At 38.8% G+C, this 72,089-nt stretch overlaps 1 protein-coding gene across 1 annotated transcript; it reads left to right on the top strand.

The window, feature by feature from the left end:
- The first annotated feature begins 16,011 nt into the window (after nucleotides 1–16,011).
- LOC131044255 (uncharacterized) lies at nucleotides 16,012–64,578 on the top strand. Its single transcript, XM_057977551.2, has 6 exons — nucleotides 16,012–17,047; nucleotides 25,605–25,799; nucleotides 60,532–60,561; nucleotides 60,650–61,759; nucleotides 62,891–63,885; nucleotides 64,203–64,578. Exons 1-5 carry the CDS (start codon nucleotides 16,577–16,579, stop codon nucleotides 63,434–63,436), a joined length of 2,352 nt encoding a protein of 783 aa, XP_057833534.2. The 5' UTR covers nucleotides 16,012–16,576; the 3' UTR covers nucleotides 63,437–63,885; nucleotides 64,203–64,578.
- Nucleotides 64,579–72,089: the final 7,511 nt, after the last annotated feature.

Here is a 72,089-nt window from a genome sequence, read left to right as displayed (position 1 = left end):
TGAAAATTGTGCCTCCGACATCCTACGATGATGCATACAACCGGGCCATGGACTTGGAAAGTAAATAAGACGGCCAAAAAGAAGAAGAATAGATCTTCGTCATCCTCTGAAGATGATACGTCAGAAGAAGAGAGTAGCAGTGATGAGAAGCCGAAGAAGAAAGTCACGGGCCTTCAGAAGGATATGGAACGGATGTTAAAAGAGTTTAAGACAATGAAGGGGACCACAGGCAAGGATGATGAACTGTGGTGCACGGATTGTAAGGAGAGTGGCCACGCAAAGGGTGCCTATCCCAAGAAGGCATTCTGTGACATCTGCCAGATCATGGGATATTCTATGAAGGAATGCCCATACAATCTGAAGGCATGTAACCAACAAGTGCTCTTTGCACATGAGCAGCCCTCCACATCGGATTCAAACAATAATGCATCTTCCGGAGGCTACCGAGGAAACCGACGAGGTGGACGGGGGAATAATAATAATTCCACCAGAAACAGGGTCCAATACGATGTGAAGGGACGCCCGATGATTCAATGTAGGGCTTGCAATCAATGGGGTCATTACGCACGAGAGTGTAATAACAATGACACCGCTCAAAAGCTATGTTGGTGGTGTGGCCCTGGTGACCATGAAGATGCCGATTGTCCGAAGTCTGGCGTAGGGGCCAACCTGATTGATATCGAAGGCAACACACGAGGTAAAGAAGCCATCCTTGCTCTTACCCGAGGGCAGGCAAAGGAAGCCCGATACCCCCATCCCCGCACGGAGAAGCAAAGAATGACGGAGGCAAGGGAGGAAATAGAAAGGGCCATGAAAGCCCAACGGGGAGAGACACACGACTCATCTGGACCCTACTGCACAGACGCGGAGAGGAACATTGTATGGCAGATGCTCCAAATGGAGGTACCTGTGAAACTGGAAGACCTCCTACACACCATACCGCAATTGGGGACAGTGCTGTTGGGCACAAAGGTTGATAAACCCAAACCGAGAGACATGGATGCTCCCATACTAGGAAGCTCGGCAACAAATCCAGTTGTACTTACCATCAACAATGGCCGACACCCAGTCGTGGTGGAGATGGGCATCCTGGGCACCATCCTGACGGATACTATAGTAGACGGTGGTTCCAGAGTAAATGTCCTTCCGGAGAACACATGGAAAAAGCTAGGAAAGCCCACTTTGTGGCCACCTACGTTTAATCTACTAGGTGCAGACCAGCACAGGATTAAACCCCTCAGCATGTTGATGGCACAACAAGTCACCGTGAGTGCACAACCTTTTGTACTCGACTTCGTGGTCATTCCATTGAAATAGAAAGGGTATGACGCCATACTTGGAAGAGGATGGTTGGTGGCAGCGAAAGCAAACCACAACTGGAAACGGAATACACTCTCGATGGAGAGCGGAGGCAAGAAATTCACTATTGATCTCCAGACACAGTTGGTGAGCGAGGAACTTGCCTCTTCCTCGGGATCTGAATCCGAGAGGGAAAATGACCCACGAGATGAAGGGAGAGAGGGGATGGACCCAGATGCCAAAGGCATATTAAAAATCGGAGGTTGTTGTTCGGAAGATGACACAGATTCACTAAATGGATTGTTCCATTGGTAGCAAGAGGACTATGAGATGTTCTCACCCTCCTGTAACGTATTAAGCATCGAAAGAGAGGAGCCAGATCAATATCCTCCAGAATACGGGGAGTATAAGGAAGGAGAAGCTACAATGGACACCGTACCCACACATCAATTTAGAAACAAGGAGGCCATGAAGTATGAAGAACCGACGCTGAAACCTTTGAATCTAGGTACGGAGACGGATAAGAAAATCATTCTGGTAGGAGATGATTGGAACCCAGTGCTGAAAACGACCGCATTCAAGATTTTCACCGAGTACAAAGATGTATTCGCATGGACTTATAAGGATTTGAAGGGAGTCCCACCGGAGTTATGTGTTCATCGTATCCTGTTGGTACCAGGCGCAGTACCAGTACGGCAGTGACCGTACAGGATGAATAAGAACTATGCTGCAAAAGTACAAAAAGAGATTGAACGAATACTGGAGGCCAAGATTATCTTTAGGGTGCAGAATAGTGAATGGGTATCCCCCATCGTAATATCTCTCAAAAAGGATGGTAATGAGATCCGGATTTGTGTCGACTTCCGGCGACTCAATGCAGTTACCATCAAAGATCCATTTCCCATACCGTTCACGGACTCTATTCTTGAAGAGGTGGTCGGCCATGAAATCTATTCATTTATGGATGGATTTTCCGGCTATAATCAGATATCAATAGCGGAGGAAGATACGTTGAAGATGACATTTGTGGTGGAGGACGGAGTATATGCTTACAACCGGATGCCCTTCGGTCTCTACAATGCTCCGGCAACGTTCCAACGAATAATTCTCCACATTTTTGATAAGATGTCCGTGGGTAACTTCAAGGCGTTCCTAGATGATTGGTCCATCTACAGCGGGGAGGAGACGCATCTGAAGGCACTCGGAGAATGTATGGACAAGTGCTAGAGGGCACGACTCGCACTGAACCCTAAGAAATGCAGATTCATGGTACCTCAGGGTAGACTACTCGGACACATAATGTGTAAAGCGGGACTTAAAACAGACCCGGATAAAGTTCGGGTGATTGTGGAGATGGAACCCCCACAAGATGTCTCAGGGGTGAAATCTTTTTTGGGACACATCGGATATTACCGAAGGTTTATAAAAAAAATTTCCTAGATATCTTACCCCCTGGATAACCTCACAAGAAAAGGGGAACCATACGTATGGGGAACAGCGCAGTCGGAATCCTTCGAGGAATTGAAATCACGACTGTTGGCGGCACCAATATTGGCCTACCCAAACTGGGACAGAGAATTTCATGTGCACGTCGATGCCTCCAACTATGCAATAGGTGCAACATTAGCACAAGTTGGGAATCATGGGTTGGATCACCTGGTCTACTTCGCCAGTAGACTACTCTCGAAAGCTGAGAGGAATTACAGTACAATTGAATGGGAAGCACTTGGCATGGTTTACGCAGTACAGAAGTTCCGGCATTATTTGTTGGCGACACCCTTCACCTTCTATGTAGACCACCAAGCTTTGATGTACTTGGTGAATAAACCTATTATTCAAGGACGGGTGAGTCGGTGGCTGTTACTACTACAAGAATTCACATTCAACATTATAGTACGGCCAGGGAAGAGCCATGTGATCGCTAACCAACTGTCACGAATCAAGTTGGGAGAACGAGTGGAGGGGGTGAATGATGATTTCCCGGATGCGCACTTATTCCAGATTGCGGTTTTACCTTCCTGGTACACTTGTATTGGTGAGTACCTATCGACGTCCTAGTTCCCTTCCAACATGCCACCAGGGGAACGATGCAAATTGGTCCTAAGGAGCCGAACGTTCCAACTGATCAATGGACTCCTTTACAAAATGGGGATAGATCAAGTACTCCACCGATGCGTGATGGAGGAAGAGATACCAGGGATTTTGAAGGAAGCACATGAAGGACCCACAGGAGGTCATATGGGGCCAGACACGACGGCCAGGAAAGTACTGTTAGCCGGACTATGGTGGCCGATGCTACACAGCGACACCAGAGAATGGGTCGGAAGCTGTGATACATGCTAGAGGGTCGGAAAACCACTAAAATGAGACTTCATGCCATTAAACCCTTCAGCGGCACAAGAGTTATTCGAACGTTGGGGGCTTGAATTTGTGGGGCCTTTAAAAGTCAGCAGACCGCGGCAATGTACATACATCGTGGTAGCTACGTAATACTTGAAAAAATGGGTCGAAGCACGGGCCCTACCTGATAACACCGCTGTGAGTACAACCAGATTTATTTATGAACAAATTATCACAAGATATGGAATTCCACTTCAGATAACCAGTGACAGAGGAGGCCATTTTGTGAACCATGTGGTGAGACTCCTTACGACGGAGTTCAAAATTTTTCACTCCTTGTCCAGTCCGTATTATCCGAGGGCCAATGGTCAAGCGGAGGCGACCAACAAGATTCTGGTTTCGGTCATCTATAAGTCATGCGGGGTAGAAAAGGAAGATTGGGAGGAGCGACTACCTTCAGTGTTATGGGCATACCGCACCACCTACAAAGTAACGACGGGCTAGACACCATTTCAATTAATGTATGGACAGGAAGTGGTAGTACCGATGGAGTTCATGGTGCCAAGTCTCCGAATTGCTATTGAGAATAAACTTGGCGATATGGAGAGCCTGAGGGAGCGCCTGTATGCCCTAAACAAACTCGATGAACAAAGGCTGATGGCACAATGGGTGACAGACGTGGCCCAGCAACGAAGGAAACATTGGCACGACCAACACATTCGGCGGGCGAGGTTCACCCTGGGGCAGTTAGTCTTGAAATATAATGGACGAAATGAAATTAAACCAGGGAAATTCAAAGTCTGATGGTTAGGGCCCTTCCAGATACGTGAGGTCAACACGAACAGGGCGATAAAGTTATGGACGCTGGACGGGAAGGAGATACCAGACGCAGTCAACGGGTCGAAACTGAAGGTCTATCACGAACGGAGGGAATCGGGAACCCCCAGTCAGACAGCCACGGCTAAAAATTAGAAAATTCAAAAAATATATATATAAAAGAAAATCCAAAAAAATATATATAAAAGAAAATTTTTAAAAAAAAAAAAAAAAAGAAGAAAAAAGAAAGAGAAAGTGGCCACTGTACGGTGGGCCCACCAAAGGCGGCATCGCCGCACGATGGAACCACCGTGCGGTGGAACCACCGACGGTGGAGCCATCGTGCGGTGGAACCACCAACGGTGGCACCATCGTGCGGTGGGACCACCGACGGTGGAGCCACCGTGCGGTGGAAGCCACCGAAGGCCCGTGGAAATAAAAACGTCGCGCAAGCTATAAACACCGCCGAGGGAATGAAGGAAACACCACGCGATGCCAAGGAAAGGAACATCGCCGAAGGCACACCATGCCACGCCGCGCAAAGGGAAAAAGGAGCGCCGAGGATAGAAGAAGCCCACGCCGCACACCACTGAAGGCCACGGAAAAGCACAAAACACCGTACGAAGAAGACCACGCCGCACGAAGATAAAACCCTACGCAATCTCTGAAATGGTCCTTCATTCAGGGATTTGAAAAAAGGGGGGCACTGGAAATAACGAGAAATTTTTACTACAGTGGCATCATGTGGACGAGTTGACATTGTTTTTGGTTTTATCGTAATTTGGTCTGAAAGCCTTCACAGATTTTGGCACTGGGAGACTAAGCCACACAATCCCACGTAGCCAAGCCAAACGTAAACTACAGAGCCATAGGTAGACCAGCCGCACGGCGGCAGCCAAAAAGAGAGGGTGGTTACGAAGGGTAGATTTTTTCTAAAACAAATCAGTTACAGGGAGATAATGGAGTCTGCAGGAAAAAGAAATTGGAAAAAATGGTTGCAGGAGGGTAGCCACATGAATAAGGATAAGCAAGTTCTCCCTTCGGGTGTACGCATAGCAAGTAGCACAATGGATGCCATGCAGAAGAAAAAGACACCACAGCAGCATGCCGCAAGAGGGAAGAACACATGGACTCCACATAATATCACCTTTGAGGGATTGAATGGGTCCGAATGCAGGAAGTGGTGGTAGGATACACCAGATGACGATTTGGTGAAGAAGAGCCTTCGAAAAGCAGGAGTGGAGTGGGCCATCTGAATGCCTGTGTTTGCTATCCGTGAGTACGAGGGAGCATTACGGTTCATGGTTGATACCTTTGAGAGCCATTCACAAACGAGTACTTTTGAGTACCTTAGGAAGGATATCACGATATCCTTCAAACCGACAGATTTCAGGAGAGTGTTTGGCATTCGAGGAGTGCATGGCAAGAAAGTGGAATTGAAAGCTAAGAAGATGATGCGGGAGGAAAAAGAATATTGGATTAAAAGAGTATCCCGAGACTTGACCACAGCGGAATTGGAGAGCATTGTTGATGCCACGAAGAGCCGTGGGATGCGTAGGTCTTTTGTTGCAGAGGGCCATTGGCGGTGCATAATGGACATCCTCAAGAGCAGGTTGATGGGGTCTGGTAGGGCATCGGGTATCGCTCTACCGCAGATCATATTGATGAATGAACTTCTGAATGGCGTTGTGTATGATTGGGCTACATTGTTATCAGAGCGGACGGGCGAGTTCTTGAGGATGGAGCATCGCACGTTTTACATGCCCCACTATGCCATCGGATTGTTTCTGGAGGCCACGCGAGAAATAGTACCGGAGGTAGAATTGGAGATACAACCGTAGAGACCATTGGCTGTAGGTGAGCCTCCTATCATGCATTGGAGACACCTTGACATTGGCCATTCTTCCGCGAAACGGAAAAGGATAGTAGAGACCCCCTCGGCAGACCCTGATAGTGGAAGAGAGACTTCTAGCAGCGAAGAGGCTTCGGAGGAAGATGATTCGGCGGAGGATAGTAGGAGTAGGGCGACAGAAGAAGGGAGGATGGAGCCCGCGGGGGAGCGAGTCTTGTTTGTGCCACCCTCACTACCACTTGGCACACTTGTGAGGTCATCCGCGGGAGTGGGAGGCACGTCGATTCCATCTTTTGGGGAGGGCCGCACACCCGTTGCACTTGGGCCAATGCAGCAATTGGCATCACCTTCCATCGTACCACCTCCGCAGGCTAGTGCGCCACCCGTGGGACCGCCTCCGGCCATAGAGGCACGTACAGAAGGCATGGCAGAGTCGTGTGGATCACCGCAACAAGTAGTGGCAGAGGAGGAGCACAGGGAGGTGGTCGACGCAGAGCCTCAGGTGTGGTTGGACGTTGTGGGATCCGAGGCAGTAGTGACTGTGTCTGCCTCTTTGTTGGAGGAGCCCCTGGAGAGACACACTTTAGAGGTGGAGAGAGGCCCGAAGGTGTTCAATATGGATCCATCGGTGGAGGCTATGGGGAGTTGGCTAACCCGGTGATTTCAGATGACAGTGATGCCACCAGTAGGAGCTGTTGTATTCTCACCCCGGCGAGAGCCTTTGACGGAGGTGGTAGACTTGGAGGATTCATCGAGTGAGACACCGGTACCAGCAGTAGGGCATGAGATAGGAGAAGTCATCCCTGCTATCCAAGAGCAGGCAGGGGTAGAGGAGACACCTTTGTGCCAGCAGGATGCAGTAGTTTTGGTCCCACTCGAGCCCCCTGCACCTATACCGGGGTCCCAACCTTCGGGGCAGGATGGGGAGGACATTGAGGCTTACTTAGCAGAGATGGTGACGAGGGGTCGGCGAGTGGTGGCAACGGCTCAGACGCGAGCTTTGCAGCAGGTTGTGGAGGAATTAGAGCAGGTCCTCCAGTTTATGCGGGTAGGCTGTTCGACAGCTTTTGCTACATGCTTTGAGTCACAGGGGTGGCCAGCTATTCAGATAGATGCAATGCTTGAGGCTTGGAGTGTGCCTCAGCCCATCATGGAGAGTAGGGTGACTACTCTCATCCGACAAATTGAGCAGGTTTATAGGGATACCTACTATGCACTGCAACAGACGTAGCATGAGTCCGCAGTCCGCGAGGCTGCTCGTGTAGAGATAGAGAGAGATCTCGCCAAACAGCAGGCTTCGTGGGCAGTCGAGAGGACGCAATTGTTAGCACAGCTTGAGACAGCCCGTGCAGAGAAGGTTGTGGTTGACATCCGCCTATCGGAGGAGCAGAGTGCGCGGAGCCTTGTGCAGCAGGAGTTGGATGCTGTTACTGCAGAGCGGGGTTTGTTGCAGACTTAGTTGGTCGGTATGACAGAGTCCACAGATACCAAGGAGAAGGAGTTGTTGGAAGCTGTGCATATGGTGAAGACGGCTTTAGAGAAGGTGTTGGTGGCGGAGCGGGATGTGGCAGCACGCACTCAGCAGGTTTATGACCTTCGCGCCCGCCTGGCGGCCCAAACACTAGCATCCCAGCCTTCGACTTCAGGGACGCTTCCTCAGCCCCCTCCTTGACTTTGTTTTGGGTGTATATATGCATTGTCTCCATTTTGTTGTTAGTCGTCGGAGATGACTTCTTTTTTGGGGGGGATGATGTTTTCGAAAAAAATGTAAAGTTTAGTAATGTTAATTATTGATAGTCAGTTAGCTGACGGGTAGGTAGTTGGAGTCGCGATGGATGTGTCGCACCCCTTCGGCTGTCATATATTGTACCACCTCTGGGTGTTGGAGGACATGTAATGTTGACGACAGATTATAATATGAACATCTTTTGACATTAATGGCAAGCTTATTCTGGTACTTCTTTTGTATTTGCATTGTGCATTGCTGTTCGATTTCTGTATTCTTCCTATTTACCCAATGAGGTAAACAGTAACCATCATAAGCTATGCGATGACACTCTCTCCTTAGGATCACTTGAGTATTGTGATGTTGAGTTCACCTGGATTATTGTGGAGTCGTCTTGTATTGTCGTCCTTGTCTTGCTTATGCTTGCTTGAGGGTCCTCTGCTATCTCCTAACATGGTGGGGTGATTCTGTTTTGGGATCACATGGTCGGGTGGTAGTGCCACTTCCCATTAGATGTTCTTGTTCATACCTTCATGTGAGGATTGGCTTCATAGGTGTTCCTGTGGTTTGTTACTCATGCATTATCTCACGTTGGAGATTATTATACTTTGGAGACCAATGTGGTCATTTGTATTAATGGATTTATGTAACCTTGTAATTGGTAATGATGTAAGTTGTTCATGTATTATTGGAAGCCATGTATTTTATGATCGATGTAATCTTAAGTTTTGGATGTTATTTATCAGTTATCCTTATGATTTGTGCAAATGATTTATTGAAGAGAAAATTATGTTGTTATCCTTTTAATCTTTAAATGGTGTAATATGTTTATGTATATGGTTTATTATGCTCAATTAGTAAATGATGGATAATTGGATTAATCATAATTATGGAATTTAACCTTTTGTTTAATTCTTCATTGGTAACCCTTTAGGAACTCTCATGTTAGTCTTCTGCTTTTGTTATTATTGTGCAATGTAGTAATTAGTGCACTTAATGTGATTTATACTTTTAAAAAAAAATTATTTCACCCTTAGTTGTTGGTTTTCCTTTGGGGTTCCTAGCGGGGCATTACAACTCCTGTTTCCAGAATGAAATCTATTAGGATGATTTTCACTTTTGCAGCATATAAAGATTTCAAAGTTTATCAAATGGATGTGAAGTCAACATTTTTGAATGGGGAACTAAACGAAGAAGTCTACAATGAAGAACCAGAAGGATTTAAGTTGTCAAATACATTTTTGAATGGGGAACTAAAAGAAGAAGTCTACAATGAACAACTAGAAGGATTTAAGTTGTCAGATGATCCAGATATTGTTTACAGATTGAAGAAGGCATTGTATAGGTTGAAGCATGAACCTAGAGCATGATCCTATTACCAGAATGGAAGCTATTAGGATGCTTTTGGCTTTTGCAACATATAAAGATTTTAAAGTTTATCAAATGGATGTGAAGTCGACATTTTTGAATGGGGAACTAAAAGAAGAAGTCTATAATGAACAACTGAAAGGATTTACGTTGTCAGATGATCCAGATATTGTTTATAGATTGAAGGAGGCGTTGTATGGGTTGAAGCATGCACCTAGAGCTTGGTATGGAAGGCTAGACAAGTACTTATTGAATCAAGGATTCCAAAAAGGGTCCGCTGACAACAATCTTTACTCTAAAGTTAAATCAAACAAGATCCTAATTGTTGTTGTATATGTGGATGACATTATATTCAAAGGAAATGATGACACGAGAAAGAAGTTTGTTGCTTAAATGCAAAAGGAATTTGAAATGTCTATGATTGGTGAGTTGAATTTCTTTCTTGAATTGCAAGTGAATCAAAATAGTAAAGGTATTTTTATTTCTTAGTCAAAATATGTTAGAGAGTTGTTGAAAAAGTTTGGATTGGAGAATTCTAAACCAGCATGTACTCCTATGACAATTAGATGCAAGTTGATTAATGATGATAAATCTCCTAAGACTGATGCAAGAAAGTACAAATTGATGATTGGAGGACCGTTATACCTGATTGCTACCCAACTGGATATCATGTATTTTGTTTGCCTTGCAACTACATTTCAACAAGATCCGAAAGAGACATGTTCTTGCAGTAAAGATAATTTTTAGATATCTAAAGGTACAAAAGAATTTGGAGTGTGGTATCCTAAAGGATTAGATTTTACTCTAAAAGCTTATACTGATGTAGATTGGGTAGGAAGTGTTGATGACAAAATGAGTACCAGTGGCGGAGCATTTTTCTTTGGCTCACAGTTAGTTGCATGGTTAAGTAAAAATAATGAATTTGTGTCTTTATCAATTGCATAAGTTGAATACATTAAAGCCACTTCATGTTGCACTCAGATACTTTAAATGAAACCAACATTGAAGGATATTGGTGTGATGTTTGATGAACCGGTCTTAATCATGTGTGATAATACAAGTACGATAAATATCTCTAAAAACATAGTATTGCATTCCAGAACAAAGCATATCTTTATTCGGTATCACTTCTTAAGGGAGAAGGTATTGGACAATGAAGTAAAACTTGAGTATGTTCCTACAAAAGAGCAAGCTGCATATATCTTTACGAAGGCTTTTTGTAAAGATACTTAGGAATATGTTCGATATAAGTTGGGGGTATTACCCCTTCCTAGTTTGAACTAGTGCGTTTAGCAGTGCATTAGTCTAGGGAACTTCACGTATAATTTGGTTTGGACTAATGATTGGAGCTTCTTCTTAGGGGGAGTTCTGTGGAATCTAAAGATGGTTATAAGTGTTGAGTTGTTGCTCACCTTTGTCTTTGATGTCAAAGGGGTACAAATTGGAGATGTTTGTAGGAGAGATGAGTTATGAATTTGAATATGTATTTGTCATTGATGAATGTTGCCATCAATGACAAAGGGGGAGATTTTTGCAAAAGTGAAGTTGATGATGTATCAGTATGGTTGTCATTGTTGTCAATATACTAATTTTGTGTTTCAGTGATTTGTTTGTGCTCCACGTTTTTTATATGTTGTAGTTGTAGTCATGAGGTTCTGGTATGTTGTTGAAAATTGCTTTGGGATGTCATGCTTATGAATTGGTGCCCTAAAAGTTGTGCTTTGGAAGTGTGCTCAATGATGATGACATTTGACAGTATTTGCAGTGCTTTGCATTTTTGGTTTTGATGATGATAATTTGGATTTAAGTTGTTCATGTCTTTATCTTTGTTATTCTGATTTAGGACGTGATGATGTGCTACGAAGTCGTGGTTGTTGACGTGATCCTTTCAGGTTCAATTGACTTTGAATATTTTATTTTTTCTTCGGTGATTGTGGCATATGGATAATGTGTTGTTTTGATTTATGTAGTACATTGTGGTGTTGTCCACTTCTCATTCCTTTCCACCACGAGAATGTTTATTATAGACCTATTTCAAATTGTGTTCTGACAATTTTCTTGGCCGAGTTGGGAAACTTCTTATTCAAGAGATTAGTATAATAAAGGATCATTATAATGAAAAAAAATATATAGAAGCAAGTGGATTGAAAAATAAAATCTGTTGGTGCAAGTTTGTGCGAGGTTATGTGAAGCTGTGGTTGAGCAATTATGTGTCATTGTTGTTTGGTATCTGAGGTAGTGAGCCAAAGCTTTCTTCCAGCATTGCAACATTGTAGTAGTTGTGCTTCAATGGTGGATTCTTTCTTTTTCTTTCTTCTTCTTCTATGTAGTGAGCCCTTTTTTGGTGGTTTTAGTCAAGTAGTGAGCCCACCTATAGTGAGTATTCTGACATTTAGCCACCCTTTGTAAAGATCACCTTAACCAGTGTCACCCTAATAGGTGTTTCATAATTGAGAATTAGCATTCTCCATGGTTTTCCCTTCTTGGGTTTTCCATGTAAAATCCGGTGTTTCATGTGTGCTCTCTCTCATGCTTATATCTGTTTATGGTTAAGTAATCAAGAATTAGTTTACTGGATCTGTCTATGTGGAATAAGTAAAATATTTTAATTGACAACTGATTCACCCCCCTCCCCGCCTCCTTAGTTGTTCGGGATATTCAACAAAGCTGACAAAGGAGAATCAATTGTTGAGATAACAATTGATTACTTAGACATCCTTTCTCCTTCCCCCTTAATGGATTGCCACACCAAAGGAAATAATGTAGTTGAGGCACGCATGAGTTGAAAATGACAAAAATAAAAGCTAGAAATTTGGAGAATAATTTGAAGGAAAGCATGGAGAGAGAGGAAGAAACAAAAGCTAGAAAAAAAAATCAGAGTTGATCTGGTTGATTCTTTACTTGGGAACAGATTAAGTCCACTCCTTGGACATGCATAGAAGGCATGGAAATGTTATAATATCATTAGAGGAATATATAGAGCTCACGTGGGAGATAGAATTCATTTGTAGTGTGGAAATTTTTTTTTGAGGCCAAGGATTGAATCTTCTGATGTCTTGTTGCAAAATGTGGATATATAGAATGCACATATCAAGTCATGTTTGATATGCACCATAGATTTAAGCAACTTGTAGAATTGATTAATGTTCATGCCACCTACAAGCAAATGATTATAAGGGAATTATCTAGATTTGATGAATTGATAATCTATTATATGCTTGTCTTATACAAAGAAGATGAAGGCTTAAAATCTAACAAAGAATGAAAGGCATATTTTTTGAATATTAGCTCTCGAGTGTTTATTGATATTAATGCTAATGAGGAAATAAATTTTGAAAAATTTGGCTCCTATATAGATAAACTCTCACATCTCAAGTATGAAATGATCTCTATCCCTATTGCTATAGGTAAGCTATTGGGAGATGAATACCACAAGCATTTGGCACTAGTCAACCACATCATAATTGATATATTTTTGGGCTTTAGAACAAAGAAAATGCAAATTCAGTTTGCATGCTAACTCAATCATCACAAGGGGGCCCACCATGTTATATCATCAAGCCCTGAGTATGTTTTGAAATTGAAATGAAATGAAGCAAATGTAAATTTGATTTGCATTTGAATAGATCATCCTCAAGTACTATTTTTTCCAAATCATCAACTTTGCAGTCACATGCTTCCGCATGTAATAACAATTCTTATATACGTTTTTATTTAACTTAGGTAAATGAATGTCTTCCTTGATTTAAGAGCTCTTCATCAACAAATTTGACATCTTCAACTTTTCTTTTGGCAATCATTTAAATATTTTATCATGCTGTAATGTAAAGATTCCTTTTGGTATATTCTTTTGATTATGAATCTTTGTCAAATGAAAATGTGACACATGCACATGGGTTGAAGCTTGTTGCTCCCTTGTTTCTACAAAAGAAGCTTGTTGCTCCCTTGTTTCTACAAAAGGAAAATTACAGCCATTTTCAAAGGATTTGAAGTTTGAGTCTTAGGAGTTTTGGTCTAATTTTGTAAAGTGTCATTTTTAGGAAATATAGATGAAGTTTTAGTTTATCATATCATACTTGTACATCAAATTCTGATCAAAATGAGCAATGATATATAAATTTTGATTCAACTATCTCTTTACTATTTTATTCACACTCTTTTGAAATTAATATATGAGTGTAATGGATTTCATCTCCATGTTCTTTACATAGTGTATATCTTGTTTTCTACATCTTCTTATGGAGAGGATTAAATAACTTTAAATAGGATATAAAAGTTTGAATGAAATGTTATGGATTTTTTTGTGCAATTGAATCTGGATATTAACTGGGGGTAGTAATGTAATTCTTTAATGTCCCATGATCTAAAATTCAATTGATGTATTGGTGTTTATTTGATTTCTGAGCCTAACTATGTAGCTTGGGATAGCATTGATTGGGAAGCTTTAACTCAAAATAGAATCATCCATTAAGTTAGAATGAATATATATTTTTAAAAAAATTTCCTTTAGTTTGAAGTGGGCATATCTTAGGACCAACAATGCACAACATCAGGAAATTATGCCATATTTGTTTTGAGGTATGTGATTTTTTATTTCATTATGAGAGCATTTATGTTAAACAATGCCTCAATTGTTATATGATTTACTTAGGTACTATATAGGGAGACCCCCCTTGGTCTTGCAAAACTAGAAGTGTAGGTGAACTCAATCTTAAATTGATTCTTGTTTGTTGGCCATTGACTTAAAATCCTTAATTATAAGAAACATGGGAAAACCTTTAGAGGGTTTTGAATAATCTATTGGAATACTCAACATCTCCAAAGTATTGTACTCAAAAACTTTGAAATATAATGAGAAAGCTTCATTTGTTTCATCTTTATGATATTTTCATGGTGTATTTAATTCATTTTTTGCATCTTTTCTAGTAAAAAAATTAATTGCTTTGAATAGAGTATAGGGGTCTAGATAAAATATATATGATCTAGAAGTAGAATTATGGTGTAACTTAGTCTTAATGTAATGCATTAATGCTAAGAACTCGATTTGTTGTATATGTGTTTTGTGCTTTCTACAATGGACTCCCCAACTCTAGATAGGCATCGATTATGATTTCTTGTCTTTGCCAGTTATAATCACATTAGAATCAAGATAGAATTTAAATTTATTTTCAGTATTGTTCTTTTCTTTAGTGTCAAATATATGTTCTTAGGACTAGTAATGTGTGTTTCCCAATAATTGAGTCAAACTCATTGCATATATTATGATCTCTTGCTCTAATTGGGCAAGAACATGTCCGTTTTACAATACCCTTTATCATTTTTATATATTTTTGTGAGTGCTCATTTACTTTGAGATACATAATCAATTTAAGAATCACAAGCTCCCCAAAGTGGGGACAAAATGTAATGGTGAAATTTGCTCATCCTTACCAATTTCCATTTAGTTTTAGGCCCATTCTAAGAGAATTTTTTAATGCAATTACATATTGACAAATGGAACAATCTTGTGTGAAGTTGTGTTCATTCCTTGATCCTTGATCCATCCCTATTTACATACATTCCCACATATTTGGTCATACCTTATCCATTCTTGCATATTCTCCTATACACTTCACATTTATTTCACCTTCCATGTTTGGACATTCATTCCCTACCCAAATATTACCATTCCCTTATTTCAGGTCAATCTTGTAAGTACACGACCAATCTTGCATTTGTGGATCGAACCCTTGACATTCAAGCATTCAAATAAAAAAACTTCATTAAGTCACACTCATTCTTCTTTTCAATGAACCAACTTGGTACACAATTCATGTGATTATTGCTACATAGTGGTATTTAAAGACATTCATTTGGATACTAATTCAAATCAAGGAGATCATGCATTCATTGATCAACTATTTATTTACAAGAATCATTCATTATATGAACAAGGAATGTACTTTAGAATGATCATCTAAGACATTTACACATTTTGCTTGTTGTCTACCAATTCTTAGCATGATCATTGACCTAGGAGAAGTTCTCCCCTAGTGATTTGACAAACTCCTAAAGGCATTTCTAAATATTGAGAGTTTTATGATCATAATGAAGAGGAGAATCTAGCAAACTATAAAACATAATTGCACAATGAGTAGGATCAAATATACAACCTACATAATAGATTTTTTTGCTGTAGAAGTAATGCAAAACTATAGATTCAACTTGAAAATAATAAGATCTTAGCATAAAAAACTAAATATTAAATATGATCAAATTGCTTACTTTCTTACAAGACACCAAAAGTCTTCAATCACATTTACTCATCCACTTGAATCATAAAACTAAATACCCCGATCCTTTACATTTAACTTCCTAACTTACTATTTATTTCTAAATAATGCCCTGCTGGATAAATTTGTCGAAGTTAATTTTTGCTTTTCGATTGATTATCCTTTTTTTAACCCTAAGAAAAGGTATTTCCCTCTACATTTATTTATCACCCGCCTTAATTAATAAACGCATTTTCAGAAAATGAATTTGACACTGAAAAAGAAGTTGGGTGAAAATACAACTATGAAATTGCGGGAGGGCTCAGTGAATTCCGATAATTAAAAGAAGTAAAATTGTTTTAAGATGCAACTCCAATTTGAAATTTATCCAAATAAAAACATCGAAATTTCAGTAACATGATGCACAGTAATACAAACTGTTGATGGCCGGCTTGCTAGTAGAAAGAAACTATTCCTCTTCGGCGCTGGTACTATAAAATCTTAATTAATACAGTGGGAGCATGTTGGAAATAAAAAAATAATGAATCGAAAAAGGGCCCAAATAGAAGCAAAATGGAGATAAAAAACTGCCACATAACCGGGGTTTCGCAACAATGCGTAAACTCTCAGAAAGCAACCAGGAAACTGTAGATACGACTAAAATTTCAAGTTGGGGTGCCCCAAATCACCAAATTCAGCTACCCAAATGCCCAGGATATTCGAAATTGAATGTTGCTATTTATCAAATTTAGGTACTCAGTACCCAGATTATCCACAAGCATATGTGCGGGTTTACCAAAGTACTAATTTTAGGTACCCAGCTGAAAGTCCATTAATTATCCCACTCGCTATTGAGTAACATCTGACAGTCCTGAAGATCTTCTGTCAATTAATTGGAAAAAATTGTGCTAAAATCGGTGTGGAATGCACTCTGGCAGTAATAACAGTATTAGTCAAAAGAATAGTAGTACTGAAAAACGGAGGAAGATCAAACAAGAATCAGCAATGGCATCCACTGTCACCATGACCGGCACTGACAAGGCACCGAGCTCTGATGACAACTGTTTGATTTTTTCTGTGAAAGACATTAGTCGGTACCCTCTACCTGGCTGTTTTGAACCTTCTTCTATCGCCTTCAGCCCCGATGACAAGCTCATATCTTATCTCTACAGTCCTGACAACACCTTGAATAGAAATATCTTTGTCTTTGATCCTGCCAGTGGGAAGCAGCAGACGCTTTTGAGCCTCCCTGGCGGAGGACTTGATGAGAGCGTCTTATCTAATGAAGAGAAGCTGTGGAGGGAGAGGCTGAGGGAGCGTGGACTAGGTATTACCTGCTATGAATGGGTCAAGCATAGTCAGTCTCCTCGCATTATGGTTCCTCTGCCAAATGGGGTAATGTAATTTTCAGATTTTATAATTATATTCTCCCATCTTGATTCTTAATTTTTTTTCAAAATTTGAATTGCGTAGGATTATTATACTTTGAAGCGCTTATTAAACATTTGCAATCAAGAAAATTAGCTTTTGTTAAGAATGGGTCTAGAAGGAAACTGAAATCGTTGGTTTCCAGTCTCTATCAAAATAGTTTTGACAAAGCTTTTTTCCCCCTAAACTTTAAGGACCGTAAAGTTAAAAATTGGGTAAAGTCTAATAGGCTTGATAAATGAGCCTTATGTTCTCCTTAAACGTAATTGGATTACACCATCTGTCATCCTCGAAGTAAAGTCATTCCAGGAGGTGGCTTTGAACCAGCTGACACTAATGTTAAAACTATCCATTATGACATATTCAATGGCTCTGACATCCTGTTAGAATATAAATAGAACAATTTAGAATTAGTTCATCCAACAAGTTCAATGCTATATATTTTTGGAGACCATCGAGTCATTGGAATCAAGTTCATATGGTAGTCCATTTTTGACTTCAAATTACCCCAGGCTTGGTAAGAATTCTTTTGATTGTCTGCCTATGCCGGGATTTTACTCATTGAAAATATTGTTTAATGATTTATTGAATTGCTATTGAGCGATGTAATTACGGTCTACATGATTAACAGTGATTGATCTTTTGACTTTTGCTAAAATGTGAAACAGTTGTTTTGAAATTTTGCATTTAAAAAATCCTAACAACAATTGAAGGTGGATCAGATTGCTGTTATCCATCTTCTAAGACCAAACCATCAATGGGATCGATGATGTTTTCTGAATCGCTGGTTACCTGTTCTCAAGTCTTACAGATTGAAGCTATTTCTTAAGAAAACTACAGATAAATGTTCTACATGGTGTAATTTCTTTCTATGTGAGTGCTAATTGGTAAATGAATTTTGTAAGCATACATACATAATACAGGTTTATTGGAAAGAAAAAAATATCTTCAGATATATATTTAAGATGCTTTCGATTCTGGATTTTATTTGAGACTGACAGAAACATTAAGGTATGTGATTATTGATTGACAGCTCTCCCCCACTTATACAATTACAGATTTTTTAATGGAAAGTGATACAGAACAATTCTGGCTATGTACAGTTTGTTTGTTGGTATTCTTCAAGACTGCGGTTGAAGGAGTTTGATTAATGACTGCCCCTTCATTCAGACTATCACTCGTAGCTTTCATCCAATTGGTTTCCAATCGTCAGATATGAATTTGTCATATATTTCTTTTGTTAAGCCAAGTTCTTTTAGCATATTTCACTGACATGACCTTAATGTTCAATCAATTGCACTATATTGAATCTGTAAACAGCTATTAGCGTGGTAAATATACATTCTATCTCTTGTGGTAGCGGGATTCGAGTACAATTCGTCAAGGTCAACAGTCCTACCAGCACTCAAAGAAAAATATCCACAAATCCTAAAGACAAACACCAAAACCTAAGGCCAGAGAAAGTCAACATAGGGTAATGGGTTGGACTTATGATCAGACCGTGGCAGCAATGCACCAATTCATGAGAGTGGGTAACTCTCCTTCTTTAGGCTCTGCTAGGCCAAAGAAGTTGTTCCCTAAGTTCGCTTGACAAATTCAAACACGTAGAATCAGGCCATTAACTACCATACCCAAAGCATGATAAACTGTATATATGGTCACTAAGCTCATAGCATGTTGGCAACTGTGACTAGACCTAAATGACCTCAAATAAGTAGACAATAACAGCTATAAAACATTTATGCATCACCATATATGAGTCCCCTTACATTGTTTATACACATGCAAGTTGCAGGCATTCTTGCATGATTCTCTAACAATTTATCAATTTGAGCTTGTCAAGGATATGGCATAACTGACAATGTTGAATCATCTGAGCATGTAACAGTAAAACCTAGCTACTCCTATACTACCAAGCATGTCATAAGTAAAATATGTTTGGATGTTGGTTGCTTGCTGTTATATCACCATCATGACCAGTGCCTATTCCATTGGGCAACAAAGTTAATACCTACAAAGGAAATTGAGAGCGCTAATGTGAACCAAAATGGACCAAGATTTACACATGCATGCAGATGTGAAAGATCAAGAATCTGCACATGATTAATCTACTTGAAGATCCATCATCAATCAAACATATTCCATTTGTATTAAGAGAAAGCAAGTTACGAAAGCTTTGCAACCTTTTATGGTACTGTCCCACCAATTACCCTTGAACACAATCAAGCCAACAACTGTGGGTAGGAACACTATAGGATTGCACATGAAATCTTCTGAAATACCCATGCTGATCTTGGAGACTTTAATCATTCATTCATCTTGCTGGACTATACATTTCCTATGACTTTGGCTATATACTTTCAGCCCCTTCCAAAATAGAAACTTGCATCATTTGGTGCCCTAGAATACATTTTAGGTTAGCCTTGTACATGAATGGTTCAAAGACAAGCCAATAACCACCACTTATGTCACGTCCTATATTTAATATATTTAATTTCATTGACATATGCTCATTCCAATATTTTCCACAGACTAAGGTGGGATTTGACAAAATAATTTATTTAATATTTACTTCTCAGGCCCATGGTTATTTATACTTTCAAAGAATATTAATGGGATTGGATTAAATATTATTAGCAAGTGGGGGCATTAGAAATCTCCAGGAGCATCTAGTATTTACGTTAAATTGAAATGGAACATCTTTTATGACAGTTGTCATTCACTATTTTTGGTCGACGGTTCCAGAGTGATCTTGGGATATTATTTTTAATTAATTTTCCCTCCAAAATGGGGCATGGGATTTTGGGCATCTAAGTTTGGCTTGCAACATATAAAACTTGAAAATATTTCATTTGAAAGGATCATCTTTTCCATTTCTTCTACACAACTTTTCATTGTATGAACTCAGTGTCTACAATAGCCTTTTATGGATGAAAAGTTGAAAACCCATAGAGGATTGTGTCTTGTGGAAGAAAAACCATGAGTTATAGGAGTCAAAGGATGAAAACGCTTTGACGCCGGACTTTGGGCAGGTGTCGTCTTTGTGGTCTCCCGCTCCGCACCATTTGCACAAATATTGTGTGGCCTCTCCCTTCGGGTAGTCTCGGGCGAAGTGCCCCCACTGGCTGCACGCTCTGCATTGTACCATTGGTCGGCCTTTGGAGTCGTATTGGATCCGGCTCCTTGTATTGTTATTGTTGTTATTGTTGTTTCGTCCTCCCCATTGGTTATCTCGATAGCCTCCCGATGGTGCATTGTTGTTCGCTTGGGAGCTGCCGGTAACGCCCGATGTAGTTGGTTGTTCCTGTGTAAGCAATACTTGTTGGTTTCGTGTTTTCACGTTGTATGGGCATTCCTTGATGAAGTGTCCCATCACTTGGCAAATCTCGCAAAAGGCCTTCTTCGGACAAGTACCCTTTGTATGTCCTTCCTCTTTGCACTCCGTGCACCATACATCCCCTTCGGTTCGACCTGTGCTTCTCATTGCTTTAAATTCTCTCCTCATTCGCTCCATGTCTTTCTGGAGTGCTTGCACCTTTTTGCCAGACTCGCCATCGCTGTTGCTTCCCTCGAAAGAGTCATCATCCTCGGACGAGCTATCCTTCTTCTTTTTCTTCTTGGATGTCTTGGTCTCGCTCTATTATATGCATCTTCGTACGAGGTTGGTGGAACAATTTTCATCTTCTTCCGGATGGAGTGTTTCAGTCCCTCCACGAACCATCTCTTTTTCAACCCATCCGCTGGTTGACTCTCCATTTTCCCCAACAGTTCCTTGAGCCGTCGACTATAGGCTCGGACAGTCTCATTCTTGTTTTGCTTTGTGCCATAGATTTCGGCTACTATTTCATTGTCGTCTCGAAGTAGGCGGAACTCCTTCTCGAAGGCTTTCTGCAGCTTGTCCCATGTGGCCACTGCAGTTTTATCAATATTCGAGTACCAGTCAATGGCAACTCCCCGCAATGTCACTGGGAATTGTGTCATCCATTCGTCCTGGACGGTAACATTGTTCGCTGACCATATGGTTTCGCAAGTGCGGCAATGGCGGACGGGATCTTCCTTCCCCTCGCCGTTGAACTTCGGCAGCTTCTGCTTACTTGCCATCCCACTGTTGGGTCTCGCTCCTCTGGTGCCTTATATGCTTGTACTTGGTGATCCTCCGCCTCCACCTCCTGCACTTGACCCTCCACTCGTGGGTCCTCCAGAGAAGGTTGTTGACCCCGAACCGAACAAATTGCCTCCCGTACGGTACCCTTGCACTGCCTCAGCAGTGTCGGCCGTACTGTCACCTTCGGTCGTCTCCCTCCGGTTGTCCTTTGAAACGGACAAGTTCTTTAGTAGGTCTCTGGTAGCTTCGATCAGGTTTAGACTTCGCCTTGTTTGTTCCACCAACTCTTCGCGACTTCTTACCCTACGGTGGTATTCTGGCGAACTGTAGAGTTCTCCTTCGGCACCCTCCGTGACTCCTAGGTTCCCTTCAGGCAATCCTACGACAGTGTAGAGAGTGTAATTCTCTCTGTCTATCTCTGCCTCCGCAACCTCCGTGACACCTCCTGGGTTCCCTTCGAGCAACCCCTCGGCCGGTTGTCCCTCGGCAAGTTGCCTTAGCCTACGCCTTCGTTCTATTTGCTGTCTGAGATTCAACGATCTTTGTGCCACTTCCCATTCGTCACTTCGTATCTTTTTACTTTTGTCCTTATTTAGTATATTGAGCATAAATCACTTCCGTACATAGCAAGCACACGCCATGCACACACAAAAAAAACCAAAAACTTTTATTATTTTCCCTTTCGGCCACAATTTTTGTCAACATTGTGCCGGGGTTATTACAAGGTTCAATTTCCCCTTCGCCTCTTGCCCTCACGCTCTGCGTCCCAACGACGATTGTTTTCTTCGTACTATCGGAGGACCTGCTGGCGTCGCTCCTCACGGGCAATCTCCTCCAGGCGGGTTCGTTGTGCCAGTGATGCCTGTGCAAGCAATCGGGGGAGGTGGTTCATCAACTGATTCACCGCAGGGCTAACTTCTAGTGCGGTCCACACGACACTTGTTGGGACTTCAGCCTCCGTGGCCTCTCTTCGGACGTAGGTCTCGATGGCCACCTGAAACAGGATTGAGAATTCCCTCGTTGCAGTGTCTTCTCTGTCGTAGAGCTCCGTTTGCACGTCGTCGGCCTCTGGGTTAATCTCACCAACGGGTAGGCCCATCGTGTCCGTACGCCATCCGCTCCTTCCTTTCCCGAGTATGTCTAGGCAACGGCGCCAAATGTTTGCCACATACGGTAAACGATTAAATGCAGATTGTAAATGCACAGAACATAATGGAAATATATTAAATAACCAGTCTCTGTATTAATTCAATAGTCCATGTACATCAAGTACTTATAACATTACACCCAAATACCACTATCATGATGATACTAAGAAGGAACGGTATGCAATATATAATACCTGAAGGGGTGCGACCAACCGTCGCGTCCAACTGCCCTTCGGGACGACTAACTAATTGACTGCTGTAACTCATTATTACCGATGACAACATAAATATAATATGACAACATAACATAATGATTATTCCCAACAACATAACTATCAGAGCATAAATAACAACATATAATCACATCAATATGTAAATCATTGTTCCATAAAGCATATACCATAGATAGCCACATAAACCACAACAAAGGTCACCCTGAGTCAAACTAGGCTAAATCGAGTCTGATCAAGGGAAGGGCATTACAGGCAAAAACAGGACATTGCACTGTCTTCCTCAGCCAACTAGGTTTCATGGGAGTTTTATTGCCAAAAGGTCTTTTTATTGGCATACACTTATTCTGATTTGTATTTAAGGATCAATTCTTCCTGGAGGATAGAATCTGAAAGCTTATTTTTCTGCCAAGAGCTATTGATGGTTTTGAGTGCTTCCAAGAGTGTAGATTCCTCTTAGAAAATACTGTCAAAGGAGAATTATTTTAGTCCATAAGAGAACCCTTGAAAATCTTAAGCTTTGGTGATAGTTAGAACATTTTTGATCCAGCAGTTAGATGTCACTCTTTTTCATAGGATCAGCAATGTTGATTCATCCAATCCAATAACCAGATGAGTTTAAACTTGAAGGGGCTGTCTAGGGATTCATAACCTTGGCAAATAGTGAGAAAGATGGAAGCATGATCAGATTCTCAAGTGTTGATGATATTTGATTCTAGTCAACCATTCTTGTTTGTTGAGATGCTGAAGTGGAGAGAATGATCTAACGTTTCACCTATGCTAGACAAAATCCTTTCTGTGATTAGTACAGTGAACTGACAAGATTTGGGTTTGACATCCCATAAGGTTCCTTAATGAAAAAAAACTGAAATCAAGTAGGAGCTGAAATTTGGAGGCAAGCCCTTGTTTTTCCTCACTAGAGAGGAACACATCAAAGTCTCTAACAATGACTATGTCTTATTTGATAAAATGTGCTGAAGTTCATTCTAGACTTTGTATTTGGTAATAGGGGAGTTTGAAGCATAAACATTAATGATAGGAGAGAGGGGATCTTTGACGGCAATCCGATTCTTGTTGGCCTTAGAGAGTATGAAAAGAGTTGAGTGGGCTTCAAAAGGTTTCCAAGCCTTATGGCATCGACAGCAAAGCGTGACTAGAGCTAATAGTTGTGGACCTGCCATTTAAGCATCTTGAGGGTCAAAGGCTTTGTTTCTTTAATGCAAATTATATTGGGTGTGAGAAATAAAAAGTATGCCCTTGAAATATGTGCTTTTGTTAGAAGCATTGATGCTAGTAACATTCTAGGATGGAGTCTTGTAGCCTAGAGGAAGGGCTTACACCCCAACCCTCTATAATAATGTCTTCCAATTGCATTCGCAATTTTGTCTCTTTTAGAGACTTCCACAAAATTGAGGAATACTAGCGATGTAATGTCTGATTAAATGTTAATGTCAATTAGTCTAGATGCTATTCTTGTTTGTTGGAGAAACCATATGATTGCTCGTATGTATTCTTTTTACCCATCCTTATCATTTAAAGAATATTATTAGTTATAACTATTAATAATTGTTAATTCAATAATAATATTTAATAATAAATAAATATTAAATATTTATTCGTTGGTAATTATTATATAATTAATAATAATAACTTCTTCATTTAGGTTCTCTCTCTCTTTCTCTCCATATGTATAACGACCCAGGAGGGGACATGACACAAGCCATACCAAACCTAGAGACCCAATCCCCCTACATGTACCTCCCTTGTACCAAGACTGTCAACCTAGGGTTGGAGCGATTAGCTTAATGACAAGGATTTGCCTCGTTGTTCGTTTCATTCTTCATACTGTTTACTAGTATAGTTCTTGATGACACTACTTATAATTTTCAATGGTATTTTGGTTGTTAGTGGACATATGGTTTTATAATATATAATTATTGGGATTAGTGTTCAATATGAATTCATAATGTGGTACCTATTAGTCGTTTTTTTGTGATATGTTGCACTTTATTTTCACAAGTTCATGTAATATAAAGTATTGTTTCTATGAGTATATAGTTTCAAAATAATATCTCAAACTTTGCTTGACACAAACTTTACTAGATAAAGTAGATATGAACCAATTTCTACAAAAGATCCTCTTCTTTGCACTACATTATTAGTGAGGGATTGTTTAGGAGGTGGAAAATAATATAATACGATATGACTAAATATTTGAGGTCGAAGTGATCTTTAGGACCTATTGTGTGTTTATTTATTTGGAAGATTGGTTGTACAACTCGTCAGTTTTAAAATAAATTCCCAAGTTTTCTTTAATTATCTTAATGAAGTTTGACTGTGAATGCATGTGTATGTGGCCCTACCATGTGAGGCTTGTTGGAAATTGCTATTGTATCTCTAGTAATGATCGGCCTTGGCTTTGCATCCACAGTTTCACCAATCTAACATCATGTGTTTTTCTAAATATGAATGGCCATGCCTTGGTATAATATCAGTTAAGGAAATTTCAATGTCTTTTTCCCACTTTAAACTAGTAGTGTAATTTGACAATGTCATATGCACAAAAATCTTGAAATAATGTGAAATGGTGCTGTCTAGTTTCATGCACAGGAAAAAGTTTTGCAAACTTTTCCTTAGATTTTTTAACTTTAATATTTTGAAGTAACAATGTGAGCATTTCAAATTATTGATTTTCACATGAAATATATCCTCATCAGAGACAGGAGACTCTCTTTCTTCACAAGTAGGTTTAAAATGTCTTATTTTTTGAGTTAGTGTAAATGCACACAATTCATACATGACCAAGTGTAAGTTTTTTTTTGAGTTTTTCCATTGACTATAGATAATTTGGTCTCAAAAAATGGTAACAGCTCTCAGATTCATCTTCAATTGTTATCTGCCTGGTCTTAAATTTTACAGAATGAAATTTTCTGTAATTTGGACTGATATAATTTCTTTATACACAACTGTTAATTACATATGAATTTTGCAGGAATATATATAGGTTGACTGTGTTGACAAGACATGTTCTGTATTTACAGATATATTTCCTAGATGCTCCAAGTTATGAACTTCGGTTGAGATTGCCAAGCATGCTATGGTCTCCAATCATCAATCCTCAGCTCTCCCCTGATGGCACCATGATAGCTTTTGTAAGAGATGACGAGATTTGTGTTATGTCTGTATCTCATGGGAAGCCAAAGCAAATAACTAATGGTGCAAAAGGAAATCAGAAGGTGATGAGTTTGCTAATTTATGTATAGATAGACTAGGTCATTTCTTAAGAATTCGAAATTTTTGACTGTAATGATAGATACATTGTGGGATGCTTAGAAGTCATTGGACCAAAGCTCTCCTCAACCTAAATCGTATGATGTAGGGTCCAAAATCTCACAACAGTTTTCCTGTATGCAGATTGCCTACACTTTTCATGCCAAAAGATTGAAAAAGTACTCTCTTACTAATTCCTTTTTATGCCAACTTACTAATTCCTTTTCATCTGCTGTGAATTTCTAGTCTTTTACGATAAAGAATATCAATTCAAATCCATGTCAAAATGCTAAAACTAGTCCCAGGATGAATTTGCTACACTTAGAGAGGATGCCTACTTAAGATTAAAGATTCATATTTCAAATGAAGTTGTGTTTGTATGCTCTGTGGCAATTCTAGGTTTTCTCCTTTGGATACAATTCCAATAGTGAGTTCAGAAAGGAAGCCAGGTTTTCTCCTTTGAGATTTTTTTGATAGATGATTAGTGTTTCATTATTTATAGGGAAAAGCTGATAATTATGTTCATACATTGGGTACCACAAGAGATTTACATGTTGTACAGATCCTTGCTAAGCTTATCAAGTAACCCTATTTCAATTTTCAACTATTGGTAGGCATATCATAGCCAGAGTAAAACAAGACAGATATAGAAATCTACAGTTTATATCGTGGTATTGTTTATGACTGGGTCTAAGGATTCCAATTGATGGTTACACCTCTTCATCCATATTTTTCACTCCTAGCTTTCATCCTATGATCTTCAAATATTCTAACATGTTTTCCTGCTGCTGCCTATCCTTTCTTTGTTAAGCCAGGTTGTCAAAGCATATTTCATTGACATGTGTTTGATTTTCAATCAACTGTAATGTTTTACCCATAACCAGTCATTGGCCAAGTGAACATGCCTTATACCTCTGCTTCCATATTGTGGTAGTGGTAGTCAATTACAATTCGTCAAGGTAAAAAGGCTCCTCTTAGAGACATCTTCTGTTTTATCCTTTATCCTGCTCCCAATTTTAAGTAATTTGCCCTTCTTTGTTATGTTATTCCAATATAGAATGTTTGTCTTCTAGGCTCTCCTATTTGTGTTATCTAAAACTTCAAGATTGCCATAGATAACTTGAATTCCTTTTCCTTTGTCCTCTGTTGTGTCTTCATGCAGACTCATCCCTCCTAGCTTTGGTCCAATTTGATTCTAATATTAAAACTTATCTCTTCACTGACACTGCAAAAATGCTTTCTACCTTAAGTTACTGGGTATGACTGGTTTGGAGGACATGCACATATTGAATGGGTTTGTGTATGGGTTCCCAGCTGGGTCTTGTCTGGGTATGCCGAAGTACAGGTGGAAAAAACCACCAAAAAAGACCAGCTTTTTTCATACACATTTAAGCTCTGCAAATTTTATTTTAATATTTTTGTGTGAGTTTGTGATTGCTCATTACTATTTCCTATAAAATGTGAAATGAAAGCAATGAAGAAAATAAATTAAAAATGACAATATTCCCATTCTTCAGCTGCATGGTATCTGTAAATTGTTTTTTTTAATTATATTTTTAATTAAAATTCTTCCCTTGAGCAACATGGAGTGAGTAATGAATGTCTCAAGGCTCTGCAAACATTGGCTATTAGATTTCTTGCTCTTGATAGTTATTGGTAGCGGTCTCAACACAACAAGATTGAATTGACAACAACCTCATTAGGAGTTGATCGATCAATAGGGTAGGCCTAATTCTGAGCAGGAATGGTACCAATCCTCTGTCCTTGACAAAGAAGCCCACAACATTCTATTTCAAATGACTTTGCTTTAGGATTCAAAGATGTGCAGAAATTGCCATGAAAAGTCAAGGAATTATTTGTTGCCACTTGACTGCCTTGCCATGCCATATTCCCAGCCTGGTAAAAAATGCATCAGAAGTTAAAGTTTACACAACCCAAAATGTTATTATTGAATATTAATAAAAAAACAATTTATAATAATTTATATTTATTATATATTTGGTATTGATTAAATTAATATAAAAACATTATACAGTAATTAATTTTTATATATACTTATATATTCTTTTGCTAAAGGTACATTGAAGAGTGCCGAGACCAAAAAAAAGACAGCAGGACAATAGACTTTGGGGAAAATCCAACATGGGGAGCGAAGAAAATGGAATGCATATTTACAAATGAAATGCATGACAATAAGCACCAATAATCACCATTTGAACTGTCTCCATTGGGGTAGGGGCTTTTGCAATGAAGTGCCCTTGCCTTATCTCTATTCTTGTATGAAGCCCCCTACCTAGAGCCCCTACCTATATAGCTAGAGGGATTTGAACCCTAACTTTTCCACCCATTCCTCTACTATTGGATGCAAAGTCTCTAAAAATGCTGTACTATCTAGTCGAGATCATGGCAATCTACTAGGTCCCTATTTAAGGATTTAAAATTAGTTGAGTGCTTGTTGGTTCCCCAAAACGGCCTTTACATTGCAAGAGGCAAAAACCAAGTTGATTCTGTAGATTGTCTATGGAGAAGCCAAGTCCAACTATCAATATCTTCAAGAACTTGGACCAACATATGACAAGGATTCTACTAATCCTTCTACACTTTGGGCTTTGCAAAACCCGGGAGGGTGATCCCTTGGTGAACTTGTAATCTTTGCGCCATACTTACAATTTTCACCAAAACTAAGCAGAATATCTCATATAGAGGCTCAACAAAGAGGGAGAATGCTCAAGAATGGCGAATTCTTCAGTGATCCTCAACCTATTGAAGCATGAGATTGATAAAACATGAAACAACATACATAAAACTGAAATGATATTCTGATATTCAGCAAATTATAGCGAGTTGTCGGTGAGTTTTGAACACAAAACTGACATTAAAGACAATTACAAGCTATGATCAGTGCCTTACTCCATTGGGTACCTGAATTTATACGATGTAAGATGAAATATGGCAGAATTTGTTTTTTAATAGCATAGAATCTAAGATAATATTGCCTTACAATATATCTCATCTACAATCCCAACCCAAACTACTTATCGAAGTCCTTGCATAAGCCCTATCAATCTGCAATTCCACTCAAGCATTTAATCAACCCCTTAGATCGAAGAATGAATAGAAAATACATACATCACAACAATGCAACGAATGAGAAAACCCTTGTTTCTACTCATTCAAAATATGATAGGATTATACACTGGAGAAATGGATTAGAAACGTATTTCTATTGAATATATTTGGTACTTCTGTCATAAAACAATTTACATATAACTCCTTCAAGAACCTGCTAAACTTAGACACTAAAATGCTTTTTATTGCTTTGTAAATGGCTTTACAGCTTGCTTTACACCTAGACTCATTACTGGGACTTATCTTCTCCAAAAATAAAGCCCCTGGAACCAAGAATTTGGAACAAAAATTTTGATACCAAAAATTTTGGACCCTCGCCTCATGGCCTTGAATTCTCTTTTATAGAAACAAAGGAGCAAACAAGCTTCGGGCCAAAGGAGACACCTGTCACAAGCCCATAAAACCGCTTGTGATTCTATTACAAAATATTCTTTACGATTTCCCAAAAACTGTCCATACTAGCATTCATGATGAGGTAGAACCGGAATTTCTAACTGCGTTTGGGTAGAAACAAAAACTCCTTGAGCCGTGCCATTATCATCCTTGATACCTCTAGATGGACCGTGAGATGCGTCGTTTTGTCCTATAGAGCATTTCCCTTCCCAGAAGGGAAATTAGAACTCGACAAGAAGTAAAGTTGCCCTCAAACTAGAGGAAGACCTCTACACTTCATGCTTAGGATCATTGAAAGTGGAAAAAGGGGCTCCTAGAGGAATGTAATAAGAGGGGAAGGCGTCGCAACTTCCATGCAGTTGCAAAACTGACTGGCTGCTGCCCCTTACCCAAGCTTGTCCTGTTCCTATCCCTCTGTGAGATCCTTCCCATAACCCCTTGCCAACTAGTGGCAAAGGAGAAGCAGAGGATGTGTCATGAGAGGCTTCTTCAGATGAGAAATGAATTTCAAGCCTCCAATGACCGTCCTCCCAACTTTCAAGGCTCCACTGACTATAAGCATACTCACTCAGAAAAGAGGACTCCCATCCGGTACCACAAAGTTCACTCCTTTCACGATATTGCTCAAACATCTTCCTTATCTCTAATGAAACCTCTCCTACCCATTGAACCACCACCTTGCTGTATTTATAATAAAAAAATCACTTCTTTTGGCGGTGCTCGTTCATGTGAAAAATCCAGAGTTACTCGGGGACGCGTCCTCGACCTGAAAACCCCCGTCCCCCATCCCGAGGACATTTCGGGGACTTGGGGACGGCCAGGGGACGTTTCCCCCCGTCCCCAAATTGCCCTGTATTTTGAGGGGACATCCCCAAAACAGGGGGACGCCTGCCCTAGCTCTGGGGGATGTCCGTACGTCCCGGGGACGGCTGGGATGTCCCCAATCCGTCCTGGGGACGACCAGACGTCCCCCATATCTAAGGCCCTTAAAAAATATTAAAAAAATTAAAAAAGTTTTATTTTCAATTTTTTATTTAAATTTTCTAATATAGGCCCCTTATTAATTCAAATTGTTATTAAAAATAAAAAAATTAAAAGATAACATTAATTAAATTTTAAATTTATTAATTTAATTCATAATTTTGACAATGAAACTATATGGCAGCAGTGTAGCCTTTGGGCATTTTGACACAGAGATTAGAAAATAAGTTTTTTAATTTTTTGAGCATTTAGTAGTGTAGTCAATAAAAAAATAACACCCAACGCCTTTATTAAAGAATAAGTTTTTTTGGCCTCGCGGGGCGCTGCCCCTCAACCCCGCCCTGTATCGCGACAGGGAGTGCTGCCCCTTGACCCCGCAAGGGGCGATGCCCCTTGACTCCACCTTGGGGGCGCTGCCCCCAAACCCCCGTTGAAAAATATGGGGGGAAACTGCGTGGATAGAAGTAGGGAAAATTTAACCTCCGAGTCTATTGATATGCATATTGACAATGTGAATGAATTGAAATTATGATTTATGAATGCATAATTGCATATTGTCTATTGAGTATTAACAATGTTGAATGTTCAGAATTTACATTCTAAAATGTTTTCAACTTTTCATAGTATCATACACATGCTATATCCATGTTGTATTGTTTTCATATGAATATAATGTATGTATGCATGCTTTATCCATGTTTTCATATTAACATTTAGAATTTTGAAATTTTCCTATATATTTTAAATTTTTCCTATATTTTATATAGCTGTCCCTCGCTATCCCCAAATTTGGCAAAAAAATTTGCCGTCCTAGAAACACGTCCTGCCGTCCCCTGCCGTCCCCGTCCCGGAAACTCAGGGTAACTTTGGAAAAATCATCATTTCGATGCTTTCTACTCATCCTGTCAGCTATGGACTCAGGAAATCATGTCTATCAAATCCAAAATACCGTCATATTTAAGCTATCAGTCCACCGCCTTTTGTCAAGGCTCGCCTTACGTGAATGATTTTGCTATGATTTTATTGTTCCTTGACTGCAGAATTTCAGTTTCAGAACACTGGGTCATTATCTTTTGAATTATTCTCGGAGATAATTCCTTGATTTACCTTACTGAGAATCCTTGACAACACGCATCCTCTGATCTTGTTGACAGCTCCCTGATCATTCTATTGCCAACTCAGAAATCATCCTTATCCTTATCCTTTGAAACTTTGGCTTCTCGTTGTCGTGGCAACGAGGTTTGTTGAGATGGCATCTTTGGTATTGTCAATTTTGCTTGCCAATTCTACTCGACTCAACAAACAACCCTTAGAACAGGCCTTTTGAAAATTAGTTGCAGTCCATGTGTCTCAACTTGTCTTCATTCATCCCACGTTGACAGATGTACATTCTATCTGCCTTTATTTTCTCGCGGGGGTGATAAGCAATCGGATTCAATCACCCTTTTGAAATACATTTCGAATTTCCACCGTAGATCTTATCCAGCCTGGCGTATCACGCGATCACCATCGGTCAATCTGACATTGACCTTCCAATGTGGCAGGTGGGTCCGTCAAAAGCCTGACTAAGCATTGCCAAGTCACCTTCCAACTCAACTCTGTCAGCAGCCCCACCGTCGGACTTACTTCGGCTTGCCTTGGACACTTGGCATCATCTCGTGATGCTGCAGTCCATAACCCCCGTGCATCTTCGACCACGAGGTTGCGAGGGCTGTTGGATTTGCTCGATCTTTACTCTGATGCCACGGTAACCACCAATTTTAACAGGTTAACAGTCGAACATCTTTTTGACCATGATTAAAAGATCTCCATCTATTCAAGCACGTGTAGATAATAGAAACTTTTAGTAGCCCGACATTTATCATAAAGTCTCCGACTGTAATAATAAGGCTTAGGAAAATCAACAAGGTGTTGGCAGAAATAATAAAGGGGGGCCCGGCCATGGGCCAATAAAACATTAGCGCACGAGACTTAGGACAATATTAAAAGGGTCGGCCGAAACAACTTAATGCCTAGGGAAGGACATGGCCCCGCCAACGGTAAGCAGACCCTTGGCCTTAAGTGGAGAAAAAGATAATGCCAAATTATAACAAGCTTAGGGTTTTTATAAAGACTTAATCAAAATGCATAAAATCCTAACACCAAAGCCTGAAACACAAGACAAAGAGCAAGATAAAATCAAAATGACCAATATTTCGCCTAAGGCATGAAAATTATTGCTAGGTCATTTTCAGGGCTATCAGTGCCTACTATAGAAAAGGGGGGCTATCCCACCGAGATCGATGTCCTTGATATGTTCCCTATTGGGTATTGTGGATTTCGTTTCCAATGAGCAACCCAAGCACCTTGGGTTGGTATGGTGGAACAATTAAACTAGACCAATCCGATTCCTTGGATTGGCCCCATGTTGGCATCATGCATGCAATTTGTTTTTTCCCATTATTGAATTGATTTGTAGAAATCTTGGTCCTATTGTCTACTCAATTGGTTGTGGTCTTTTCTCAATGTTTTCCATTCTATGTTCCCACCATAGATTTGGTAGTTAAGTATGTTTCCATGCTAGGTGGTTACTAAATGCATTTGTGAGATCCAATAGTTAGTAGTGAGACTGAGGATGATGAAAGAAGGTTGGTATGGAACATATGATGTTGTGATGTATGATGCTTTGACCCTCTCTCAATGGGTTTTCCAATTTTGAATCAAGGTGCCTCCCCTCTAGGGGTCTCTATTAGAATGATTCATGAATACAAGCTTGGTGGATTGTTCTTAGAATGGTTCATGCTTGGTTTGGTAGAATGGTCAATCTTGATATGGCAGCACGCTCATACATGCAACAAATAAAAGTTGTTGAACTGAATATGTGTTCCCCATCCCAAATGGGAAAATAAAATAAAATCTTCTCATTCCCCTTCTAGAGTTGAGTTGAGTGTTGAGTTGAGTTGAGTGTTGCCTCGCACTAGGAAGAAATCAATTTCTTGTGCTGGTTGGGTGAGGCAAATAGAATGCCCTACTATTTGTGGGGGTATTGTTCCACTTTGCCCCCTTGCACTATATGAGATTGGTAGCCAAAAAATTTACCCCCCACCTTGTGGATAGATGCAATATGATTTGGGCCTAGGAATTTGAGAGAGAAGGTCTATCTGATTCAATTAGGGAGGGTGGGTCCCTATTGTCCCTCTAATGCATATAGGAAGTTGTTATGTTCTCTACAACATAACTTCAATTGAGATACAAGGTCTAGTTGATTCAATTTGGGTGGGTCCTTGCCTGGCGCTCCCTCCTCACATGGATACAAGACTTGGTTCCTTGAATTAATTTCTCAACAACATATACTATGCTTTGTTGTGTCTTTGATTCTTAAACTTTAAGATATAGGAATAGAGTATTTGAGTGGTTACCTGCATTGTTGTTATCAAGTTAGTTTTGAGCCTTTGATGAGAGGAACTCTTGGATTGGAGTAGCGGGGGCCAGCCAATGATTGGCTAATGAGTGGGAACATGGGAGTATGGTTTCATCCATGTTGATTATAAATTTATAATATAAGTGGGATTGGGGGAATTGGCTATATATGGATCTATTCGTGCCAAGTTGGGGCAAATACTAGTATTCCTGCCAATGACCTAAAGAAAGCCCAATTTAATTGATTATATTAGAAAGCATTCATATTATGTAAGTCATCGATCAATCAATAAGTTGGTGGTGGAGTCTTTTGGCTCATTGAGAATGAAAGATCCCTAGCCAAATCTGGTCCAATTTTTCTGATTTTGGTAATTCTGATTTTCGTTTCCAGATTGTCTTTGACCAGTGAATGAAGGAATTTGTATTTGTTTATTTTTGTGTTTTCTGATTTTTAATATGTTTTGTTTGATTTTCAATGCTTGATGAATTGAATGCAAACAAACATATGACTGCAAATGACTGAAAATAATAATTAAGAACCAACAGCTGAAGCTTATATATTTTATTTATGATCGAGGGTCGGTTACATACCCTTTTATCAGCATAAAACATAATTTTGAAGTCTGATCTGGAAATCTCAGACTGTAAACAGTCTGATCTGCACCTCCAATGGCCCCAAAATGCTAACGCCAAGAAGAGAGTGGCTGCTATGAGCTGGAAGGTGGTACAGCAAGGGTATAGGTAGGAGAATGTGATAAAAAATGCTGTCCACAACCCCCGATCTGCAATCTGATTATACAAATATGCTCCTAGAAGGTCTGTCCCAAGAAAGCCTACCCAAGAATCGATGCAAACTGAGATTTCTAGCTGATCTATGATTCAATATGTCACCAAGAGAGCTGGAATAAGGCTGGAAATGTGTCAAATAGTGCCCAGATCCTGTGTCACAGGGTTCGCCGATTTTTTTGTTTGAGGTTCGAAATTCGTCGAACTCATTAAAACGGTATTAAATTCGTCAAAGTTCGCCACTAATTCGTATGACAAAATGTTGAATTTTTTATTTTTTAAAATATATTTTCGTCAGGTTTATTTTAGGGTTTTCGGTATTTTTTTTAATAAATACTCCGCTATTTGGCATAATAAGCAGCCGACTTCGCTGCTCTTCGACTTTGCCGTGTTTGTAGTGTTTTGTGCCTGCCGACGTTGACATCGCCGTGTTTGCAAGTGTCGTGCTTGCAAGTTTTTACCCGCGGATTTTGCCGTGTTTGCAAGTCTCAGGTTTGCAAGTGTCGTGCTTCCAGTGTTTTTACCCGTTGTTTGTGCTCGTCGTGCTTGCCCGTCGTGTTGTTTGCTCGCCTCGCCGTATTTTGCCACGATTGGAGTGTGCTCGCAGTGTCGCCATTGGACTGTTCAGCCGCCATTGAAGCTCACAGGTAGGCCGTGAAACCCTTTTTTTAATTTGCTTATGTATTTTTTATTTGTTTTTCTATTTTATGATTTCTTTTTTGCAAATTCATTTTAATATCGTTTTTAATTTTAAATGTGGATTTTTTTTCATTTTTACTATTTTTTATTTCGTTTTGTAAAATAAAAATAAAAATTAATATGATTTGAATTTTGAAATATATTTATTTTATATATTCAGGTTTTTTATCTGTCAAATAAAATAGAGTGTTTTATTTTTATATTATATATTTTTTTAAAATATCTTTTTAATTGTCAAATACGGACAGATAAAAAAGTTGAATGTATATATAAATAAAAATTAATATATTTATGTTTTATGTTTTAAAAGATATATTATAATAATATATCTTTTAAAACATAAAACATAAATATATTAATTTTTATTTTTATTTTACAAAATAAGAAAACAGTAAAGTATTTGACAATTAAAAAGATATTTAAAAAATATATATAATATAAAAATAAAACACTCTATTTTATTTGACAGATAAAAAACCTGAATATATAAAATAAATATATTTCAAAATTCAAATCATATTAATTTTAATTTTAAAATTCAAATCACATTAATATAATTTCGTTCTATGTTTTACAAGATATATATATATATTTAGTGTTATGTTTATGTTTATTGAAAGAATATTCATTTTCTTTTTAAGAGTCAAAAAGTAAAAAAATCATATATTTTGTTTTGTTGTTTTTTAAATAGAATTAGTTAACAATTTAAATACTAAATATTGTATTTTTTTTTGAAATATTCAGATTGTACCAAAATGCCTCCTAAAAAATCAGATTCTATAGTATGGAAATATGTGACACGTGATGGTCATGAACTCTTTTGTAAGGAATGTAAGAAACCTTTCAAAGGAAGTTTAACAAGGGCAAGAGACCACTTACTTGGAATCAGTGGGGGTGCAGGAGGAGGTGTTACTGCATGTCCAAAAGTGACCGCAGAAATGAGAGCTGCTTTAGAAAGAGAACAATCCTCTTCGATTGCAGGAATGATCAAGAATACACAAAAAAAACAAAGAATTCAAGAGGATGTGTCCAGGTTCACATCTATCTCTTCCTCTTCCAGTTTACCCAAGGCCACAGGTGCATCAGAAGGAAGTGGAACACTGAAAAGCTTTTGGAAACCGGTAGAGAAACAACAAGTGGATGATGCATTGGCTGATTTGTTTTATACAAGTGCTATTCCATTCAATGTGGCAAGAAATCCTCATTTCCATAACGCAATTCAGAAAGTTGCAGAGTTTGGCAAAGGATACACACCTCCAACTTCAGAGGCTTTCAGAACAACTCTTTTAGAGAGGTCAAAAGATAGAGTGACAGAAAAATTAGCTGAGGTCAAAGCTTCTTGGAAAGTAACAGGTTGCACCATATTGAGTGATGGGTGGTCAGATATATGTCAAAGGCCATTGATTAATGTTTTAGTAGCTTGCCCTGAAGGTGTTGTCTTCTTGAAAGTGATTGACACCATGAACCAAAAGAAAACCTCAGAATATATTTTTCAGATACTAGATGAAGCCATTCTTGAAGTAGGGGTGGAAAATGTGGTTCAAGTGGTTACTGATAGTGCAGCGAATTGTGTGGGTGCTGGGAAGCTGATTGTAGAGAAGTACCCACAGATATATTGGAGCCCATGTGCAGCCCATTGTCTAGATTTGTTGCTTCATGACTTGGCAAAATTCCCATGGATACATGAAGCAATCCATAGAGGAAGAGCAGTGGCAAATTTCATTAGAAATCACCGTCTCACATTGAGTCTATATAGGCAACATGCATCTAGGGAGTTGTTGAGGCCTTGTGAGACAAGGTTTGCTTCATTTTATATCACTTTGAAAAGAGTGATTGAAGAGAAAGCAGCTTTGAGATTGGTTGTTTGTTCCAATGAGTGGGAAAGTTCAGCACTTTCTAAAAGTGCTAAGGGGAAGAACATAGAGCAAATCATTTTGAGCAGCAACTTTTGGGAAAGTGGAGCAAAAGTTTTGAATATATGTGGACCAATTGTTGATGTTCTTCGTATGGTGGATGGTGACACTCCTTGCCTTGGCATGCTTTATGAAAGCATGGACCGTTGTAAGGAATCTATTCAGCGAGCACTAAATAATGTAGAAGCAGAGTACATGGAGATTTGGGAGACAGTTGATTCCAGATGGAAGATGATGCACACACCTTTGCATGCAGCAGCATGCTATTTGGAGCCTAAGTTATTTCATATTGATAGACAAGCTGATCCTGAAATCATGTCAGGGTTTTATGAAGCCATTAGCAGGTTTGAACAAGATAGAACAATTGCAGGTCTAATTAGAGACCAAAGTTGGAAATACAAGAGAGCAGAAGGGTTGTTTGGAGTAGAAGCAGCTCGAGATGATATGACACGAGATGAGGTACCTAGCTATAGATGGTGGATGAGCTATGGAGCACAAAATCCTGAACTACAACGCTTTGCCATTCGAATATTGAGTCAGGGAGCGAGTTCATCAGCTTGTGAGAGGAACTGGAGTCGCTTTGACCACATCCATTCCAAAAAGAGGAACAAGTTGCTGTCCGGAAAGTTGGGAGATCTTGTCTACATTAGGAGCAATTTAAAATTGTTCATCAATAGATCGGCAAATGACTCCACATCTTCTTCACAACAACGAATTTTAGAAGACATGGTAACTGGAGTTGTAGATGAGCCTGAGGATGACTTTATGGATGATGAATTGGACAGTGATACTGATGATGATGATGATGCTACAGCAGCAACTCAGCCATGTGCTCTTGATGACTTGGACCTTTTTTGAAGCTCTATAGTCTTGAATTTTGATTATACCTTTTTGACTAAAAACATCTTTGTAGTCTTGATGACTTGTAGCTTTTTTGAAGTTCTAAAGTCTCGACATTTGATTGTATCTTTTTGATAAAAAAAAACTTGACAATCATGATATCACATGTTTCCTATGGTTTATATTAAGAATGTTGCATCTTTCTATAATGATTTTGAATCTATTCTGCAATCTTAAGTATATTGATAATTTGTTGGATATATTACTATTTTTTTAAAAAAAATTATATAAGGCGAATTTGATGCCGAATTTTTTTTTCGAACTTTTTGCCCTTGCCGAACTTCATCCGAACTCCATAGCTGCCGAACTTGAACTCGAACTCGAACCTTGTGACTTAGCCCAGATCTGCTGTTCACTTCCAGACATACCCTGAACCACTGCTAATCACTGAGAATAAGCTACCCAATGATCTGAATTCAACTTTCCCTGCATTCTATGATGAGAAAATGATGTAGAAAGATTGGGGTTTCGTCCAATCTCCAATTTCCAAGGGAGTTTCCGTTCCCAAGGCTTGATCTTTTCTGCAATTCGTGCTCCAGAGCTCTGATTTGCAATTTGCTGTTGAAATAAATGAATCATGAATAAGCAAATGGTTGCCCCCCATGTTACTTATTCTCTCAAAACCCTAATTTGATTTTAGGATTGCCTTTACATTATTATCATTCTTTAATAAAGTCTTTATTTGATCTTAGTTTGGATTATTTCCTCCTCTAGGCTGACTGTACCTTTTCTCCTAGAGGCTTCATTTTATTATTTAAAGTTGTTTAAAACCAACTTAAGTCATGTTCCCTAGCCATCATGGCCCAAGGTGGTCCCCTTTATTATAATATTAAGATACTTTATTAAATCATTATAAAGTGATATTATAATCACTTAACTTTATTTCTTTTATTAAATATTAAAGTCAAATTGTAATATTTAATTTATTCAAATTCTGTCACCTGGCGTCCCCCAAACTGAAAATTGATGATGCACGTGCCATCTTGGTGATGTTCAAATATAGCAGGTGAATTGGTAGTGTCCTAAGAAATAGGGATTCTCCTAAAAGTTAGGAGATTGTCTCCAATCAATTGAAAATGCACATAAGGGCTCCTGCTCCACTCCCCAATCCTCTAGGTGGTCAACTAGTCGACTGGCAGTCCCCCCTAAAAAAAAAGAGCCCTCCTAAAAAATAGGAGATGGTCTCAAATCATCCAGAATGGTCCGTAGACACCCTGGAACCAACTTTCGATCATTCCCTAAAAAATAGGGATCCCTTTTAAAAAATGGGGACTGTCTTTGAACCATAGTTATAGGATTCACAGAGTTTGGCCCAGACTCGACGAGTCCCGAGTTGGGTCACCTCTGCTGAGGCCAGAGGACCCTGGACTTGGACTCGGCTGCGGTTGAGTCATGCCAGGTCTGCACAGACTCACCGAGTCTGTTAGACTCTGTAGACTCGCCAAGTCTTGAGCCCAGGACTCTGCCGCCCAACAAGATTAAAATTTGCCAAAATTTTTTATAGTTTATAGTTTACAAAAAAATAGGGTTAGAATATGTTAGCCAATAGAAAAATAACTCCCGACGCCTTGATAAAATAACAAGTCATTTGACCCTTGGCCCTGTCTTGGGGGCGCTGCCCCCAAACCCCCGTTGAATAATTTGGGTGGAAATTGTGCCGATAAAAGTAGGGAAAATTTAACTTCTGAGTTTGATTAGGCTCCATATAACATAAAGCAATTCTTTCTGGTTTTACAAACAAATTAAGATCTGCACTGCTGATTTGTTTGCAACATTCTTCACTTCTACGGACATTCCTTCTCATATGGTATTGGATACTAACTGCATCACGAACTGCTTGCACTATGATTTCTTCACCTGTGGAGACGCTTAAGCCACTATTAGGAATGAACCACACACATTGTTTCCAGCGATTGCACCATGGTAAACCACCTATTTAAGGAATCTAAGATTAGTTCATCTGGTTAAAGAACTAATTCTTTCTACCCAGATTCATATACAACACACTGGAAAATAACGAAGTGGTATATGTAAATTTAAATAAACAAAACATGCTCGTGCAATGACCATACATTCTACATGTACTTGAGATGATAATGAGTTCTCTAGTTATAGTGCTCCTTTGAGCCTTAGACTTCTAGGCTCCTCTAGTTACAACGCTCCTCTGAAGTCTAAGGCTCAGAGGAGCATTGTAACTTTAAAAATTAAAATAGAATGTATTGGCTCCTCTAAGCCTTAGACTTCTAGGCTCTAGCTTTTATGTTGATATATGTTATGAACTTTTGATGCCATGGATTTCATATTCCATGAATTTTGTAGACATTTGACACTATTTATGTTTATAATGTGTTATTTAGTTTAGCTTATTTCCTTCAGCTCAAGCCTAAAATTTGCGTTTGTACTTATGCGATGAATGTAAACTTTTGTATGTGTTCAAAGCAGTTTCTATTTGATGAGATTATTGTGTTTTTGAGGTTTTTTTTTTTTAAAATTTATGAAAGAAGTTTAAAATCATTAAAACCCTTTGAATTTCTTGGGTTTTTCAATTTGCCGAGTGTTGGCCGAGTCTTTGCCAAGTCCGGGCACCGAGTCTGAGTCCGAGTCAAAAATCAGCTTGTTGTTGGGTCCGAGCCAAGTCCGAGTCTTGTAACTCTGCTTTGAACATCCAAAATGGCTTATAAAGCCCCCGTGCAGCTCCACAAGCCTCAAAATGGGTTCCCTCTTCACTCCACTGGCCTACGGAAACCTGATGATAGGCCAATCCCTGCTCAATTGCTTGTCACCTAGAAAGGGGACATTACAGAGAAGATTGGCTTTACTAGCCAACATGCACTAGTGAATCTAGCTTTCAAATGGAGCTAGATTAGTATTAATCTATTTATCAAACAAGATGAATGAAATAATTTTTCGAGAAACTTGACAGTCAACATTGACATAATAAAGGTTCTATTTTGTGTGCTAGCAGTAATATATGGTTAAGTCAAGCCAAAGCCAAGGTCCACATAAGCGTGAGCCAAGTGAGGATAAAAATACCCTTTCTCACATTATTTCCTACCATTTACTCCTTTAGCTTGCCCATTGATAGATATGAGTATCAGAACCAACCAAACGCATCCCCTAAATGGAAGATTGTAAAGAGATGCTATGGGTTCCCTTATTGTTTACTTCCCTATACGAATGCCATGGCCACCTCATTGAAATACACTTGGAACCATTACCATATCGCCATTGTTTTGGGTGCATATGTTGCCTAGCCTCTTAGCATCATTCACTATGTACATTATAGTCCAAATTCCACCACATCATCCTTCTAGAGGGTGTACTTTAGTGACTATGTTTTCTGAGTAAGTGAATTCTCATAGTCGCTTGTATTTGAATAATATTATATTTCCTGCAGTTCTTTAGCCTCCCAAGGAGTAGCTCAACCCAACCAATAGACTAACCAACAACCAACAACCAACAACCAACAACCAACAACCAACAACCAACAACCAACAACCAATAGACTAGCCAACAACCAACAACCAACACCAAATCACTGTAGGAAAAACTGAGAAGGCTCATTGCAGGGATGAGGCTGAAATTCCAACCATTAGAATAGTCAGAGATAAGTGGCACCTGCAGACCACCATGAATTGGGCAATCATCAACTATGGATTATCAATATGGGATAAATAAGAGGCATCAAACACCAATAGTGTTTGAAGAGGGTGTGGTAAGGGAAGAAACCAAAATTTGCATAAGTGTAATGTCCCCTTCTCTGCAGTGATTAGTTTTGTTGGCCGTTAGCCTAGTTTGGAGGTCCGTAGGCTAGTCGGGGCAGAAGTTAGGGTTTCCTATTTTCTAGAAGGATTCTTTGGTGTTTTCAGGGGGTATATGTGGGAGTTTGTTTGTTTGGATTCTGGATTCCTTCTGGGTTTTTAAAGAGCTTCAAGATGGTTCGACATGCATCTGCATCAAGTGACTTTTTCCAAACTTACTATTTTTAGTAAGTGCGACGACTGCTCAGAATGTGGTTAAAATCTCTTTGGAAATACTTACTATTTTTAGCAGTATGCTATTTTTAGTAAGTACTATTTTTAGCAGGATTTCGGCAGGCCTATTCAGATGGCTATTTCCGGCAAGTCAATTTGAGCAGTTGGTCTTCTAGCATTTTTTTGGTGCTATTCTTGGCAAGGATTCTGCAGCTCAACTCAGTGGCTATTTCTGGCAGTATTATTTTGGCAGGATCTTGCATTCACTTAGATGACTATTTTTAGCAGTTCAGTTCAAAGCCCCAACTCAGTTCAGTTTTGGTGATTTCCAACACTTCAGTTTCCGGCTCAATTTGGCAATTATCAATATTTGAGGAGAAGGTATTTTTAATATATTAATACCTTAGGCATGAGGTATTAATATTTGATTATTTTATGGATGGACAACTTAGGAAGGGAGAAAATATTAATTTTGTCCTAAGTCTTTTTGGGCGAATTATTTCACCTTCTTTTTGGATGCCAAAGTGCAATTTCATGAATATTATTTTTTAAGCATTATATTTATCAAAAGTGGCGATATGGATGAAAGTGTGCTTAAGTTATAATGTTTTTATGTTGCAAAGTGTGGACCAAGGGAAAAGTTCGAACTTGAAGACTAGGTGGTGGATTTTCATCTTGGGCGCCATATACTTGGAGGAAATGAAATGAAATAAATCGCCAAATGTGAGTGGAATGAAATGACATGTGATTTGGGCGAATTTGGAGGCATTTGCATTTGAATTTGAATTTGAATTTGAGCCTTCAAAATCTATAAATGAGAGGGTTGGGCTTCTCATTCATGGTCTATGACGAAAATTATAACGAAGTGCTGCCAAAATTTGGAGTGAAGCTTCAGGGAATGCATACCTCCTAGCTACCGCTTGGTTTCTTGCTTGCAATACAACAAGTAATTGAGCTTGTGACTGCTCTTCATCCAGAGGAGTAGATTTGAGGAACAATGTTGCAGATTTGTGTGTCAGTTTCAGATATTTTGGAGTTTTTTCCGAGTGTTCATGTTGCTGGTCGCGGTGTGTGCTGAAGCGTGTTTTCGTTCGTAGCTCCTTGTGTGTGTGTCAGGTCATTCTGGGTATTCGCTCATTCATCTCCTATGTCATGGACAATTCATCTTGTAAGTTTTTGTTGGTTTTCTTGGAGTATTGAATTTTATTATGCAAGACGAAGTTTTCTGCTGTAAACGCCTTATGTTGGGAGTGCTTTGGGTTGCATGTTGAGTGTTTGGGGTCATACTGCTGCTGTTTTCCAGTTCGTACTTGGTCGCTCAATGCTTGTTGTTGGTTTGGGTGCGTTTGTGTGTTTTTGGGTGATTTGAGTGGTTTTTGAGTGAGTGAGGAGATTTTTGGTGTGGATTAGTGTTGCTGGTTATGCATTTCCAGCCTGCTGTCATATATATCAGATTTTCAAAAGTTGGATTTTGGGTGTGTTTTTGAGAGTGTGAGTAGATTGGGTGGTTAGGTGATGACTAGAGGTGTTGTTGTAGTTGTCAGCTCATAATAAGCATTTGATTATCAAATTTCATATTTATTGTAATGCTGGTTAGTAGTACTAACAACAACATTTTGGCTTTCTACTGTCCCACTGCATAAGTGGAAGAGGCTGGCTTAGCCGCCTATCTTAGATTAGTAATATTTCTTATATTCAGAAATCATTATAATGAATTTGTAAAGCTAATTAGTAGTACTGACAGCTATCTTTTAGATTTCTTATTGGGTTCCGACTGCATAAGTGGAAGAGGCTGGCTTGGCCGCCTATCTTGAGTTTGTAATACTATCCTCCCGCTGAATAAGCGATGGAGTTGATATTGATTTCCATTTATTGTCCTCCCGCTGCACAAGCGGTTGAGTGAGCATTCTTCAATTCTTTGGCTTGTCCTTGGCTGGTTTACCGCCAAGTGATTGCATTGTTTTAATTTCCCGCTGTATAAGCGGAAGGGGCTGGCTTGCCGCCCGAAGATTGTAATCATTTTCAGATATTGGCATCTAATGATCCCCTCGACACTGTATGCTCTCACCCTCCCAGATTGGGCTCTCGGTGATCAGAAAGTGGAGGGTTACTTTCAGCAGCATTTGGTTTTCATTTCCTAACATTAACAAGTGTTGTGTTGAATGTAACTTTGTGAAAAAAATTAATGGGGATATTACAATAAGTCCTCACCCTTGCCAACCCCGTACCTTCATTCACTGCCCAATCTGCCATACAGTTTTCTTCTTTGAAGACATGGAAGAAATTGACCTCTTGCAATCTAGCACACACTCTGTGGATTTCCTCTAGGATGCGTTTAGACCTCCAATATTTCAAATTCCCCCCTTTAGTTGCATTGATAACAATCAATGAATCATCTTCAACAATCAGACTCTTCCACCTATGGAACTTGGCAGTCTGAATATTTAGAAGTGCATTTTTTTTTTGTGAAGTTATTATGAACATATCCCCCATCCACCAAGAAGATGAATAGGGACCGTCCATTCCTATATTTGAAGACATCACCACATCCTATATGAACTAGATTACCCTTTTTTGCCCCATCAAAGTTGAATTTGATTACATCACTAGGAGCCTTCCATCTAGTATTTAGTCATAAAATTTACCATTCGGTAGATCATACTCATTACCACAAAAATACTTCCCATTAAGAAGGATTTCAAATCTAAATCTTAAGGAAAGGGAGACATAACCCCCAATTCATGAGCAGCAATCAGCTCCCTAAAGTTTTTCTCACATTTCTCCAAACAGCATGCTGAGACACCAACACGCTGAAAGATAGGCTAAATTATTTTTAACCACAGATTCTGGCACATGTAGAGGGTCCAAGGTGCCAAAGGAGAGAAATAAACCTTGATTTGATAGAACATTTCTAATTACATATTACAGCTAGCAGAGATTTAGGACAGACTAAACAAACATGAAATAATTCTGGAAAAAGGCCCCGTACTTTCCATGAATACGGGAAATGCAAGAGGATGTGATCACATGATTCAGCCGCATTCTGGTAGAGAAAGCAAATAGAAGGACCATAGCAACCTCTCTGCATCAAATGATCATAATTAAGGATTTTCTTCTGAACAGCCACCCAAAGAAAAATATTTGCCTTGGGGAGACCATTTGGATTCCAAATATATGCATATTGAAAACACTCCCTGCCAATACCTTTAGATCTCAAAATCTCCTTTTAAGCAGCACAAATTAAAACCTCGCCATTTGAAGAACCACCTTCTAAAAATTATAGGAATGTTGGCGTATGGGATGAGAGTCCTCGTCAGATCTGTCATCAGATTTTTAACAGCATGTTCTTGGCTCAAACCCAGCTTCAGCAGGATTTACCAGGTTTTTCCCTCTATTCCATCAATCAAATAGTCACAAACCTGGAACCCCAATCTATTGAAATACTCAATGATTGACTCCTGAATGTCAGGATCATCGGCAAGAGGATGGGGTGTCAGCCATGTATCTCGCCAGAAGCTAATGGACTCACTATTTCCCATTGGCCAAGGAATGGCAAAATAAATCTCCAGAAAGCTCTAATGAAGTTCCACACGGTAGAGCCTCTAGGCAGATCCAATTGGGTAAAAGTCTAGGAGCTTGCTTAGTATCTAAATATTTTGTTTGCAAGAAGTCTACTCCACAGATGGTCTAGTTCATACAATCTCTCCAACACAATTTAGTTCCCAGAGCCTTATTCATTCTATCCAATCTATGAAACCCCAAACCACCCCAATATCTTTGAGTGGATTCCTTATTCCAACTGACCAAATTCTTTTTTTCTCCTCCTTCAAACGTTTCCAGATGAAATTATGCTGCCATTTCATGAAACCCTCCAAAATTTTCTGGGGGACTTGGAATAATGACATCATATATGTAGACATTGTTTAGAATGATGCCTGAATAAGAACAACTCACCCTGCAAATGACAGCCATCTTCCCTTCCAAGCACTCAGTATTGCCTGAATATGGTCAATGACAGGTTTCTAAAGATCCACAGACACTTCCCAACAAAGGTATACCAAGATAGTTGTAGGACAAGAAGCCTTCCTCAAAATGCAAGATCTCTTTGATGCTCTCTCTGATTGCTTATATTGAGGAAGTAAATTCTAGATTTAGAGTTACTTACCAACTGACCCACAGCCTTATCATATTAATGAAATATTGGTTATAGCTGTTCTCCTTCAAACCATTTCCAAATTATGCTGGAATTTCATAAAACCATCAAAAAATTTCTGGGAGACTCGGAATAATGACATCATATATGTAGACATGGTTTAGAATGATGCTTGAATAAGAACAGCTTGCCTTGCAAAGGATAGCCATCTTCCCTTCCAAGCACTCAGTTCTGCTTGAATGTGGTCAATGACAGGTTTCCAAAGATCCACATAATTCTTCCCAACAAGCAAAGGTATGATAAGATAATTGTAGGACAAGAAGCCTTTCTCAAAAAGCAAGATCTCTTTGATGCTCTCTCTGATTGCTTATATTAAGGAAGTAAATTCTAGATTTAGAGTTACTTACCAACTGACCGGCAACCTTATCATATTTATGAAGTATTAGTTATAGCTCCCTAGCCTCTATGACTGTAGGTTCCCCAGCCAAAAGAGTATCATTAACAAATTGTAGGTGGGTTATCATACTGAAATTGAAGTCTACTGGCAGGAATGCCTTGAAGTCTACCGGCAGCAATTGACAGTTTGCACCATTAATAGCTTGCCGGAACGCTTCAGTCATGATTATAAAGAGAAAAGGCAACAAAGAGACACCTGGACTCAAACCTCTAGAAGAGTGAAAGAAACCTGCCAGAATAACATTCACTAAAATGGAAAAGGTGGCCGTGGGGATGCAGCTCCAAATTTATTCTTGATAGGATCCAAAGTTGGAAACCACTGGATCCAAAAAAGCTCAACAAACTCTATCACAGGCTTTGATCATGTTTAATTTAATCAACATACCTTTTCTCTTTTTCTGTTGGATAGAATGCACTGTTTCATGGGCAATCTCCATTCCATCTAATATCTGCTTATCATGAACAAAGCCTCCTTGCTCATCTGAAATAATCTTCCACAAACAAAATTTTATTTCATTTGCCATGCCCTTTGTAATAATCTCATATACAACATTGTAAATAGAGAGAGAGACACACACACCTGAATGTATCAAAATAAGGGCTCTCAGATTATTTTGGAGCAAGAGTAATTATATGCTTGGAACGTTATACCTGTTGCTCTACATTCCTCTACAACAGCAACACCATCAATTTCACCAAGTCTCAGAACCTCTGGAAAATCCCAGCATGAAAACCATCTAGCCCTGGGGCCTTATCAGCTCCAAGGCCAAACACAACCATCTTGATTTCTTCCTTTGAGATGGGGCTCAATGGTTAGCTGCTACTGAAACCAGCTTTGGGATGAACCTATTGAACCAACTCAGATTCCCAGATGGAATACTGCTATCACAAAATAGTAGTTCAGAAAAGGAGACTGCCTCAGATCTGATATCAACAATTTCAGTTACATTAATGCCATTTGGCGTGACAATGTGATCAATTCTATTCACGTTTCTTCTAATGATAATATTGTTTCTAGAAAATCTCTTTTTGGTGGAGAATTTTTTGCTTCTTCTAATGATTCGGCTCGCGGGTGTTCTTGGCCACAACCATGGTCTTCACAATGGTATCATAGCATTGAAGAAGCATAGAGTTGTTCTTCTCCAAAGTGGATTGGATTTCGTGCAAGAAGATTTGATGTTTCATCAAAACCTGAATTGAGGCAGCTGAAATTGTTCGCTCCTCCACTCATTATGAATCTTCATCTGTAGATCTACGAGCACTTCTTCTTTTGGTATCAACTCTCCATTCTGACCCATGATATTGCAAGAGGCCTTCTCACAATGAGAAACAACACCTTGGAATACTTCAACTCGCAATCTCATCGCGTCATAAATCTCTTCAATGAGGGATTTGAGAACAAGGGCTTTGTTCTCTAGAAGTTCTTCAAATTCCAGATACATGACCCTGGAAGGAATAATGGCATGCTCCTGAAGAACACTCAATTGTTGTCGAGGCATCTTGTGCCAAACTGTCAAGCTACCTTCAACCCTTTCTAAATTCTGTTTGAAAGTCTGGGAGGTATAATTCAATTTTTCTTCAATAGTCTCCAACTTAGTCATCATTTGGAATATGTCTTTTAGCACTTGCGCACATAGATCATGAAGTTGATCCAGCCAAGAATCTAACGCTTGTACCTTCTGAGCAGCTCTTTCAACTCCCCGAGTCGATTCTTGTGAATCGGAAGAACTTGAAGGATTACTCCCTTCACCAACAGGTTTTGTGATTTTATAAACAGCTGCAACAAGTTGCCTATTCTCCTCTTCTAGTTTGTCTTTCTTTGCCAAAATTTCATCATACCGTTGTACTAGTGAAACTACGGATTGTTGGGCATCATGCTTGACCACTTCATGCGTTTGTTTACCCAATTCTATCCTTGTAACCCTATAATCAGAAGCTTGCATTTCCTCATGTGGCTTATCTGCAAGAGGCTCAACTATTTCTGCCACTTTCATCTTGTTGCTGTCAACAGTTACCCTTGAGATTGTCTTGGCTTTTTTAGCAACCTTGGGCCTAGATTGCTTGAGTTGCTGATAATCAAAGACATCAGGAGAAATTTCCTGCTTCTTTCTCTTGGGAGTAAAAGAACAAAGCCATGGAGGTAAAACGACTAGTTCTCCTCTAGTAGCTACCGAAGACAAAGGAGAAGCAGTTTCTGTTTGAATAGCCGTGGTCACCCTAGGAGAAGTATCTATTTGGATGGCAACCATGGTTTGCTCGGTAACCAAAGGGCATGAATACTGTCTCATAAACTTTTCAAAGCCGAAAGTAGAGGTATCAATCTCTGACAAATGAATGCATGCAGGAGTATCCTTGAAGATTTCCAGCAAGCTCTCTTGTTGATGATCAAGAGGTGGCTCAACTGCTGAAATAGGAACCACATTCTGAGGAGACTCATCCACCACTGTGTTAGGAGGAGATAGAGACATCTCCATGGAAACTGAGGAGGGAAGCTCATGAGGTGACTCCGAAGCCAGTGACTTAGGAGCATCATCAGATTGTTGTCCTTCCTCCAGATTATCAGGATCAGTCACATGAATGTGAATCTAAGACTTTTCTTATCCACGAACTGTCGCCTCCTTAGGAGGAAGCAGTATTGCCCAACTAACCCGCAATTTGATCCCAGTGCCTGAAGATGATGCTCCCTCCTTGTTGTCAATCTGAATCTCAGACTTACGTCCAAGAGGCCCCGTAGAGTCATCTTGTTTTCCAACCTTAATCTTGATGAGTCTAACACCATTACCTTTGAGCCAAGTGTTGGTGTTAACTAGGATAGGCTGAAATCTTTCAAGAATGGAAGTACATTCTTTATGTGACCATTGGATTAAAGGAAGTGGGGCTTCATCAACCCTTCGTGAGACATACTCTGGATCAAGCACATTCCCATCATCAATCATCCCTTGCGGAATGTCCACTAGGTTCAAATCAATAACTTGCTCAAGGGTGAGCCTGCAGTAGTCCATCTTGAGAACCTTCATTTCTGTACGAAGATCCACCTAGATATCCTCAATGCGATGCACATGTATGAAGGACTTTTTGATCTTTTCCTTCATACCTCGGTAGTCAAAATCTGCCCTTGACTTAAACCTTTTGAGTTTAATCTCCTGCATCTCGGTCTCCATAGCTTTGGCTTTGGTGGATGTGATAAGGGAGTACCGGCCAATCTTCAATGGGTTGGTTGTAGAAATGCCCATCCCAACCTTATGTTTGACAGATTGATGTGCATGTACAGCCATGATTTGTCTTCCCAACTCCATAAGAATAATCTTATCAGTCGAGTATCTAGGAAGCATGTATGGCTGCCCACTATAGCATCCGACTCTTATATAAGTGAAAATCGGGAATTGAAAGAACAAGCAACCATACTCATTCACTCTTTCCCATGCTTCATCTGACACCCTTCTGTTCTTTAGAGTCTTGTCAAACTGGCACATGAAGTAACCAAAGAATGCATCTTGAACCCTCCTGAAATGTAATCTGTTGGGTCTTAAGGGCAGCTGATCATAGTATTCCTACATAGGTATAAGCGAGTGATCACCCTTGGTAGAAAGACCAGGGAAATGTCTAAGTGATGCTACCAAATACACTAAGTATGAATTCATGTAGAAGGTCATGGTAGTAGGGACTGTTGCAAGTTGTTCACACAAAGCGTCATTGATAATCTCTCCCCATGATATATGATGGGACTGCCTTATGAACATGGTAAACTGATACATCCAGGGCTCAAAAACATTAGAGTGCTCAAGACCCATCATCTTGCTGAGGAGAGTAATGATGTCTCCAATTTCCCACTTGAAGTCACAACGGTACAACTTAGCCCACCTTGTGAAAGCACCTCGTGGCTCATGAATCCATCTATTAATGTTACTTTTGCAGTCCTTTTCCCTCTTGACATAGTACTAAGCTGCACTATCCTTTGACATCTCCATATACACAGGTGCTGATGGTATTCTGAAGACTTTCTCAATAGTATCCGCATCAAGGCGGATTATTGCCTCACCATCATCATTTCTAATGGTTCTCGTCTCCTTGTCGAAGTGGTGAGCACAAGTGAGAACAAATTCAGGTTCTAGGGCAGCCATTGGAAAATCAATGAATGAAGTTTTTATTTATACCTAATTTTTTGAAAAACATTGCATGAATGAAGTTTTTTAAAATTAAATTGAGGAAGTTTTACATCAATTAAAAAAAAAAATTAAATCACATAGTATATGGCACAGTTGGAAAATCAAGGGATTTTGGCCATGCGTGGGTACAATATCCAATGTGTATCCGGGCCATATTGGATACCTATCTGTTTTTTATACAGGGATATGCGTGCCTAGGGAGGGACAAAGTCGTATCCGGCTACTCTGGTTTATTGTTCTCCCCAGTCCACCTAGAAGCTTGCTGTAAAATTTGAAAACTGGCCAAAAGCTCATGGAACAATATCGTGAAAAATGGGGACATTACGCTCTCTCGAGTAGTCTCCACTAATTGTACAACCTCAACTAATTGGTGGTTGGTTTGCTCAGCTTCCAACTATAATTCAACAATCTGCTTATCCTTCTTAGCTAATTCCTTGTCCTTCACTACCTATTTAGCCTGTTCACTTCTAATAAGACTTGGTAGTTGATCCACTTGATCATGTAATTGTTGAGTGAGCTCATCTATGTCAGACTGTAGCTTCTTTGAAATTTGTAGGGATTCATTCATATGCTTCATAATTTGACAATGAGAGACCAAATGGTGTTGCATTAGATAGAATACTTCCAAAATGTGGTCTCCATGACAAAGAGAGTTGTTATGGCTTGCCATCTTTCCCTCCAAAGGAAAGCTTAGCAGGTAGCCATGCTGCTTCATCTCAAGTGTCTCATTTGTTGGCAATTGTTTGAAAATGGAAATGTTGTTGAACTCCACCTTACACCGTTATTTCATGAACGCCAATATGTATTGGGCCTCTTGCAAGATCAGAGGGGAATTAGTAGGATCTAATGCTTTGGAAATATCAACTACATCTTGTATAAACAACTAGTGGTTCCAAATCCTAGACATACCACTGAATAGTGCCCAAGGGATCCTTTTGGTCTCGTTTAGAGATTTGAATAATAATGTAGAACACAGAAGTACTGCTGAGAGGAGTCGGGGGTGTAAATTAGTAGTACACAAGCACTGTAATCTTTTCTTTTCAACTTTAAACTTTTACCATACTTTAATCTGAAAACTGAAAGATTTAAAAGATGCAACTGAAACTGAGAAAGGAGCAACAGAAAAACCACAAAGCACAAGATTTTTATGTAGAAACCCAATGTGGGTAAACCATGGTGAGAAATGCCGCTAGGATCTACTGTCCTAATCCGGCCTCACAATTGAAACTCCAACTACAAGATTTAAGGGCGCCAACCCTAAGGAGTCACCAAACCCCTATCTATAAGAGCACCAACTCTTTCAACAAATCAACTTCTCTTTTGAGCACCAACTCAAATATAAATTCAAAATAATTACAAATTGAAACAATAACCAATATCCTTTTCTTGAAGCCAAATTTAACTGAGTTATTGTATCAATCTGAAAATCATCTCCTACAGTATCGCAGCATTACAACATACAGAAAGTGTATATTTTATTTACAAAGTATGCTGATGAATTAACACAATCAGATGTCTCTGTATCTCTGAAACAGATCTGCACGATAGGATGTTCTGAAACTGAATCAAATCTGCACTGATGTATATTCTGAACAAGATCAATACAAACTGATACAATGAATGCTGTCAATGAAGTCTTACAAACAACCAGTGCTCTTCTCAACACAGATTATCACCATATGATTAATGTCAAAAAGAACTGTTAAAATCAGGTGCTTTAAAATGAAAATATATACCATTCGATTTGCCATAAAAGACTTCTCTTCATGCAACTGCAACTGTTACTGTGTCTTCAAGATTCTATATCATCCTTACTGCCATTTTATATCTGATTCATATATATCGTACCAGTCAAACTTAGTCAGTTCAATGTGTCTTTGAATTGATCTACAGCAACCATCACTCAGAAACTTTGGCATATAGAAGCATATTTATCATCTTCGAATTAGTTTAGTTGGTTAAGAAAGTTACAACTGTATTTCAACTAAAACAAAACTTCCTTACTATCAAACTAGAGAAGTTATACTTAACATGTGTTACTTTCAAAAACACTTAATATGTATAACTTGTAAGGCAAGTGTAAGCCTAAATTCGAACCAACCTACTTCAGTTTGAATAACCAAACTAAACACATGTACATGAGAGGAACAAGAAGATGTCAACTGATCTGAAACTAATGCCTCTCCAATGCATAGTCTACACTTATCTATAACTTAATATCATTTACTGTGAGAGACTAATCTCCTTGTGAAATGCAAAATTTCTTCTTTTATGCTCAGATCATTAAAACGACAACTGTATAATAGAATGAATGAAGTACCCAGGCTTAAGAAAATAAAACAGCCTCCAGACTGGCAGATTATCATGTTCTTTAAACATCGAGTCACAGAGGTAATATATACCATGTGTTTTATATTTAATAACATAAATGTTGACATTTGAATCTGATCATTCAACATCTTTGTGTCAGAAATGTAGATTAATCAAATTCGTTTGTGAAGATTGATAGAATCATTAACATCAACTGTGTTTGTGCAGAGTGACATCAATGACAAGAATGCCAACAAATAATCCCCTATGAGCCATTTGAAACCTCATCTCAAGTAGGCGAGCTGGTAGGTAATTCTATGGGATCATCTTGTACTTGTGAAGGTTTCTGCTGAATTGGGGAAGGTTTAGCCTTCAATAGTGGCTCAATGGTATGCATTTTCTCCTCAGTGGGACATGGCTGGACACTCTCACCAGTGGATTTAATCACCATAGGTTTTGTGTCTCAAGGAGGGTTGGGTGGAGGATAGTCCTATATCTCAATGGGAGCCCCTAATAACTTCAGCCCAGTGTTACAAGACTTAGGCTCTTCTTGGACTCCACAAGTTAATTTTTTACTTGGACTCAAACTCAGTGCCTAGACTCAACAAAGACATGGCAAATTGCCAAAACCATGAAATATAGATATTTTTAAGGATTCAAGACTTGTTTCATGGACCTTTTAATAAATAAACTTTAGAGACACAATAAACTAAGCAAATAGAAGCTACTTTGACCATATACACAAGAATACATTGATCACATAGGGTATACAAATCTCATGGATTATGAAATCCATAGCATCAAAACAATATCAAATCTAAAATTGTAAGTCAGTGGCTCAGAGGAGCCAGCATTAGTCATCCCAACATCACGGAAATTCATGCGTTGGTGTCTAAGATAGGTCCTAGATGATGATGTAGCCATGATATTTGCTTGTGTCCTAGTGAATGGTGTGTATATTCAAGTGACGGATTTACTATTAAAGTTTTCTTGAAGCCTTCAAGACTACATGTTTTGTTGTCAATCTCATTAACAAAGAGGGACAATTAAGTAAAAAGATAAATGGTTATGTTCTAGTTTGCCCTTAGCTGGGACACTAATAGATGGGATTGCTCTATAAGTTGTCTATGCAGGGCATGATTGATACATTTTTGCATTATGAAGTTGACATTTCTTGCTAACTATCACTTGTATTCAGCAATACAATGACTATAGCATGCCAACTTTGCCAATGACAGTTCCTATATACTAAACAAGTTGTCCAATGTATGAAACAAGATAATCCTTGATTGTGGCTTTGAGTGTGAAGATGTAGAGATTTGCAATAGGGTATATGTGTTTTATTGATTTTATGATCATGATTCATCATTGGCTTGTAACTTGGTTAGACTTATAGTTTGATGGGGATGGGGATTTGGGGGCAACACCTCAACGGGGTCAATGGATAGTGCCCATCGTGGAGGTCTGGGCTAGCGCCCCTAGCGAGGTCAAGGGTAGCACTCCTTACGAGGGTCTCGGGGCAATGCCCCTAGCGAGATCGAGGGGTAGTGCTCCTCATAGGATTTGGGGGGTCGCGATATAGGGCAGGGTCGAGGGGTGGAGTCCTCACCACCAATCACAAATGAAGACCTTCAAAACCACCTAGACCTTCATGGTGTACATCCATTTCCAGATTTTTTGTAAATCCTAGTTGGGCATGTCATAAACCAGACAAGCATTGAAAGGTTCTAAGTTTTTTTTTAAAGTAACTAAAATGGCTGAGTCTACCCTGTGGGACTCGCCAAGTTTGGAGACTCGACAATTTTGGCAAGTACTTGGTTGCTGAGTCTCCTAGACTCATCTTAGGACATTTGCCTCGAGACACGTTGAGTCTAGGAAAGTTTGGGTGATTCTTAGAACTATGCTTCAGCCAACTAACTATCTACTTAAAGGCCTCAACTGATACATTGGCTAGAAGTTGGAAGAGGAATGTCATTGTCAATGGGAATGGTCTCCACTTTAGAAACATCTCATGCAACTGGCGAATGAGCATCAATTGCAATAGACATAAATCTGGCCAAAGTAATGTCCCTAGGTGTGGTGCCTGATGTAGATGATGACAAATCAATCAGCTCATAATCATCCTCTCCTTCACCTGATGCCTCCCGCTTCTGTTTCTTTTGTGCAGTCTTGGTTGCCTCCCCTAATTCAACTTGAATGTTTAATGCAGTCTGTCTGAACATCAAAGGCCAAAAAGAGTTGTAATTGGAAGTCGGTTGAAACTTGCCCAATTTATCTGTAGGAACTTGGGGGACATCACATCAAGGAATAATGCAATAGAAAGTTATGTCATATAAAAGGCCATATGTAGAAATTCTTGTATGCATTCTGACAAAAGCCTTACCCAATTGTAAAGTTTACCCAAACTAAAGCCAATCATGTAGTCTACCATCCAAATTGCAATGTTTGATGCACAACTAGCACCCATCAATTTGCATTTAATCAAATCCACGAGGCATTTCCATTTAATCAAATCCACGAGGCATTTCCATTCTATATTTGCTAACATGTTCTTGCACAATCCTTGGTTTCCAACTTGCCAAATAGTATCTTTCTCTTGCTGTGTCAAATCAGTTCTACGTATCCTTTGAAGGGAAGCTTCCTTCTGTTTGGGCATTATTTTTCCTGTAAGTGTAGATACAGTTGCTCCTAAACATGGAATACGAAAAACTCTATGGAAGTCTACTGGTTCGAAGGAAATGGTGACAAAGCAACCCATATATTCAATTACTGATTTATTTCCTCGAGGATTATGAGTTTTAAATAAGTTTCGAATTCTCGATAGATAAAAAATTGAACTTGGGTGGTCTTATCTACTTGAGCATGTTATAAGGCGAGCTTTAATGGATGATTGGCTGAATTGTTAAACCATCATGTACAATACTCATTGGTTGTGAGGCTTTCCTAGGATATAGAGTCAACTATATATTAAATAAGGATCAAATTCTCGATAGCTAAAAAATGAAACCCAAGTGGCCTTATCTACTGAGCATGCTATAGGGCAAGCTTTAATGGATGATATGCTTAAGTGTTGAGCCACCATGTGCAACACTCATCGGTTGTGAGACTTTCCTACAATATAGGGTCTAACTATATTTTGAATAAGAGTCGACCATGAGTTTTAAATAAGGTTCAAATTCCCAATATTTGAAAAATGGAACCTGGACAGCCTTATCTACTTGAGAATGCTGTAAGGTGAGCTTTAGTGGATGATTGGCTAAAGTGTTGAGCCACCATGTGCAACACTCATTGGTTGTGAGGCTTTCCTAGGATATAGAGTTAGTTACATTTTCTTCCTCTTTTCCATTCCTCCCTAATGAAATCCCAAGCCTATAATGATCCATTGCTCTCTTTCCCTTCTTGTTATCCATTGTTGTTTTTGAATGCAATCGCTAAATTTCAAGAATGAATTATTTAACTTGTATTGCGTGATTGCATTGTCCAAAATAGTTAAACTAACTGTTGTCATTTTATGACGCCCTTGGTTCATTAGTGAGAACCGATTAGAGATATGTTCTATGGACCAGCGCTGCCTCAGTTGATCAAAGAGAAAACAATGGAATCATAAAGTATGAAGTGTTGTCTTGTCGGAAGTTCCTTTCCCAAGCCTTCTCTTCCTCTCTTTCCCGGAACTCCGGAACCCTGAGGTTCCGAAGTTCCCTTCCTTGGTCTCTTGTTCTCTTGTCCCGGAACTCCGGAACCCCGAAGTTCCCAAGTTGCTAAGTCTTGCCAACTTCGGTGACCCAGGTCTCCGAAGTTCCTAAGTCTTCTCTTCCTCAACCCCGAAACTTGGGAACCCCCAGGTTCCCAAGTTCCTAATTCTTCAACCCCGGAACTTCGGAACCCCGAGGTTCCCTCCTCCCCGTTCTTCCTTCTTCTCCTTGGAACTCCGGAACCCCGAGTTTCCGAAGTTCCTTCCCCTTTTGCCTTCTCTCTCTAGTTCATCCGAAACTCCAGAACCCCGAGGTTCCGAAGTTCTTCCCTTGTCTTCCTCACTTCGGGAGTCCAGCTTCCGAAGTCTCTGGGCTTCCTTCCGACTGGCGACACTTCCGGATGGCATGATCGACACTTAAGGCTTTTAATGCTCTGACAGCTTGGTGACTTGTACACTTTCTTTTGTGGATCCAAAAGGGTGCATTAAGTGTTTTTGGCAAGATTTCCATCAAGGAAGGTACGGGGCCATGCTTGGTGACTTATGTCATGACTGACTTTGGAAGGTTAGTCAATCCACCTTCCTTAGAATTGCCTTTTGAGGTATGGCTAGGTTGCTTGCATGTACAAGCCAAGTGCATGCACTTCCTTGCACTCCCAAACTGACATACAGGGGTCATGATCACTCTTGTAACCATTTTTCAATATAAAGGCTGTTAAGCCTCATTGTAAAGGGTTCTCTCCTTGCTGCCTTGAGCTTTCTTATGCTCTTCTCTTCTCTTGAAGACTTGTAATTAATTTTGCATTTCTGCAACTGTAAGATTGGCTTTTGGCCTTATGATTAATTGAAAATCCCCATTCTTGCCTTCCTTCAACTTATGTATGATGTGTATGTGTTCTTACCTCCATTATAAGTGTATGTTTGTGGTTTCCTTTCACATTTATGTTGTGTTAACTTGTTTTTTGAGTGTGACTTCATGGGAATCCTTCTCCCCTCTTGACACTTAGAAAATTCTAACCTCCACACATGCGTTTGGGTCACTCATGCAATTGAAGTTTGTGCATCTCTTGGACTTTTCAGTTGATTCCTTGTGCCATTTCGGGTGGGGAGAGGAACAATCTCTTCTTGGTGCATCACCTCCTTTTATTTCAAGCATTTCTTTCTTCCCTTTACCTCTGCAATTTGTTAGGATAGGCTTAGGAGTTAGTTTGAAGTGTTGAGTTGGTTCGACACCTGCACATATTTGAAGAAGGAAGCCAACCTTCTCCGGAGATTCAACCCCTTGCGCAAGGTCCCACACTTCGGGGTTGTTTCCATGTTTCACAAGGTTGTTGAGTTGATAGCTTAGCAAGGGTGCAAGCTTTTGTGATAACACTAACCACTTGTCTATTTGAATGGCCATATGACATAGGAGGGCCATACTAGCTAGAAGAGTTGCACGATGCAAGAAGGTTATACGATATAGGCCAACACAATCCTTTGTACTTGTATAGGCAAGCCACCTTCAGACGTTATACCACTCAAGTCACAAAAAATGTCAAATGTTTGCTTGAAATGGAGCCTATATGGTGCAAAGGAGTGAGTAGTCAGAGGTGCCAATGGAAGTCACCGCCAGCCATTCACTACACACAAGGAGTCTTCTCAAGGACCATATGATAGAAGTTGATTCTAGTGGCCATATGATGGAAAGAGACACCCAAGAACATAGTACAATATGAAATTGAAGAGATCGTTGTTGCTGCCATATTGTGTTTTTATATTTCAAATGAAATATGCCGACACATGTTGACACAAATGGAGACATGATTGCAACTTTTCAAACATGATCCATCACCTTAGGTTAATGCTACTTTTTATTGTTAGTTGATTGGGAGTTTCATATACTTGATTTACACCAAGCCAGATATTAGTTGTGTTATCAGTTATATTTTGAGGTTTATGTAGGAACCTAAGGTTTCACATCGGAAAACAACAAAGCAAGTTTTGAGATACATTCATGGCATAGTGGAGTATGTCTTGGAACATAAGTAGAATGAACATATTTTTTTTTCCAAGGGTACATGGATGTGGACTATGCAACATCTTTGGATGACAAGAAGTCTACTTTAGGCTTTGTTTTCTTTTCGGATCTAACATGATACCTTGGGGGAGTAAAACGCAAACAATATAGCTTGCTCTTCCACCAAAGCATAATATCACACCATGGCTGGAATTGTCTATGAAGTGGTATGTTTACATTACGTCTTGACAAGAGTGGGTGTACCTAAGACATAATCTACAATTTTGCTTTGTGATAATTAGGGAGTGATGAAGCTTTTTCATAATTCTGTTTTTCATGAGTAATTAAACACATTGAGGTTTATCACCCCTACATCTGTGACCATGTGCAACATTAGAGTACTCAACTCCACTATTGTTTGACTCAAGAACAATGTGCAAATATCTTCACAGAATCTCTTGCCACAGTAAAGTTTGAAGCTTTCCAAAGCTTCTTGGTTTGTACTCCTGAGAAAATGATGTAATTAAATAGGGGATAGTTAGAATAAATTACTAGAATATTACATTGTTTTTTATATTAAAAGTAGCAGTACCAGGGGGCTGACCCTTTAAACAAAAAAACTCGGAGGCAAACAGACAAGTCGACAGACCATTAATAGCACACTAACAGTGCATAGAAGTCTTAATAACAGTGTGAGTATAACAACCAGCAGCAGATCAAATACTTAAATTAAGACAACAAAAAACACCAAAAATAAGAAAGCAGGGGATTAGCGAAAAAGTTGGCCCGTCTTCAATGAGGAACTTGTAAAGTTCCTTATGGTTGCCTTCTTTGTCGCTGTGTTTGTCCAACTCCTTTTCCTGCAGCATACAGAGCATGGTGGCCGATCTATGCATTACTTCAGAGCTGAATTTTGATATGCTCACCATCTTCTTGTCCAGTTCCATAAGTTTATCATTAAGTGCTGAGAGCTATGCTGCACATTATGATAATAATTATAATAGTAATAGACCACATTATTATTGTTAATAACATATTCAGTTTTGGGTAGTTGGTCGCTTCTCTATCTTAACCAACAATCTCACTTTGTACATATTTCTTTTCTGACGACTGGCTCATTGATTCTCCTTAATTCATTGCAATGATTTATTATAATGAAATATGCTGCGATGTCTGAAAACCAGGGCATGCAATCAGATATATCTATCAAGAAAGGTAACCTGTAATAATTTGTCATAGGTTTACAAGGACAAGGGAAAAGATCAGATGTTATTAAGTTTGACTAGGTCATATGTTAAAAAGTTGTATTATTTGTCAGAAAATTTACAACATTGAAAACATGATGAAATATACTGAGAAATTATTGGAATTGAATGCTTCTTCAAACTTTTCATAAACAGTGAACATTATGTATTGCACTTTTGAGTCTAATACATAAGGCAATTCATGGACATATTTAAAATCCTAATAATATAATGCTTCTCCTTGTTTCGGTATCTTTATATGCTTGAGAAAAATATTGAGATTTTGGGTGTTGTCAATGATGGTTTTTAAGATTGCCATGGGTGTAATCATTTCAAAGCAAGGAATGTTTGTGATATGCCAGTGACAGTTTGTTGAATCCATGTGGTGCAGAAGCATATCCTCTGCATCCTGTTTGACTATATTACTGACTTGGCTGTTGATTTTTAGTGGGCTGCATTGGACAACTTAATTTGACATTTGTCTTGGTTTATTGATGTGCTGCAGACACATGGTCTGGCTGAATATATAGCACAGGTATTTTATTTTTGTACCTAATTGAGTTGTAGAGCATCATACATTTACCAAGTACTCTAGAAACTAAATAACTTTTTATGTGTTCCAGGAAGAGATGGAAAGGGAAAATGGATTTTGGTGGTCAGCAGATAGTAGCTATATAGCATTTACACAGGTGGATACCAATGAGATACCTATTTTTCGAATCCTGCACCAGGGCAAAGCTACAATTGGTGCTAATGCACAAGAAGACCATCACTATCCCTTTGCAGGAAATGCAAATGCTAAGGTACGTCTTGGTGTTACTCCTGTATTTGGGGGAGGAATCACTTGGATGGATCTGACCTGTGGAATAAAAGGAAAAGGTAATGATGACGAGGAATATCTGGCCAGGGTTTCATGGATACCAGAAAATGTACTTATTGCTCAAGTCTTGAACAGGGCACATTCCAAGCTGAAGCTCCTTAAGTTTGATATAAGAAGTGGTAGACGGGAAGTTTTATTGGTGGAGGAAGATAATATTTGGATAAATATACATGATTGCTTTGCTCCCTTGAAAAAAGGTATAGATATGTTTGCAGGGGCCTTCATTTGGGCCAGTGAGAGATCTGGGTTCAGACATTTGTATCTGTATGATCGAACTGGCACTTTCTTGGGCCCTATCACAGAAGGTGATTGGATGGTTGATCAACTAATAGGTGTAAATGAACATACAGGTCTTGTATATTTTACGGGAACTGTGGATAGTCCACTGGAGACCAATTTGTACAGCACAATACTCTTTCCGGATTGGAGATTTCCTCTGCAAAAGCCAAGGAGGCTGACTCAAGGGAGAGGGGTTCATGTGGTGATTCTGGATCATCAGATGAAGAGATTTATTGACATTCATCATTCTCTAAGTAGTCCACCCAGGGTCTGGCTTTGCTCTTTAGAAGATGGTAGTTTATTAATGCCCTTATATGAACAACCTGTCCCAACACCTCACACAAGAAGATTGCAACTTTCACCACCAGATCTAGTTCAGATATCAGCAGGTGATGGTACCATACTGTATGGAGCTCTATACAAACCAGACATTAATCGGTTTGGGCCACCTCCATACAGGACTATGATCTCTGTATATGGGGGACCCAATGTTCAAACTGTTTACAATTCATGGACAAATACAGTTGATATGAGGGCACAATATTTACGCAGCAAGGGAATCTTAGTTTGGAAGGTTAGCGATCTATATTGAAGAAGATATGTTTATACCATCACCAACATTTAATGAAATGTCTGGACTCTGCATCTATTACTGTTGATCTTCTGACCTCATCTGGATTATAAATAGACAAAAGTGTGTCAATTTCATTAATATTTTAAAGTAACCTGTAAATGTTTATAGTTATGCTTAAATTAGACAGGCTTAATGAATTTTGTATCTAGAGTGGGCTTGTAATGGTATCTATAATGACTGTAATTTGCTGGACATAAACATATAGATCAATCAGTCCTTTTAAGGTAAAAAATATTCTAGGTAAAGGACTATGGCTCTAATTGTTGCTGCAAACAGCATTTTGTTTCTTGCTTTATTCTTGAATTCTATGTTTTGGATTGTTTTGTTCAATCCCGCTACATTCTTTTTTCATGGTGTGTCATCTTCCGTTGCACTAAGTTGCTTTGTGAAATTTCCTTGTAGGTCTCAATGTTGGTCCCCTCATGAATATGTAACATGACCATTTCAGGCTGTGGGTGGCCCTTGTGGCATTTTGTACTCCAATATATAGCCACCACGGGTATTAATGGAGAGGGGTCATGTAGTTCATTTGATAGTCTTATTACTTTTGATTTGTATTGTTTATTGAGTTGCAGGTTGTGCATAGTGGTTTAGATGCAACAATGGTCCATTTGGGTTTTTTGTGGCAGAAATTTTTATAATCATACATAATTTCTGCTAATTGTGATATAATGTGCATCTGTGTGTAGGTGTTTGCACGTAGTTGTGTGTTTGTGTTTTTGTGTTAGTATTTTTGTGTTTGAGTGTGTGTCTCTGTGAATGCGCTTGTGTGCATGTAGGCATGTGCCGAATAAACACACTGAGCACCAAAGAGTGTACTTCACTCCAACACACAACACTCAGATACCAAGGACAACACTGCATAAATAAAGGGAATATACCTGCAGGTTTGAACCCAAGTTATCATGGTGATAAGCATCCCAACTCACTGCTATGCTAAAAGTCTGCAGACATTGTGATATAGATATTCCTTTTGCCATTATTTCAGTTTTTTGGAGCAACAAACACATGGTTTGATCAATATTTTCTTAAAGTATTATCCTCATCCTGTAATTTCTCTGTGCTCTGCAGCTTGACAATCGGGGAAGTGCACGACGAGGGTTGAAGTTTGAAGGTGCATTGAAGTACAATTTGGGACTTATTGATGTCGAGGATCAAGAAACAGGAGCAAAGTGGTTAATTGAGCAGGGCCTAGCAAAACCTGGTAGAATAGGACTTTATGGATGGAGTTATGGGGGTTACATGGCAGCTATGGCAATAGGTCGCTGTCCTGAAACTTTTAAGTGTGCTGTAGCTGGTGCACCTGTGACAGCATGGGATGCATATGACACCTTTTACACTGAAAAATACATGGGCCTGCCTTCAAATAATCCTGCAGGTTATGAATACAGCTCTGTAATGCATCATGTGCATGGAATCAAAGGGAAGTTGCTGCTTGTACATGGTATGATTGATGAGAATGTGCACTTCAGGCATACAGCAAGGCTAGTTAATGCGTTAACAGCAGCTGGAAAAACATATGAACTTCTGTTGTTCCCAGATGAGAGGCACACAGTTCGGCAATATCGCATGTACATGGAAGAGAGAATATGGGAATTTATTGACAGGAACTTATAATTCCATCCCAAATAAGACTTTTAGTGTATCACCAATGCAATAATTTGGTTCTTTCTGGAAGCTTCTCTGTTATTTTATTCAAATGTGCAGTGGATTTGTGTTTTGGGGTTTATACAGAACTTTTTTCCAATATATCACCTTCTTCAAACATAGGGCCCATTTGAAACTGACTTCTTTCCAAACCAAGGTGACTTGTTGAGGAAATTTTATGATTCCTTATGGCCAGACTTTGCTAGTCTTCCTGCTGGTTTGTGTAAAATAGTGCATTGTGGTTTCCTTGGGTAAGATTGATGATTTTCATTAAGAGGGTTCCGGAGATTATATAATCTCTGTATAGTGTGGCGGACAAAAGGGAACCTTGATAGTACCTGCACTCACACTGGCTCTAAATAGTGGCCATTTGTCATCCTTCGATGTAACATGGTTCGTTGTTTCATTTCTTTGCGAAGGTAATCACATCCATCTCTACTTAGTCCTGACAGATCCTTGTAATTTTGGTCAGCAATAAACATGCACATCTTGTGTTGGGGAACTATTATCATCTAGCATAAAATCTAAAAGGTTTGAGTAGTCTATTATTTGGATTATGTGCACTACCCTTAAAAATATTGTATTTACTAGGTGCCAGTGAGACACTGTATACTTGGACTATGGAGACAATGAGAGCATTGAGAGATCATAAACAATGGATACTTTGTCTTTCTATTTGATCTAATCATCTATTTCTATTTTATATTTATAACTTATGCTTCCTTTGTTGATCCAGGTGGATTTGAAATTTGGATCAACTTGCAGTATTATGATGGCACTTCATCATCATATTATGTACAACTGATCAAGCTATGTGATAATTTATTGCATCTTATGCTCTACAACTTCAACTGTGTCCACACTCGTCAACAATCCTGTCCTTGTGGCACCTGTAAGAAAATGAGGTAATGGAGAATATGAATCAACAAAAGGAAATCTCTTGCTCTTCTTGTATCTGTCAAGCCATTCCTTTTCTTCTTCACTTGTATATCTATGTATACTGGTTATTTATTGGACAACAGACTATATAGTTAAGCCTTCGTTGATAAATTCAATCTCTCCAATCCTTGTATAAAATTTTGCAAATTCTTGAATTGTATAATCTCATTTTACAGTGCTAACATAGTTTTATGTTGTTCATCTCTTTGGTGCATTCTTGTCATACCACTTTTTAATTATTTTTCTAATTATTGCATAAATTTCTTCTGCCAATAGCACATTAAAATTTGTTTTTTGTGCGTTGTGTTCCCAAAGATGATGCAAATTATTTTGCAGCAACAAATAGATTACAAGGATCAAAATCATGCGCAGGGAAAGCCAGGACAATTATTCAACTTTCTTAACTCTTACAACTCACTCATAGAAAGTTTGAGTATAGGAAGTTGGGTCTCAAAACATGTGACCCCTCACCTAACCTTCCTTGTTGCTTTCCACAACCCTAAAACCATAGAAACTTGTTTCGAAGATTGTTCTAGAAGATGATGAAAGATGCTTTATATCAACAAATAGATATCTTTGAGGAACAATGTGCATGGGAAAAACCAAGGAAAATACTTATAATTTATTCTTATGGTAATTACAATTTCCTCAGATCTATCATCTTCATTGTCCATGAAGACATTGGGAAGGCAAACACCATGCAAGGTTCAAGTAAATATGGATATTCTAATCTTTGATGGCAAGGAAGATGCTTGTGCTTCAGATAATTGGTTTAATCTAGTAGTCCTAACATTTTGTGAATTTTTTCCTTGTTCTTTAAAGAGATGTCTTGTTTGCAAAAAATGGTGGGATAGTTATTGCACTATCCATGAGGATGACCTTACACCTATAGGAACTTGGGATGTCTTGTTGATGCCTTGCAAGGAATTTATTACCCTGTTGGAAACTATGATGATCATCAATACATGATGTTCTCTCAGTTGCACCAAAGACATGATCTAATCTGTCCAAGACTATACCAACATTATCCATGACTTTGAAGCTACATGTTCAAGAGACTAAGAAAAATCTAATCTTAAGTGAAGAAGTTTAAGACCATTTATTGTGTCCAATTTCTATTTCATGGCCATCTCTTCTTTAGAAGAATACTATAGGTATGATTGTAGGCTTGAAGAAAAAGATAAGCACAGGTCTAAAGTGATGAATATAAATCATCAAACAAACTATAAGATCTCCCAAACAAGAATTGTATGGAGTGATATTGAATTATAAAAAATTAGGCAAATTGCCCTCTGCATTATACTAGAAGTTTACACGCCATGGTAAGCAAAAGCAGCAATTTAAGAATGTTAACAGAAAGAAAGAATTGCTTGCACATGTAGCAACCCCCATGGTGCTGCATACATGATAACTCACAAAAACCAGTTAGGTAAAAACATGAACCAAATGTTTCCTACAAGACAGAGCATGCATGTACCATAACTATATGGATACCAATCAATAAACATGTGTGCAATATGGAAAGATTGTCACAACTTTCTCGACATCTAGGAGATGCCTTATTTTCAGACGTCAACTTTGGTGCACTTGGAACTCCTTAATGATTTACCAAGCAATTTGAAATGTTTGGAACCCACAAAGCAACTAGCTCAAAATATTTACAGAATCAGAAGTTACACCTGGGTCCAAAACTTAAAATCGAAAATGGTTGAATAGAAAACTGTCTAAAATGTCAGTGATAAGAGATTTCCACAATCCATAATAACAAGATATAGCTGTTTCTGGATTCAATTGTGTACAATATTTTTGCATCAATGTTTCGTATCACACTCCGTGATCCATCATCAGGATGAAGAGAGCCAAAAGAATCATAAAAATATGTAAAGTTGCAGACCCAATGTAAATAAAAAGAGATGGGAGGAGTGAGAGACAAGAAGCACATGGATCAAGAGAAGTCATCAAAAAAGAAACAAACAAATAAATAAATAAAACTAAATAAGAGCATGTCAAGTCAGAGTTAAAAGAAAAAAATTTGACCACATGAAGAAAGAAAATAAAGCAAATAAAAGAACTAATTAAAACAAAAAAATAAGCGAACCAAAAGAACAGTAATACTAGTAAATATTAAATAAATACAAAAAGGCAAATGAGAAATAACACAAACACGAGAAAATAAGCAAGAAATCATCACTAACAAGCAAAAAGGAAAATAGAGATAAAAATCTAATAAATTCACATAATATACCAATAATACAAGATGTGTAAAGGGCATAAATAGAATGGAATAATAAGAATAACCATGTAAAATGGCAAAAACAAATCAAATGTAAAGAAAAATAATAAAGTAGAAAAGGACACATATGTATACTATATAATATAAAAACAAAAAACCAACATAAATGAAGATGGAAATAAAGAACAAATTTAAAACCAATTAATGGCAATAATTAATAAGCACAAAGGAAAAAAGAAGAAGATAAGAAATAAATATAATGAAGAAAAAATAATAAGCAAAAAACAATCAATGATTACTAATAATCATAAAAAAAATGAAAATGTTATTCAATTTTCAATTCAAGATGCAAGTTATATTCAAGGTTATCTTTTCTTTCAAGTATATGTTATTTCTTATTATAATAAATCTAATTATTATCTAGTATGTTGCAGATGGAGAAAGAGCATTTATGAATTTCGATGTTCTTCTCATAATCACCGATTGATATATATATGCCAATAAGGAGGATCAAGCAATACCTTGACCGGTCATGTCTATTAGACATGACCGATCAAGATATTACTTGATCGCACCTCTTCAATCATAATCGCATTTAACTTATACCAATAGGTGTGCATATAACTAACAAGTTTAACCGATGCTAACCGATGTGCATATACTTAACAAGTGAAACCAATACTAATCAGTATGCATGCATTTAATAAACCCGATAACAATCGGTATACATGCAGTTATTAATAAACCCGATAACAATCGATATATATGCAGTTATTAATAAACTCGATAACAATTGGTATATATGCAGTTATTAATAAACCCGATAACAATCGGTATACCGTGCATTAGTTAAGAACCCGATTATTAACAATGTTATATATAAGAATCAAGGGATACGATCACAACTAGATCGTATATCATGCATACTCTTACTGATTTAATATAAATTGCATATCGAAGAGTAATTATATTTATCAAATGAAGGAATGATGACTGAAGTCTTATCATAGTCTATCGATGAGATAGATGATTGAATGAGAGACTTCATTTATCTCTCATTCAATCATTTATCTTACCGAGGCTATCATGTATCAACACTCCCTCTTAGCTAGGGAAGATAAATGAAAGACAACATATCTAGCATCACATTTCTCATGATGGTTAGTATTCCTTACGCAATCTTACTCTCTAGGGAATCATATCACCTAGACATGTGACATGAAGTATCATCAATCATCCGATACAAGAAATCACATCACCTAAACACGTGACATGAAGTATCACCTAAACGCGTGATACAAACGTTCATCACATCAACTTTTGATGACAAGATATCACCCAAGCACGTGATATCAGTATTGCCTAAACACACAATACTTTAAGAATAAGCACATGAGAATAGTCAAATACTCAACTTATCCAAGTTGTGGTATGTGCACTAACATTTTATTCAAATGTTTTACCACAACACAATCATGGCACATCCATGGCATACTAGAGATCCAACATGATAACTGGTTTGAACATCATAAGATCGTCACCTTATAATGTCTATATACAAGTGTTCATTATCTGAGAGATCGTCACCTCTTAAACATGAACACAGGGGGTTAAACCCATAAAAGTCCTAACATGACAAAGAAGTTTACACATAAAACATCTTAATAAGTATAGGAGTACAAAGCAAATTAAATTTTAATCATACCAAGACTTTTTCTAAAGTGCTCAACTTTCACCCTTGAAAGTGGTTTGGTAAGAATATCTGTTGTCTGATCTCCTGTACAAATATATTCCAATTGGATCACATTCCTATCCACCATGTCTCGTACATAATGATATGGAATCTCAATATGTTTGGATCGGTCATGAAACACCAGATTCACTGAAAGTTTTATACAACTTTGGTTGTCACAATGAATAACTATAGGCTTCGTTGGTTCATTGAATAACCCCACAAGCAACTTTCTAAGCCATACTGCCTCTCGAGCAGCCATGGAGGCTGCAATGTATTCTGTCTCAGTGGAACTCTGTGCTACTGATGACTATTTTCTCCTAATCTAGGATATCATGGCTGAACCTAAACTGAAACAACATCCTGAGGTGCTTTTCCTGTGAGTTACACTTCCAGCCCAATCTAAATATGTGAATCTGTGTAGATCTAGTTCAACTCTCTCATATTTGAGACCAAGTTTTAGGATACTTTGTAGATATCTCATGATATGTTTTACTGCTACTAGGTGTATCTTCTTTGGTTCACACATAAACTGACTCAAGGCATTAACTGCATAACAGATATCTGGTCTTGTATTTACAAGATACATCAGGGACCTGTTGTGACCATTTCACACATCGCCCCATTTGAAATGGGGACCCCCTCTTTTTGCTCGTTTTTCAGTCGCCTTTCGCTTCGTTTTTTTAGGGTTTTGTTAGTCAGTCAATTGTCTGGATTTAGGGTCAAGCCTTAGGGTTTTAATTGCCGTCTTTTCAGGCCAGAATCCAGTCAGTTTTGAGAGCTTTTTGAGCCTCCTTTCGTAGGATGCAATTTTGAATGCAATGAATTCGCCAAAATGGTCTATTTTCAATTGGAAATTTTGAGTGCAGAGCTTAAATTTGTCTAAGTGTTGAAGATGAAATGTGAATTTTTGTCCAATTGAGTAATTTTGACTAAATTTTGAAGTTTTTTGATTTTTGATCCCGGGCATTGGGAATGATTTGTTTTTGCCTCGTGAATTGATTAAACTTGTGAAAACATGTTATTTTGGCCTGTAGGAGCAAAATCGCTCCTGTCCCTCAGTGAAGGACCGGAGCTCGTTTTCAAATATCTTACTGTCCATGCAGAGTCAAGATGAATTTCAAATTAAAAGTGATGAAGGAAGGCGTGATCTTTCCGTTGAATATAAATTGAAGAATTTCACGAACACGGAAATGCCTCAGGGAAGAAAATCGCTCCTGTCCCTCAGTGAAGGACCGGAGCTTAAAATCAAATATTGCTTTGTCCTTGCAGGATTTTAACGACTTGATGATTTGAAGAGGTCCAAGGAGATGTGTTCTACCAAATGAATATAACTTGAAGTGCCGTCGTGAAGGAGAATGACTCAAAATGTAAAAATCGCTCCTGTCCCTCTGTCAGGGACCAGGGCGAAGTTCTTTGTAGCTCCTGTCCCTCTCCCAGGGACCAGAGCGAAGTCCTTCATAGGGCATGTTCTGGACAAAGATCAAGCAAGTTTTTGTTTTGAAAGCAAGAAAAGATGAGTTAAACCCGTTGAAGATAAATTGAAGATTATGAAACATCAACAAGGGACCTAAATGCCCAAGTTCGCTCCTGTCCCTCAGGCAGGGACCAGAGCGATTTTTGTCTTAGATGATTTTCTTGCCAAGTTACAATGGATCCCAAGGCATGGATGAGTGGAAAGGAACATTACGAGTACGTTGAAGATAATTTTTGAAGTTAACAAGGCGAGATGAAGCCCACAAGAGCAAGATCGCTCCTATCCCTCTCCAAGGGACCAGGGCAATATAATGGTAATGTTGCCTTTTCTTTAAGTTCAAGACACTCCAAGATGAAGAACAAGGTGGCAAAGGGCGTTTCGAGGCATCTCAATCAAACACAAGGCATCAAAGGTCGCAACATTAAAGGATTTACACCAAGACACCTAGGTTCGCTCCTGTCCCTCAGGCAGGGACCAGAGCGATATTTCCATGAAGGCATAGATTTCAAAAGTCAAACAAGTATCAAGTGATTAAGAAGGATCAAGGGACTTCATCTTACATTATGAAAGCGATGGCAAGTGGATGGAAACAAAGACAAGCTCAAAATCTTAAAGTTCGCTCCTGTCCCTCTCCAAGGGACCAGAGCGATATCTATTATACTTGCCAATTCATGTAAAATTCATGCCGAGTCAAGGTTTTGTAGGATCACACAAGGTCTAAGGCGTCTTAACAAGGTGATATGCAAAGGTGTCGAACGTCAAAATATACCAATTTGAATAAGAAAGTTATATCGCTCCTGTCCTCTGGACAAGGACCGAGGCGATTTTTATTAAAACACTCATATTCCTTTAAAATCAAGGCAAGACAAGGATGGGCAAGATCGAGAACGCCATTTGAAAGCTGATGATCGAAGTACAAAGGTTGAAAGGTGGCAAATTCTAGCTAGAGCTTCAAGATCGCTCCTGTCCCTCTCCAAGGGACCAGGGCGATGATCTTCTAAAACATCAAGGTGTCTTGTGGAATTCAAGCAAACCTAAAGTGGAATGAAAGAATAGCATTGTTTATCCTTCACAACAAAGATTGAAGTTCAAAGTTACAAAGGTCAAGGAGAAATTATGAGGATCGCTCCTGTCCCTCTCCAAGGGACCAGGGCGATATTTGCTAAAGCACTTATCATCCTTCGAAGATCATGACAAAACAAACTTGCAAAGGGTTCAAAACGTTGTTTGAAGGATAATGAACGAGGAATTGATATCAAGAACGAAGAATCTCACGTAAAAGAATAGGGATCGCTCCTATCCCTCTCCAAGGGACCAGGGCGATAATGGTCATGAGATGCATTCATTCGCACAAGCAAGTCAATTAAGATCGAAGGACCCAACGAAAATGCCAACTTCAACGTGAAGATGAAGACTTTGAACGTCAAAAGTGCAAGGATCGAGACCAAGATGATGGATCGCTCCTGTCCTTCAGTCAGGGACCAGGGCGATGAGGTTTGTATATTTCATTTTCAAATTTTGGCGCTCAAACACATTTTTGAAATTATTTAAATGCTAGAAAATTTGATAAGTTTGAAAATCCAATTAAAATGGCATTTAATATTTGCGCTTGGTATTAATTAATTGTTTTTGCCTTGTAAAAATCGAAATTGTTAAATTAAAAAACGTTGGCAAATAATTAATTAATTATTTTAATAAAAAAATTAAATATAGCGCTTGGTATTTATTTGTTTTATGGAGGTCGGCCCTTGTATTTATTTAAAAATCGTTTAAATTGCCTTATTTAATTACCAAGTCGGCCTCAAGGTGAATATGAGGTGAGCGCTATAAAGGGTGGTGAAGATTTTTATTTTTTATCATTTTATCATCTCAAGTGCGATTTAAGGAAGACAAAGGGAGAAGTTCGAAGTTGTGTTCAAGGTGGTGCGAATTTCATTTCAAGTTAGGAGGTGCGAATTTATATCCAAAGGAAGGCGCAAATATTATCCAAGGAGGTGCGAACTTGAAGTTTAAATTGTGCGAACCTGTCAAGCATTGGAAGACTACGTCAGCGACATACCAAAGGTGGCGAAATTGCTATTTTGAAGAAAAGATCATGTTGAAGGCCATCTAACGTCAATTTTGCCTAGGCGATTTTATTCATTTGCATTCTAGAGTTAGCTCTCTCGTGAGGTATGGCGATTTGGTTTTATTGTTTTAAGTTTTAGATCGTCATAGCTTAAATTTTGAATTTTGAATTTTG

The sequence above is a fragment of the Cryptomeria japonica genome, chromosome 3 (assembly GCF_030272615.1).
Source record: "Cryptomeria japonica chromosome 3, Sugi_1.0, whole genome shotgun sequence".
In the NCBI taxonomy this organism is placed as follows: Eukaryota; Viridiplantae; Streptophyta; class Pinopsida; order Cupressales; family Cupressaceae; genus Cryptomeria; species Cryptomeria japonica.
Note: the sequence above shows the minus strand (reverse complement) of the source record. Positions and strands in the feature narration are given on the sequence as shown.

Excerpts from the sequence above, each read along its gene's own strand:
- LOC131044255 (XM_057977551.2), top strand. The coding sequence starts at position 16,577 with ATGCACTCTGGCAGTAATAACAGTATTAGTCAAAAGAATAGTAGTACT. Across the intron at positions 25,800-60,531 it reads GTGCAAAAGGAAATCAGAAG|ACACATGGTCTGGCTGAATA; the intron begins GTGATGAGTTTG and ends GATGTGCTGCAG. Across the intron at positions 60,562-60,649 it reads TGGCTGAATATATAGCACAG|GAAGAGATGGAAAGGGAAAA; the intron begins GTATTTTATTTT and ends TATGTGTTCCAG.